The 72,089-nt window shown below is 55.6% G+C and overlaps 1 protein-coding gene across 1 annotated transcript; it reads left to right on the top strand.

Annotated features, from left to right (window-relative positions):
* Positions 1–57,143: 57,143 nt before the first annotated feature.
* Positions 57,144–58,037, top strand: LOC136996128 (olfactory receptor 14C36-like; the record flags this gene model as incomplete). The annotated part of the gene is made up of 1 exon (XM_067317118.1): positions 57,144–58,037. A coding segment is annotated over exon 1 (894 nt), but the record flags the coding sequence as incomplete, so codon positions are not given.
* Between the last annotated feature and the right edge of the window lie 14,052 nt (positions 58,038–72,089).

Here is a 72,089-nt window from a genome sequence, read left to right as displayed (position 1 = left end):
TGAAGAAGTCCCTGGGCCTGTGCAGCCTGTGATCCAGCCACCCTGAGGTCATCATTAGCCTGGTCCCTGTTCATATCATCTGGTGGGATGAGAAGAGGTTCGGGAGGAGAAGAGTGAGAAGGGTTTGAGAATGCAGGGACTACAGCAGAGACGTTGCTGTGATGTGCCTCCCATTTATGCAGCACACATGGATGTAGATGGGATGGACTTTCCCTAAAGGCAGTTTGTCATTTGTCTGGGCACATGCAGGAAACCCAAGATGTCCTGGGGCATTTTCCCAGCAATCACTCCAAAGGGGCATGGTTTTCCTGTAGGTTCCATCCTGTATTTGCTAGAGACAAGTGGTTGTGCTGGACACCCCAGGCACCTGAAATGGTTCTGCCAGCCTATTTCTATGTCACTGAATCAAGTGTCTGCACTGAATTGCTATAGCTATTTGTAACATTGGGATCTTCATCTGTCCCAGCTTCATAGTAAGTGAGGGGTTTCGTCTAGTTGTAGTAGGCATCTAATGTCATTTCAGATGGCCAAGGAAATTCCCCACCTGGCCCCCATGTCCTGCTCTAGGAGGATGCAGGTCTCACAGTCACTCCATCAGAGCAAGCAGACACTGGCACATGCCTGGGACCACCTCTGTCTCTTCAACTGTCCCCAGGTGTTCCTGTGTGAGCAACTGACTCTCATCCTCCATCTCCAGTGATTATAACTGGAGCTTAGACAAGGAGCTCACATGCAGGCATCTCTGTTGTGCTCACTTCAGTTTTGGCAAGGAGAATCCCACCTCCTGTGAGTTTGTGGAGTTCATGTGAGGGATCTGAATCCCACTGCATGACAGGGGCTTCTAAATGGGCATGAGATGCCCAAATTGACTGATGTGAATCAACACCTGAACCACGTGTCAGTGAGCTCCCTTCTTGTCCCTGCCTAGGTGTCCTGTCTAGTCAAGAGATGCAAATAGGGGCTTCCAGAGTGGCACATTTCCACCTTTGATAGATAGTCATCCTCTGATGAAATAAACTGCAATGTTGGAATCAGTCTCTCTGCACTCTTTAGAAAAGGACAGTACTGATTATTTTAGTCTACTTCAGGGGACATTTCCCAGGAGGAGGGAGCAGAAGGGACAGAGAAATTCATGCCTTCAGCTGGGCCCCTGCTCCTGAGAGGGTCCAGGCTCCTGGGACAGAGGGAGCTCATGGAAACCGCCTGGCAGCACTGCCCACAGACAACTGTGGGCAGGAGCAGCTCCTCTGCAAAGAGCAGCAGGGCTCTGGGCACTGCCTGCTGCTGCTGACATGAGATGAGAGAAGACAGAGAGAAGTGAAAGGCAGTGTGGAGTGGGAGGCCAGAGGAGAGCTCCTTGTGGGAGAAATCTTCACAGCCCTTGACACAGTAAGTCTCTGGCTGCAGGGTAATGCTACAAAGATGCCTGGAGGGGACTTCTGAGCCAAGCCCAGCCCATGACTGATAGGCTTTTTAAGAATTGCCCTCCCTGTTCTGTGTGTGACCTCACAAACACAACAGCAGCCATGGGCCTAGCACTGGCCTATCAGGCACTGAGCCACAAGTGACCTCACAACCACAAACACCAGCCATGCGCCTAGCACTGGCCTATCAGGCACTGAGCCACAAGTGACCTCACAGTTGAAAACAGCAGCCATGGGCCTAGAACTGGCCTAGCAGGCACTGAGCCACCACTGACCTCACAACCACAAACAGCACCCAGGCACCTAGCACTGGCCTATCAGGCACTGAGCCACAACTGACCTCACAACCAAAAAGAGCACCCAGGCACGTAGCACTGGCCTATGAGGCACTAAGACACCACTGACCTCACAACCACAAACAGCAGCCATGGGCCTAGCACTGGCCTATCAGGCACTGAGCCACCACTGACCTCACAGCCACAAACACCAGCCATGCGCCTACCACTGGCATATCAGGCACTGAGACACAAGTGACCTCACAACCACAAAGAGCAGCCATGGGCCTAGCACTGGCCTATCAGGCACTGAGCCACCACTGACCTCACAACCACAAACAGCAGCCATGCGCCTAGCACTGGCCTAGCAGGCACTGAGACACAAGTGACCTCACAGCCACAAACAGCAGCCATGCACCTAGCACTGGCCTATCAGGCACTGAGCCACCACTGACCTCACAACCACAAACAGCAGCCATGCGCCTAGCACTGGCCTATCAGGCACTGAGCCACAACTGACCTCACAACCACAAACAGCACCCATGCGCCTAGCACTGGCCTATCAGGCACTGAGCCACAAGTGACCTCACAGTTGAAAACAGCAGCCATGGGCCTAGAACTGGCCTAGCAGGCACTGAGCCACTACTGACCTCACAACCACAAACAGCACCCATGCACCTAGCACTGGCCTATCAGGCACTGAGCCACCACTGACCTCACAACCACAAACAGCAGCCATGGGCCTAGCACTGGCCTATCAGGCACTGAGCCACAAGTGACCTCACAACCACAAACAGCAGCCATGGGCCTAGCACTGGCCTAGCAGGCACTGAGCCACAACTGACCTCACAACCACAAACAGCAGCCATGGGCCTAGCACTGGCCTAGCAGGCACTGAGACACAAGTGACATCACAACCACAAACAGCAGCCATGGGCCTAGCACTGGCCTAGCAGGCACTGAGCCACAAGTGACCTCACAACCACAAATAGCAGCCATGGGCCTAGCACTGGCCTAGCAGGCACTGAGCCACCACTGAACTCACAACCACAAACAGCAGCCATGCGCCTAGCACTGGCCTAGCAGGCACTGAGCCACAAATGACCTCACAACCACAAACAGCAGCCAGGCACCTAGCACTGGCCTATCAGGCACTGAGACACAAGTGACCTCACAACCACAAACAGCACCCAGGCACGTAGCACCGGCCTATGAGGCACTGAGTCATAGGTGACCTCACAACCACAAACAGCACCCAGGCACCTAGCACTGGCCTATCAGGCACTGAGCCACCACTGACCTCACAAACAAAAAGAGCACCCAGGCACGTAGCACTGGCCTAGCAGGCACTGAGCCACCACTGACCTCACAACCACAAACAGCAGCCATGCGCCTAGCACTGGCCTAGCAGGCACTGAGCCACAAGTGACCTCACAACCACAAACACCAGCCATGCAGCTAGCACTGGCCTATCAGGCACTGAGCCACAAGGGACCTCACAACCACAAACAGCAGCCATGCGCCTAGCACTGGCCTATCAGGCACTGAGACACAAGTGACCTCACAACCACAAACAGCGGCCATGGCACTAGCACTGGCCTATCAGGCACTGAGCCACCACTGACCTCACAACCACAAAGAGCAGCCATGGGCCTAGCACTGGCCTAGCAGGCACTGAGCCACAAGGGACCTCAAAACCACAACAGCAGCCATGGGCCTAGCACTGGCCTAGCAGGCACTGAGCCACCACTGACCTCACAACCACAAAGAGCAGCCATGCGCCTAGCACTGGCCTATCAGGCACTGAGACACAAATGACCTCACAACCACAAACAGCAGCCATGCACCTAGCACTGGCCTATCAGGCACTGAGCCACCACTGACCTCACAGCCACAAACACCAGCCATGCGCCTACCACTGGCATATCAGGCACTGAGACACAAGTGACCTCACAACCACAAACAGCAGCCATGCGCATAGCACTGGCCTATCAGGCACTGAGCCACCACTGACCTCACAACCACAAACAGCAGCCATGGGCCTAGCACTGGCCTATCAGGCACTGAGCCACAAGTGACCTCACAACCACAAACAGCACCCAGGCACGTAGCACCGGCCTATGAGGCACTGAGTCATAGGTGACCTCACAACCACAAAGAGCAGCCATGGGCCTAGCACTAGCCTATCAGGCACTGAGCCACCACTGACCTCACAACCACAAACAGCACCCAGGCACCTAGCACTGGCCTAGCAGGCACTGAGCCACAACTGACCTCACAACCAAAAAGAGCACCCAGGCACGTAGCACTGGCCTAGCAGGCACTGAGACACCACTGACCTCACAACCACAAAGAGCACTCAGGCACCTAGCACTGGCCTATCAGGCACTGAGCCACAAGTGACCTCACAACCACAAACAGCAGCCATGCGCCTAGCACTGGCCTAGCAGGCACTGAGACACAAATGACCTCACAACCACAAACAGCACCCAGGCACCTAGCACTGGCCTGCCAGGCACTGAGCCACAAGTGACCTCACAACCACAAACAGCACCCAGGCACATAGCACCGGCCTATGAGGCACTGAGTCATAGGTGACCTCACAACCACAAACAGCAGCCATGGGCCTAGCACTAGCCTATCAGGCACTGAGCCACAAGTGACCTCACAGCCACAAACACCAGCCATGCGCCTACCACTGGCATATCAGGCACTGAGACACCACTGACCTCACAACCACAAACAGCAGCCATGCGCCTAGCACTGGCTTAGCAGGCACTGAGCCACCACTGACCTCACAACCACAAACAGCAGCCATGGGCCTAGCACTAGCCTATCAGGCACTGAGCCACCACTGACCTCACAACCACAAAGAGCAGCCATGGGCCTAGCACTGGCCTAGCAGGCACTGAGCCACAAGGGACCTCACAACCACAACAGCAGCCATGGGCCTAGCACTGGCCTAGCAGGCACTGAGCCACCACTGACCTCACAACCACAAAGAGCAGCCATGCGCCTAGCACTGGCCTATCAGGCACTGAGACACAACTGACCTCACAAACACAAACAGCAGCCATGCGCCTAGCACTGGCCTAGCAGGCACTGAGCCACCACTGACCTCACAACCACAAACACCAGCCATGCGCCTAACACTGGCATATCAGGCACTGAGCCAAAAATGACCTCACAACCACAAACACCAGCCATGGAGCTAGCAGTGGCCTATCAGGCACTGAGACACCACTGACCTCACAACCACAAACAGCAGCCATGGGACTAGCACTGGCCTGTCAGGCTCTGAGACACAAGTGACCTCACAACCACAAACAGCACCCATGCGCCTAGCACTGGCCTATCAGGCACTGAGCCACAAGTGACCTCACAACCACAAACAGCACCCAGGCACGTAGCACCGGCCTATGAGGCACTGAGTCATAGGTGACCTCACAACCACAAACAGCAGCCATGGGCCTAGCACTGGCCTAGCAGGCACTGAGCCACAAATGACCTCACAACCACAAACAGCACCCAGGCACCTAGCACTGGCCTGCCAGGCACTGAGCCACAAGTGACCTCACAACCACAAACAGCACCCATGCGCCTAGCACTGGCCTATCAGGCACTGAGCCACAAGTGACCTCACAACCACAAACAGCACCAGGCACGTAGCACCGGCCTATGAGGCACTGAGTCATAGGTGACCTCACAACAACAAACAGCAGCCATGGGCCTAGCACTAGCCTATCAGGCACTGAGCCACCACTGACCTCACAACCACAAACAGCAGCCATGGGCCTAGCACTGGCCTATCAGGCACTGAGCCACCACTGACCTCACAACCACAAACACCAGCCATGCGCCTAGCACTGGCCTATCAGGCACTGAGCCACCACTGACCTCACAACCACAAAGAGCAGCCATGGGCCTAGCACTGGCCTAGCAGGCACTGAGCCACAAGGGACCTCACAACCACAACAGCAGCCATGGGCCTAGCACTGGCCTATCAGGCACTGAGCCACCACTGACCTCACAACCACAAAGAGCAGCCATGCGCCTAGCACTGGCCTATCAGGCACTGAGACACAACTGACCTCACAACCACAAACAGCAGCCATTGGCCTAGGACTGGCCTATCAGGCACTGAGCCACAAGTGACCTCACAACCACAAACAGCAGCCATGGGCCTACACTGGCCTATCAGGCATTGAGGCACAAGTGACCTCACAACCACAAACAGCAGCCATGCGCCTAGCACTGGCCTAGCAGGCACTGAGCCACCACTGACCTCACAACCACAAACACCACCCATGTGCCTAGCACTGGCCTATCAGGCACTGAGCCACAAATGACCTCACAACCACAAACACCAGCCATGCAGCTAGCACTGGCCTATCAGGCACTGAGACACAAGTGACCTCACAGCCACAAAGAGCAGCCATGCACCTAGCACTGGCCTAGCAGGCACTGAGACACCACTGACCTCACAACCACAAACAGCACCCATGCGCCTAGCAATGGCCTATCAGGCTCTGAGACACAAGTGACCTCACAGCCACAAACAGCAGCCATGAGCATAGCACTGGCCCAGCAGGCACTGTGTCATAGGTGACCTCACAAGCACAAACAGCAGCCATGGGCCTAGCACTGGCCTATCAGGCACTGAGCCACAAGTGACCTCACAGCCACAAACACCAGCCATGCGCCTAGCACTGGCCTATCAGGCACTGAGCCACCACTGACCTCACAACCACAAACAGCAGCCATGGGCCTAGCACTCGCCTATCAGGCACTGAGCCACAAGTGACCTCACAACCACAAACAGCAGCCATGCGCCTAGCACTGGCCTATCAGGCACTGAGCCACAAGTGACCTCACAACCACAAACAGCAGCCATGGGCCTAGCACTGGCCTATCAGGCACTGAGCCACCACTGACCTCACAACCACAAACAGCAGCCATGGGCCTAGCACCGGCCTAGCAGGCACTGAGCCACAAGTGACCTCACAGCCACAAACACCAGCCATGCGCCTAGCACTGGCCTATCAGGCACTGAGCCACCACTGACCTCACAACCACAAACAGCAGCCATGGGCCTAGCACTCGCCTATCAGGCACTGAGCCACAAGTGACCTCACAACCACAAACAGCAGCCATGCGCCTAGCACTGGCCTATCAGGCACTGAGCCACAAGTGACCTCACAGCCACAAACAGCAGCCATGAGCATAGCACTGGCCCAGCAGGCACTGTGTCATAGGTGACCTCACAACCACAAACAGCAGCCATGCGCCTAGCACTGGCCTATCAGGCACTGAGACACAACTGACCTCACAACCACAAACAGCACCCAGGCACCTAGCACTGGCCTATCAGGCACTGAGCCACAAGTGACCTCACAACCACAAACAGCGGCCATGGGCCTAGCACTGGCCTAGCAGGCACTGAGACACAAGTGACCTCACAACCACAAACAGCGGCCATGGGCCTAGCACTGGCCTATCAGGCACTGAGCCACCACTGACCTCACAACCACAAACAGCAGCCATGGGCCTAGCACTGGCCTATCAGGCACTGAGCCACAAGTGACCTCACAACCACAAAAGCAGCCATGCACCTAGCACTGGCCTATCAGGCACTGAGACACAAGTGACCTCACAACCACAAACAGCAGCCATGGGCCTAGCACTGGCCTATCAGGCACTGAGACACAAGTGACCTCACAACCACAACAGCAGCCATGGGCCTAGCACTGGCCTATCAGGCACTGAGACACAAGTGACCTCACAACCACAAAGAGCAGCCATGGGCCTAGCACTGGCCTAGCAGGCACTGAGCCACCACTGAACTCACAACCACAAACAGCAGCCATGGGCCTAGCACTGGCCTATCAGGCACTGAGACACAAGTGACCTCACAACCACAAAGAGCAGCCATGGGCCTAGCACTGGCCTAGCAGGCACTGAGACACAAGTGACCTCACAACCACAAAGAGCAGGCATGGGCCTAGCACTGGCCTATCAGGCACTGAGACACAAGTGACCTCACAACCACAAAGAGCAGCCATGGGCCTAGCACTGGCCTAGCAGGCACTGAGACACAAGTGACCTCACAACCACAAACAGAACCCAGGCACCTAGCACTGGCCTAGCAGGCACTGAGCCACAAGTGACCTCACAACCACAAACAGCAGCCATGCGCCTAGCACTGGCCTAGCAGGCACTGAGCCACCACTGACCTCACAACCACAAAGAGCAGCCATGGGCCTAGCACTGGCCTAGCAGGCACTGAGCCACCACTGACCTCACAACCACAAACAGCACCCAGGCACCTAGCACTGGCCTGCCAGGCACTGAGCCACAAGTGACCTCACAACCACAAACAGCATTCATGCGCCTAGCACTGGCCTAGCAGGCACTGAGCCACAAGCGACCTCACAACCACAAACAGCACCCAGGCACGTAGCACCGGCCTATGAGGCACTGAGTCATAGGTGACCTCACAACCACAAACAGCAGCCATGGGCCTAGCACTGGCCTATCAGGCACTGAGCCACCACTGACCTCACAACCACAAACAGCAGCCATGGGCCTAGCACTGGCCTATCAGGCACTGAGCCACCACTGACCTCACAACCACAAACAGCAGCCATGCGCCTACCACTGGCCTATCAGGCACTGAGCCACAAGTGACCTCACAGTTGAAAACAGCAGCCATGGGCCTAGAACTGGCCTATCAGGCACTGAGCCACCACTGACCTCACAACCACAAACAGCAGCCAGGCACCTAGCACTGGCCTATCAGGCACTGAGCCACCACTGACCTCACAGCCACAAACAGCAGCCATGCGCCTACCACTGGCATATCAGGCACTGAGACACAAGTGACCTCACAACCACAAAGAGCAGCCATGGGCCTAGCACTGGCCTATCAGGCACTGAGCCACCACTGACCTCACAACCACAAAGAGCAGCCATGGGCCTAGCACTGGCCTAGCAGGCACTGAGACCCAACTGACCTCACAGCCACAAACACCAGCCATGCACCTAGCACTGGCCTATCAGGCACTGAGCCACAAGGGACCTCACAACCACAAACAGCAGCCATGGGCCTAGCACTGGCTTAGCAGGCACTGAGCCACCACTGACCTCACAACCACAAACACCAGCCATGGGCCTAGCACTGGCCTATCAGGAACTGAGCCACAAGTGACCTCACAACCACAAAGAGCAGCCATGGGCTTAGCACTGGCCTAGCAGGCACTGAGCCACCACTGACCTCACAACCACAAACAGCAGCCATGGGCCTAGCACTGGCCTATCAGGCACTGAGCCACCACTGACCTCAAAACCACTAACAGCACCCATGGGCCTAGCACTGGCCTATCAGGCACTGAGACACAAGTGACCTCACAGCCACAAAGAGCAGCCATGGGCCTAGCACTGGCCTAGCAGGCACTGAGCCACCACTGACCTCACAACCACAAACAGCAGCCATGGGCCTAGCACTGGCCTAGCAGGCACTGAGCCACAAGGGACCTCACAACCACAAACAGCAGCCATGGGCCTAGCACTGGCCTAGCAGGCACTGAGCCACAAGTGACCTCACAACCACAAACAGCAGCCATGGGCCTAGCACTGGCCTAGCAGGCACTGAGCCACAAGTGACCTCACAACCACAAACAGCAGCCATGGGCCTAGCACTGGCCTAGCAGGCACTGAGCCACAAATGACCTCACAACCACAAACAGCAGCCAGGCACCTAGCACTGGCCTATCAGGCACTGAGCCACCACTGACCTCACAACCACAAACAGCAGCCATGCGCCTAGCACTGGCCTAGCAGGCACTGAGACACAAATGACCTCACAACCACAAACAGCACCCAGGCACCTAGCACTGGCCTGCCAGGCACTGAGCCACAAGTGACCTCACAACCACAAACAGCACCCAGGCACATAGCACCGGCCTATGAGGCACTGAGTCATAGGTGACCTCACAACCACAAACAGCAGCCATGGGCCTAGCACTAGCCTATCAGGCACTGAGCCACAAGTGACCTCACAGCCACAAACACCAGCCATGCGCCTACCACTGGCATATCAGGCACTGAGACACCACTGACCTCACAACCACAAACAGCAGCCATGCGCCTAGCACTGGCTTAGCAGGCTCTGAGCCACCACTGACCTCACAACCACAAACAGCAGCCATGGGCCTAGCACTAGCCTATCAGGCACTGAGCCACCACTGACCTCACAACCACAAAGAGCAGCCATGGGCCTAGCACTGGCCTAGCAGGCACTGAGCCACAAGGGACCTCACAACGACAACAGCAGCCATGGGCCTAGCACTGGCCTAGCAGGCACTGAGCCACCACTGACCTCACAACCACAAAGAGCAGCCATGCGCCTAGCACTGGCCTATCAGGCACTGAGACACAACTGACCTCACAAACACAAACAGCAGCCATGCGCCTAGCACTGGCCTAGCAGGCACTGAGCCACCACTGACCTCACAACCACAAACACCAGCCATGCGCCTAACACTGGCATATCAGGCACTGAGCCAAAAATGACCTCACAACCACAAACACCAGCCATGCAGCTAGCAGTGGCCTATCAGGCACTGAGACACCACTGACCTCACAACCACAAACAGCAGCCATGGGACTAGCACTGGCCTGTCAGGCTCTGAGACACAAGTGACCTCACAACCACAAACAGCACCCATGCGCCTAGCACTGGCCTATCAGGCACTGAGCCACAAGTGACCTCACAACCACAAACAGCACCCAGGCACGTAGCACCGGCCTATGAGGCACTGAGTCATAGGTGACCTCACAACCACAAACAGCAGCCATGGGCCTAGCACTGGCCTAGCAGGCACTGAGCCACAAATGACCTCACAACCACAAACAGCACCCAGGCACCTAGCACTGGCCTGCCAGGCACTGAGCCACAAGTGACCTCACAACCACAAACAGCACCCATGCGCCTAGCACTGGCCTATCAGGCACTGAGCCACCACTGACCTCACAACCACAAACAGCACCAGGCACGTAGCACCGGCCTATGAGGCACTGAGTCATAGGTGACCTCACAACAACAAACAGCAGCCATGGGCCTAGCACTAGCCTATCAGGCACTGAGCCACCACTGACCTCACAACCACAAACAGCAGCCATGGGCCTAGCACTGGCCTATCAGGCACTGAGCCACCACTGACCTCACAACCACAAACACCAGCCATGCGCCTAGCACTGGCCTATCAGGCACTGAGCCACCACTGACCTCACAACCACAAACAGCAGCCATGGGCCTAGCACTGGCCTAGCAGGCACTGAGCCACAAGGGACCTCACAACCACAACAGCAGCCATGGGCCTAGCACTGGCCTAGCAGGCACTGAGCCACCACTGACCTCACAACCACAAAGAGCAGCCATGCGCCTAGCACTGGCCTATCAGGCACTGAGACACAACTGACCTCACAACCACAAACAGCAGCCATTGGCCTAGGACTGGCCTATCAGGCACTGAGCCACAAGTGACCTCACAACCACAAACAGCAGCCATGGGCCTACACTGGCCTATCAGGCATTGAGGCACAAGTGACCTCACAACCACAAACAGCAGCCATGCGCCTAGCACTGGCCTAGCAGGCACTGAGCCACCACTGACCTCACAACCACAAACACCACCCATGTGCCTAGCACTGGCCTATCAGGCACTGAGCCACAAATGACCTCACAACCACAAACACCAACCATGCAGCTAGCACTGGCCTATCAGGCACTGAGACACCACTGACCTCACAACCACAAACAGCAGCCATGGGACTAGCACTGGCCTATCAGGCACTGAGACACAAGTGACCTCACAACCACAAACAGCACCCATGCACCTAGCACTGGCCTATCAGGCACTGAGCCACCACTGACCTCACAACCACAAACAGCAGCCATGGGCCTAGCACTGGCCTATCAGGCACTGTGTCATAGGTGACCTCACAACCACAAACAGCAGCCATGGGCCTAGCACTGGCCTAGCAGGCACTGAGCCACAAATGACCTCACAACCACAAACAGCACCCAGGCACCTAGCAATGGCCTGCCAGGCACTGAGCCACAAGTGACCTCACAACCACAAACAGCACCCATGCGCCTAGCACTGGCCTATCAGGCACTGAGCCACAAGTGACCTCACATCCACAAACAGTACCAGGCACGTAGCACCGGCCTATGAGGCACTGAGTCATAGGTGACCTCACAACAACAAACAGCAGCCATGGGCCTAGCACTAGCCTATCAGGCACTGAGCCACCACTGACCTCACAACCACAAACAGCAGCCATGGGCCTAGCACTGGCCTATCAGGCACTGAGCCACCACTGACCTCACAACCACAAACACCAGCCATGGGCCTAGCACTGGCCTATCAGGCACTGAGCCACAAGTGACCTCACAACCACAAAGAGCAGCCATGGGCTTAGCACTGGCCTAGCAGGCACTGAGCCACCACTGACCTCACAACCACAAACAGCAGCCATGGGCCTAGCACTGGCCTATCAGGCACTGAGCCACCACTGACCTCAAAACCACTAACAGCACCCATGGGCCTAGCACTGGCCTATCAGGCACTGAGACACAAGTGACCTCACAGCCACAAAGAGCAGCCATGCACCTAGCACTGGCCTATCAGGCACTGAGCCACAACTGACCTCACAACCAAAAAGAGCACCCAGGCACGTAGCACTGGCCTAGCAGGCACTGAGACACCACTGACCTCACAACCACAAACAGCACCCATGCGCCTAGCACTGGCCTATCAGGCTCTGAGACACAAGTGACCTCACAGCCACAAAAAGCAGCCATGAGCATAGCACTGGCCCAGCAGGCACTGTGTCATAGGTGACCTCACAAGCACAAACAGCAGCCATGGGCCTAGCACTGGCCTATCAGGCACTGAGCCACAAGTGACCTCACAGCCACAAACACCAGCCATGCGCCTAGCACTGGCCTATCAGGCACTGAGCCACCACTGACCTCACAACCACAAACAGCAGCCATGGGCCTAGCACTCGCCTATCAGGCACTGAGCCACAAGTGACCTCACAACCACAAACAGCAGCCATGCGCCTAGCACTGGCCTAGCAGGCACTGAGCCACCACTGACCTCACAACCACAAACAGCAGCCATGGGCCTAGCACTGGCCTAGCAGGCACTGAGCCACCACTGACCTCACAACCACAAACAGCAGCCATGGGCCTAGCACCGGCCTAGCAGGCACTGAGCCACAAATGACCTCACAACCACAAACAGCAGCCATGCGCCTAGCACTGGCCTAGCAGGCACTGAGCCACCACTGACCTCACAACCACAAAGAGCAGCCATGCGCCTAGCACTGGCCTAGCAGGCACTGAGCCACCACTGACCTCACAACCACAAACAGCAGCCATGCGCCTAGCACTGGCCTATCAGGCACTGAGACACAACTGACCTCACAACCACAAACAGCACCCAGGCACCTAGCACTGGCCTATCAGGCACTGAGCCACAAGTGACCTCACAACCACAAACAGCGGCCATGGGCCTAGCACTGGCCTATCAGGCACTGAGACACAAGTGACCTCACAACCACAAACAGCAGCCATGGGCCTAGCACTGGCCTATCAGGCACTGAGCCACCACTGACCTCACAACCACAAACAGCAGCCATGGGCCTAGCACTCGCCTATCAGGCACTGAGCCACAAGTGACCTCACAACCACAAACAGCAGCCATGCGCCTAGCACTGGCCTATCAGGCACTGAGCCACAAGTGACCTCACAACCACAAACAGCAGCCATGGGCCTAGCACTGGCCTATCAGGCACTGAGCCACCACTGACCTCACAACCACAAACAGCAGCCATGGGCCTAGCACCGGCCTAGCAGGCACTGAGCCACAAATGACCTCACAACCACAAAGAGCAGCCATGCGCCTAGCCCTGGCCTAGCAGGCACTGAGCCACCACTGACCTCACAACCACAAACAGCAGCCATGCGCCTAGCACTGGCCTATCAGGCACTGAGACACAACTGACCTCACAACCACAAACAGCACCCAGGCACCTAGCACTGGCCTATCAGGCACTGAGCCACAAGTGACCTCACAACCACAAACAGCGGCCATGGGCCTAGCACTGGCCTAGCAGGCACTGAGACACAAGTGACCTCACAACCACAAACAGCGGCCATGGGCCTAGCACTGGCCTATCAGGCACTGAGCCACCACTGACCTCACAACCACAAACAGCAGCCATGCACCTAGCACTGGCCTATCAGGCACTGAGACACAAGTGACCTCACAACCACAAACAGCAGCCATGGGCCTAGCACTGGCCTATCAGGCACTGAGACACAAGTGACCTCACAACCACAACAGCAGCCATGGGCCTAGCACTGGCCTATCAGGCACTGAGACACAAGTGACCTCACAACCACAAAGAGCAGCCATGGGCCTAGCACTGGCCTAGCAGGCACTGAGCCACCACTGAACTCACAACCACAAACAGCAGCCATGGGCCTAGCACTGGCCTATCAGGCACTGAGACACAAGTGACCTCACAACCACAAACAGCAGCCATGGGCCTAGCACTGGCCTAGCAGGCACTGAGACACAAGTGACCTCACAACCACAAAGAGCAGGCATGGGCCTAGCACTGGCCTATCAGGCACTGAGACACAAGTGACCTCACAACCACAAAGAGCAGCCATGGGCCTAGCACTGGCCTAGCAGGCACTGAGACACAAGTGACCTCACAACCACAAACAGAACCCAGGCACCTAGCACTGGCCTAGCAGGCACTGAGCCACAAGTGACCTCACAACCACAAACAGCAGCCATGCGCCTAGCACTGGCCTAGCAGGCACTGAGCCACCACTGACCTCACAACCACAAAGAGCAGCCATGGGCCTAGCACTGGCCTAGCAGGCACTGAGCCACCACTGACCTCACAACCACAAACAGCACCCAGGCACCTAGCACTGGCCTGCCAGGCACTGAGCCACAAGTGACCTCACAACCACAAACAGCATTCATGCGCCTAGCACTGGCCTAGCAGGCACTGAGCCACAAGCGACCTCACAACCACAAACAGCACCCAGGCACGTAGCACCGGCCTATGAGGCACTGAGTCATAGGTGACCTCACAACCACAAACAGCAGCCATGGGCCTAGCACTGGCCTATCAGGCACTGAGCCACCACTGACCTCACAACCACAAACAGCAGCCATGGGCCTAGCACTGGCCTATCAGGCACTGAGCCACCACTGACCTCACAACCACAAACAGCAGCCATGCGCCTACCACTGGCCTATCAGGCACTGAGCCACAAGTGACCTCACAGTTGAAAACAGCAGCCATGGGCCTAGAACTGGCCTATCAGGCACTGAGCCACCACTGACCTCACAACCACAAACAGCAGCCAGGCACCTAGCACTGGCCTATTAGGCACTGAGCCACCACTGACCTCACAGCCACAAACAGCAGCCATGCGCCTACCACTGGCATATCAGGCACTGAGACACAAGTGACCTCACAACCACAAAGAGCAGCCATGGGCCTAGCACTGGCCTATCAGGCACTGAGCCACCACTGACCTCACAACCACAAACAGCAGCTATGCGCCTAGCACTGGCCTAGCAGGCACTGAGACCCAACTGACCTCACAGCCACAAACACCAGCCATGCACCTAGCACTGGCCTATCAGGCACTGAGCCACAAGGGACCTCACAACCACAAACAGCAGCCATGGGCCTAGCACTGGCTTAGCAGGCACTGAGCCACCACTGACCTCACAACCACAAACACCAGCCATGGGCCTAGCACTGGCCTATCAGGAACTGAGCCACAAGTGACCTCAGAACCACAAAGAGCAGCCATGGGCTTAGCACTGGCCTAGCAGGCACTGAGCCACCACTGACCTCACAACCACAAACAGCAGCCATGGGCCTAGCACTGGCCTATCAGGCACTGAGCCACCACTGACCTCAAAACCACTAACAGCACCCATGGGCCTAGCACTGGCCTATCAGGCACTGAGACACAAGTGACCTCACAGCCACAAAGAGCAGCCATGGGCCTAGCACTGGCCTAGCAGGCACTGAGCCACAAGTGACCTCATAACCACAAACAGCAGCCATGGGCCTAGCACTGGCCTAGCAGGCACTGAGCCACAAGTGACCTCATAACCACAAACAGCAGCCATGGGCCTAGCACTGGCCTAGCAGGCACTGAGCCACAAGTGACCTCACAACCACAAACAGCAGCCATGGGCCTAGCACTGGCCTAGCAGGCACTGAGCCACAAGGGACCTCACAACCACAAACAGCAGCCATGGGCCTAGCACTGGCCTAGCAGGCACTGAGCCACAAGTGACCTCACAACCACAAACAGCAGCCATGGGCCTAGCACTGGCCTAGCAGGCACTGAGCCACAAGTGACCTCACAACCACAAACAGCAGCCATGGGCCTAGCACTGGCCTAGCAGGCACTGAGCCACAAATGACCTCACAACCACAAACAGCAGCCAGGCACCTAGCACTGGCCTATCAGGCACTGAGCCACCACTGACCTCACAACCACAAACAGCAGCCATGCGCCTAGCACTGGCCTAGCAGGCACTGAGACACAAATGACCTCACAACCACAAACAGCACCCAGGCACCTAGCACTGGCCTGCCAGGCACTGAGCCACAAGTGACCTCACAACCACAAACAGCACCCAGGCACATAGCACCGGCCTATGAGGCACTGAGTCATAGGTGACCTCACAACCACAAACAGCAGCCATGGGCCTAGCACTAGCCTATCAGGCACTGAGCCACCACTGACCTCACAACCACAAAGAGCAGCCATGGGCCTAGCACTGGCCTAGCAGGCACTGAGCCACAAGTGACCTCACAACCACAAACAGCACCCAGGCACATAGCACCGGCCTATGAGGCACTGAGCCACAAGTGACCTCACAACCACAAACAGCAGCCATGCGCCTAGCACTGGCCTAGCAGGCACTGAGCCACCACTGACCTCACAACCACAAACAGCAGCCATGGGCCTAGCACTGGCCTAGCAGGCACTGAGCCACCACTGACCTCACAACCACAAACAGCAGCCATGGGCCTAGCACCGGCCTAGCAGGCACTGAGCCACAAATGACCTCACAACCACAAACAGCAGCCATGCGCCTAGCACTGGCCTAGCAGGCACTGAGCCACCACTGACCTCACAACCACAAAGAGCAGCCATGCGCCTAGCACTGGCCTAGCAGGCACTGAGCCACCACTGACCTCACAACCACAAACAGCAGCCATGCGCCTAGCACTGGCCTATCAGGCACTGAGACACAACTGACCTCACAACCACAAACAGCACCCAGGCACCTAGCACTGGCCTATCAGGCACTGAGCCACAAGTGACCTCACAACCACAAACAGCGGCCATGGGCCTAGCACTGGCCTATCAGGCACTGAGACACAAGTGACCTCACAACCACAAACAGCAGCCATGGGCCTAGCACTGGCCTATCAGGCACTGAGCCACCACTGACCTCACAACCACAAACAGCAGCCATGGGCCTAGCACTCGCCTATCAGGCACTGAGCCACAAGTGACCTCACAACCACAAACAGCAGCCATGCGCCTAGCACTGGCCTATCAGGCACTGAGCCACAAGTGACCTCACAACCACAAACAGCAGCCATGGGCCTAGCACTGGCCTATCAGGCACTGAGCCACCACTGACCTCACAACCACAAACAGCAGCCATGGGCCTAGCACCGGCCTAGCAGGCACTGAGCCACAAATGACCTCACAACCACAAACAGCAGCCATGCGCCTAGCACTGGCCTATCAGGCACTGAGCCACCACTGACCTCACAACCACAAAGAGCAGCCATGCGCCTAGCCCTGGCCTAGCAGGCACTGAGCCACCACTGACCTCACAACCACAAACAGCAGCCATGCGCCTAGCACTGGCCTATCAGGCACTGAGACACAACTGACCTCACAACCACAAACAGCACCCAGGCACCTAGCACTGGCCTATCAGGCACTGAGCCACAAGTGACCTCACAACCACAAACAGCGGCCATGGGCCTAGCACTGGCCTAGCAGGCACTGAGACACAAGTGACCTCACAACCACAAACAGCGGCCATGGGCCTAGCACTGGCCTATCAGGCACTGAGCCACCACTGACCTCAAAACCACTAACAGCACCCATGGGCCTAGCACTGGCCTATCAGGCACTGAGCCACAAGTGACCTCACAACCACAAAAGCAGCCATGCACCTAGCACTGGCCTATCAGGCACTGAGACACAAGTGACCTCACAACCACAAACAGCAGCCATGGGCCTAGCACTGGCCTATCAGGCACTGAGACACAAGTGACCTCACAACCACAACAGCAGCCATGGGCCTAGCACTGGCCTATCAGGCACTGAGACACAAGTGACCTCACAACCACAAAGAGCAGCCATGGGCCTAGCACTGGCCTAGCAGGCACTGAGCCACCACTGAACTCACAACCACAAACAGCAGCCATGGGCCTAGCACTGGCCTATCAGGCACTGAGACACAAGTGACCTCACAACCACAAACAGCAGCCATGGGCCTAGCACTGGCCTAGCAGGCACTGAGACACAAGTGACCTCACAACCACAAAGAGCAGCCATGGGCCTAGCACTGGCCTATCAGGCACTGAGACACAAGTGACCTCACAACCACAAAGAGCAGCCATGGGCCTAGCACTGGCCTAGCAGGCACTGAGACACAAGTGACCTCACAACCACAAACAGAACCCAGGCACCTAGCACTGGCCTAGCAGGCACTGAGCCACAAGTGACCTCACAACCACAAACAGCAGCCATGCGCCTAGCACTGGCCTAGCAGGCACTGAGCCACCACTGACCTCACAACCACAAAGAGCAGCCATGGGCCTAGCACTGGCCTAGCAGGCACTGAGCCACCACTGACCTCACAACCACAAACAGCACCCAGGCACCTAGCACTGGCCTGCCAGGCACTGAGCCACAAGTGACCTCACAACCACAAACAGCATTCATGCGCCTAGCACTGGCCTAGCAGGCACTGAGCCACAAGCGACCTCACAACCACAAACAGCACCCAGGCACGTAGCACCGGCCTATGAGGCACTGAGTCATAGGTGACCTCACAACCACAAACAGCAGCCATGGGCCTAGCACTGGCCTATCAGGCACTGAGCCACCACTGACCTCACAACCACAAACAGCAGCCATGGGCCTAGCACTGGCCTATCAGGCACTGAGCCACCACTGACCTCACAACCACAAACAGCAGCCATGCGCCTACCACTGGCCTATCAGGCACTGAGCCACAAGTGACCTCACAGTTGAAAACAGCAGCCATGGGCCTAGAACTGGCCTATCAGGCACTGAGCCACCACTGACCTCACAACCACAAACAGCAGCCAGGCACCTAGCACTGGCCTATCAGGCACTGAGCCACCACTGACCTCACAGCCACAAACAGCAGCCATGCGCCTACCACTGGCATATCAGGCACTGAGACACAAGTGACCTCACAACCACAAAGAGCAGCCATGGGCCTAGCACTGGCCTATCAGGCACTGAGCCACCACTGACCTCACAACCACAAACAGCAGCTATGCGCCTAGCACTGGCCTAGCAGGCACTGAGACCCAACTGACCTCACAGCCACAAACACCAGCCATGCACCTAGCACTGGCCTATCAGGCACTGAGCCACAAGGGACCTCACAACCACAAACAGCAGCCATGGGCCTAGCACTGGCTTAGCAGGCACTGAGCCACCACTGACCTCACAACCACAAACACCAGCCATGGGCCTAGCACTGGCCTATCAGGAACTGAGCCACAAGTGACCTCAGAACCACAAAGAGCAGCCATGGGCTTAGCACTGGCCTAGCAGGCACTGAGCCACCACTGACCTCACAACCACAAACAGCAGCCATGGGCCTAGCACTGGCCTATCAGGCACTGAGCCACCACTGACCTCAAAACCACTAACAGCACCCATGGGCCTAGCACTGGCCTATCAGGCACTGAGACACAAGTGACCTCACAGCCACAAAGAGCAGCCATGGGCCTAGCACTGGCCTAGCAGGCACTGAGCCACAAGTGACCTCATAACCACAAACAGCAGCCATGGGCCTAGCACTGGCCTAGCAGGCACTGAGCCACAAGTGACCTCATAACCACAAACAGCAGCCATGGGCCTAGCACTGGCCTATCAGGCACTGAGCCACAAGTGACCTCACAACCACAAACAGCAGCCATGGGCCTAGCACTGGCCTAGCAGGCACTGAGCCACAAGGGACCTCACAACCACAAACAGCAGCCATGGGCCTAGCACTGGCCTAGCAGGCACTGAGCCACAAGTGACCTCACAACCACAAACAGCAGCCATGCGCCTACCACTGGCCTAGCAGGCACTGAGCCACAAGTGACCTCACAACCACAAACAGCAGCCATGGGCCTAGCACTGGCCTAGCAGGCACTGAGCCACAAATGACCTCACAACCACAAACAGCAGCCAGGCACCTAGCACTGGCCTATCAGGCACTGAGCCACCACTGACCTCACAACCACAAACAGCAGCCATGCGCCTAGCACTGGCCTAGCAGGCACTGAGACACAAATGACCTCACAACCACAAACAGCACCCAGGCACCTAGCACTGGCCTGCCAGGCACTGAGCCACAAGTGACCTCACAACCACAAACAGCACCCAGGCACATAGCACCGGCCTATGAGGCACTGAGTCATAGGTGACCTCACAACCACAAACAGCAGCCATGGGCCTAGCACTAGCCTATCAGGCACTGAGCCACCACTGACCTCACAACCACAAAGAGCAGCCATGGGCCTAGCACTGGCCTAGCAGGCACTGAGCCACAAGGGACCTCACAACGACAACAGCAGCCATGGGCCTAGCACTGGCCTAGCAGGCACTGAGCCACCACTGACCTCACAACCACAAAGAGCAGCCATGCGCCTAGCACTGGCCTATCAGGCACTGAGACACAACTGACCTCACAAACACAAACAGCAGCCATGCGCCTAGCACTGGCCTAGCAGGCACTGAGCCACCACTGACCTCACAACCACAAACACCAGCCATGCGCCTAACACTGGCATATCAGGCACTGAGCCAAAAATGACCTCACAACCACAAACACCAGCCATGCAGCTAGCAGTGGCCTATCAGGCACTGAGACACCACTGACCTCACAACCACAAACAGCAGCCATGGGACTAGCACTGGCCTGTCAGGCTCTGAGACACAAGTGACCTCACAACCACAAACAGCACCCATGCGCCTAGCACTGGCCTATCAGGCACTGAGCCACAAGTGACCTCACAACCACAAACAGCACCCAGGCACGTAGCACCGGCCTATGAGGCACTGAGTCATAGGTGACCTCACAACCACAAACAGCAGCCATGGGCCTAGCACTGGCCTAGCAGGCACTGAGCCACAAATGACCTCACAACCACAAACAGCACCCAGGCACCTAGCACTGGCCTGCCAGGCACTGAGCCACAAGTGACCTCACAACCACAAACAGCACCCATGCGCCTAGCACTGGCCTATCAGGCACTGAGCCACAAGTGACCTCACAACCACAAACAGCACCAGGCACGTAGCACCGGCCTATGAGGCACTGAGTCATAGGTGACCTCACAACAACAAACAGCAGCCATGGGCCTAGCACTAGCCTATCAGGCACTGAGCCACCACTGACCTCACAACCACAAACAGCAGCCATGGGCCTAGCACTGGCCTATCAGGCACTGAGCCACCACTGACCTCACAACCACAAACACCAGCCATGCGCCTAGCACTGGCCTATCAGGCACTGAGCCACCACTGACCTCACAACCACAAAGAGCAGCCATGGGCCTAGCACTGGCCTAGCAGGCACTGAGCCACAAGGGACCTCACAACCACAACAGCAGCCATGGGCCTAGCACTGGCCTATCAGGCACTGAGCCACCACTGACCTCACAACCACAAAGAGCAGCCATGCGCCTAGCACTGGCCTATCAGGCACTGAGACACAACTGACCTCACAACCACAAACAGCAGCCATTGGCCTAGGACTGGCCTATCAGGCACTGAGCCACAAGTGACCTCACAACCACAAACAGCAGCCATGGGCCTACACTGGCCTATCAGGCATTGAGGCACAAGTGACCTCACAACCACAAACAGCAGCCATGCGCCTAGCACTGGCCTAGCAGGCACTGAGCCACCACTGAACTCACAACCACAAACACCACCCATGTGCCTAGCACTGGCCTATCAGGCACTGAGCCACAAATGACCTCACAACCACAAACACCAACCATGCAGCTAGCACTGGCCTATCAGGCACTGAGACACCACTGACCTCACAACCACAAACAGCAGCCATGGGACTAGCACTGGCCTATCAGGCACTGAGACACAAGTGACCTCACAACCACAAACAGCACCCATGCACCTAGCACTGGCCTATCAGGCACTGAGCCACCACTGACCTCACAACCACAAACAGCAGCCATGGGCCTAGCACTGGCCTATCAGGCACTGTGTCATAGGTGACCTCACAACCACAAACAGCAGCCATGGGCCTAGCACTGGCCTATCAGGCACTGAGACACAAGTGACCTCACAACCACAAAGAGCAGCCATGGGCCTAGCACTGGCCTAGCAGGCACTGAGACACAAGTGACCTCACAACCACAAAGAGCAGGCATGGGCCTAGCACTGGCCTATCAGGCACTGAGACACAAGTGACCTCACAACCACAAAGAGCAGCCATGGGCCTAGCACTGGCCTAGCAGGCACTGAGACACAAGTGACCTCACAACCACAAACAGAACCCAGGCACCTAGCACTGGCCTAGCAGGCACTGAGCCACAAGTGACCTCACAACCACAAACAGCAGCCATGCGCCTAGCACTGGCCTAGCAGGCACTGAGCCACCACTGACCTCACAACCACAAAGAGCAGCCATGGGCCTAGCACTGGCCTAGCAGGCACTGAGCCACCACTGACCTCACAACCACAAACAGCACCCAGGCACCTAGCACTGGCCTGCCAGGCACTGAGCCACAAGTGACCTCACAACCACAAACAGCATTCATGCGCCTAGCACTGGCCTAGCAGGCACTGAGCCACAAGCGACCTCACAACCACAAACAGCACCCAGGCACGTAGCACCGGCCTATGAGGCACTGAGTCATAGGTGACCTCACAACCACAAACAGCAGCCATGGGCCTAGCACTGGCCTATCAGGCACTGAGCCACCACTGACCTCACAACCACAAACAGCAGCCATGGGCCTAGCACTGGCCTATCAGGCACTGAGCCACCACTGACCTCACAACCACAAACAGCAGCCATGCGCCTACCACTGGCCTATCAGGCACTGAGCCACAAGTGACCTCACAGTTGAAAACAGCAGCCATGGGCCTAGAACTGGCCTATCAGGCACTGAGCCACCACTGACCTCACAACCACAAACAGCAGCCAGGCACCTAGCACTGGCCTATCAGGCACTGAGCCACCACTGACCTCACAGCCACAAACACCAGCCATGCGCCTACCACTGGCATATCAGGCACTGAGACACAAGTGACCTCACAACCACAAAGAGCAGCCATGGGCCTAGCACTGGCCTATCAGGCACTGAGCCACCACTGACCTCACAACCACAAACAGCAGCTATGCGCCTAGCACTGGCCTAGCAGGCACTGAGACCCAACTGACCTCACAGCCACAAACACCAGCCATGCACCTAGCACTGGCCTATCAGGCACTGAGCCACAAGGGACCTCACAACCACAAACAGCAGCCATGGGCCTAGCACTGGCTTAGCAGGCACTGAGCCACCACTGACCTCACAACCACAAACAGCAGCCATGCGCCTAGCACTGGCCTATCAGGAACTGAGCCACAAGTGACCTCAGAACCACAAAGAGCAGCCATGGGCTTAGCACTGGCCTAGCAGGCACTGAGCCACCACTGACCTCACAACCACAAACAGCAGCCATGGGCCTAGCACTGGCCTATCAGGCACTGAGCCACCACTGACCTCAAAACCACTAACAGCACCCATGGGCCTAGCACTGGCCTATCAGGCACTGAGACACAAGTGACCTCACAGCCACAAAGAGCAGCCATGGGCCTAGCACTGGCCTAGCAGGCACTGAGCCACAAGTGACCTCATAACCACAAACAGCAGCCATGGGCCTAGCACTGGCCTAGCAGGCACTGAGCCACCACTGACCTCACAACCACAAACAGCAGCCATGGGCCTAGCACTGGCCTATCAGGCACTGAGCCACAAGTGACCTCACAACCACAAAAGCAGCCATGCACCTAGCACTGGCCTATCAGGCACTGAGCCACAAGTGACCTCACAACCACAAACAGCAGCCATGGGCCTAGCACTGGCCTATCAGGCACTGAGACACAAGTGACCTCACAACCACAACAGCAGCCATGGGCCTAGCACTGGCCTATCAGGCACTGAGCCACCACTGAACTCACAACCACAAACAGCAGCCATGGGCCTAGCACTGGCCTATCAGGCACTGAGACACAAGTGACCTCACAACCACAAAGAGCAGCCATGGGCCTAGCACTGGCCTAGCAGGCACTGAGACACAAGTGACCTCACAACCACAAAGAGCAGCCATGGGCCTAGCACTGGCCTATCAGGCACTGAGACACAAGTGACCTCACAACCACAAACAGCAGCCATGGGCCTAGCACTGGCCTAGCAGGCACTGAGACACAAGTGACCTCACAACCACAAACAGAACCCAGGCACCCAGCACTGGCCTAGCAGGCACTGAGCCACAAATGACCTCACAACCACAAACAGCAGCCATGCGCCTAGCACTGGCCTAGCAGGCACTGAGCCACAAGTGACCTCACAACCACAAAGAGCAGCCATGGGCCTAGCACTGGCCTAGCAGGCACTGAGCCACCACTGACCTCACAACCACAAACAGCAGCCATGGGCCTAGCACTGGCCTATCAGGCACTGAGCCACAAGTGACCTCACAACCACAAACAGCACCCAGGCACGTAGCACCGGCCTATGAGGCACTGAGTCATAGGTGACCTCACAACCACAAAGAGCAGCCATGGGCCTAGCACTAGCCTATCAGGCACTGAGCCACCACTGACCTCACAACCACAAACAGCACCCAGGCACCTAGCACTGGCCTAGCAGGCACTGAGCCACAACTGACCTCACAACCAAAAAGAGCACCCAGGCACGTAGCACTGGCCTAGCAGGCACTGAGACACCACTGACCTCACAACCACAAAGAGCACTCAGGCACCTAGCACTGGCCTATCAGGCACTGAGCCACAAGTGACCTCACAACCACAAACAGCAGCCATGCGCCTAGCACTGGCCTAGCAGGCACTGAGACACAAATGACCTCACAACCACAAACAGCACCCAGGCACCTAGCACTGGCCTGCCAGGCACTGAGCCACAAGTGACCTCACAACCACAAACAGCACCCAGGCACATAGCACCGGCCTATGAGGCACTGAGTCATAGGTGACCTCACAACCACAAACAGCAGCCATGGGCCTAGCACTAGCCTATCAGGCACTGAGCCACAAGTGACCTCACAGCCACAAACACCAGCCATGCGCCTACCACTGGCATATCAGGCACTGAGACACCACTGACCTCACAACCACAAACAGCAGCCATGCGCCTAGCACTGGCTTAGCAGGCACTGAGCCACCACTGACCTCACAACCACAAACAGCAGCCATGGGCCTAGCACTAGCCTATCAGGCACTGAGCCACCACTGACCTCACAACCACAAAGAGCAGCCATGGGCCTAGCACTGGCCTAGCAGGCACTGAGCCACAAGGGACCTCACAACCACAACAGCAGCCATGGGCCTAGCACTGGCCTAGCAGGCACTGAGCCACCACTGACCTCACAACCACAAAGAGCAGCCATGCGCCTAGCACTGGCCTATCAGGCACTGAGACACAACTGACCTCACAAACACAAACAGCAGCCATGCGCCTAGCACTGGCCTAGCAGGCACTGAGCCACCACTGACCTCACAACCACAAACACCAGCCATGCGCCTAACACTGGCATATCAGGCACTGAGCCAAAAATGACCTCACAACCACAAACACCAGCCATGCAGCTAGCAGTGGCCTATCAGGCACTGAGACACCACTGACCTCACAACCACAAACAGCAGCCATGGGACTAGCACTGGCCTGTCAGGCTCTGAGACACAAGTGACCTCACAACCACAAACAGCACCCATGCGCCTAGCACTGGCCTATCAGGCACTGAGCCACAAGTGACCTCACAACCACAAACAGCACCCAGGCACGTAGCACCGGCCTATGAGGCACTGAGTCATAGGTGACCTCACAACCACAAACAGCAGCCATGGGCCTAGCACTGGCCTAGCAGGCACTGAGCCACAAATGACCTCACAACCACAAACAGCACCCAGGCACCTAGCACTGGCCTGCCAGGCACTGAGCCACAAGTGACCTCACAACCACAAACAGCACCCATGCGCCTAGCACTGGCCTATCAGGCACTGAGCCACAAGTGACCTCACAACCACAAACAGCACCAGGCACGTAGCACCAGCCTATGAGGCACTGAGTCATAGGTGACCTCACAACAACAAACAGCAGCCATGGGCCTAGCACTAGCCTATCAGGCACTGAGCCACCACTGACCTCACAACCACAAACAGCAGCCATGGGCCTAGCACTGGCCTATCAGGCACTGAGCCACCACTGACCTCACAACCACAAACACCAGCCATGCGCCTAGCACTGGCCTATCAGGCACTGAGCCACCACTGACCTCACAACCACAAAGAGCAGCCATGGGCCTAGCACTGGCCTAGCAGGCACTGAGCCACAAGGGACCTCACAACCACAACAGCAGCCATGGGCCTAGCACTGGCCTATCAGGCACTGAGCCACCACTGACCTCACAAGCACAAAGAGCAGCCACGCGCCTAGCACTGGCCTATCAGGCACTGAGACACAACTGACCTCACAACCACAAACAGCAGCCATGGGCCTAGCACTGGCCTAGCAGGCACTGAGCCACAAGTGACCTCACAACCACAAAAGCAGCCATGGGCCTAGCACTGGCCTATCAGGCACTGAGCCACAAGTGACCTCACAACCACAAAAGCAGCCATGCACCTAGCACTGGCCTATCAGGCACTGAGACACAAGTGACCTCACAACCACAAACAGCAGCCATGGGCCTAGCACTGGCCTATCAGGCACTGAGACACAAGTGACCTCACAACCACAACAGCAGCCATGGGCCTAGCACTGGCCTATCAGGCACTGAGCCACCACTGAACTCACAACCACAAACAGCAGCCATGGGCCTAGCACTGGCCTATCAGGCACTGAGACACAAGTGACCTCACAACCACAAAGAGCAGCCATGGGCCTAGCACTGGCCTAGCAGGCACTGAGACACAAGTGACCTCACAACCACAAAGAGCAGCCATGGGCCTAGCACTGGCCTATCAGGCACTGAGACACAAGTGACCTCACAACCACAAAGAGCAGCCATGGGCCTAGCACTGGCCTAGCAGGCACTGAGACACAAGTGACCTCACAACCACAAACAGAACCCAGGCACCCAGCACTGGCCTAGCAGGCACTGAGCCACAAATGACCTCACAACCACAAACAGCAGCCATGCGCCTAGCACTGGCCTAGCAGGCACTGAGCCACCACTGACCTCACAACCACAAAGAGCAGCCATGGGCCTAGCACTGGCCTAGCAGGCACTGAGCCACCACTGACCTCACAACCACAAACAGCAGCCATGGGCCTAGCACTGGCCTATCAGGCACTGAGCCACAAGTGACCTCACAACCACAAACAGCACCCAGGCACGTAGCACCGGCCTATGAGGCACTGAGTCATAGGTGACCTCACAACCACAAAGAGCAGCCATGGGCCTAGCACTAGCCTATCAGGCACTGAGCCACCACTGACCTCACAACCACAAACAGCACCCAGGCACCTAGCACTGGCCTAGCAGGCACTGAGCCACAACTGACCTCACAACCAAAAAGAGCACCCAGGCACGTAGCACTGGCCTAGCAGGCACTGAGACACCACTGACCTCACAACCACAAAGAGCACTCAGGCACCTAGCACTGGCCTATCAGGCACTGAGCCACAAGTGACCTCACAACCACAAACAGCAGCCATGCGCCTAGCACTGGCCTAGCAGGCACTGAGACACAAATGACCTCACAACCACAAACAGCACCCAGGCACCTAGCACTGGCCTGCCAGGCACTGAGCCACAAGTGACCTCACAACCACAAACAGCACCCAGGCACATAGCACCGGCCTATGAGGCACTGAGTCATAGGTGACCTCACAACCACAAACAGCAGCCATGGGCCTAGCACTAGCCTATCAGGCACTGAGCCACAAGTGACCTCACAGCCACAAACACCAGCCATGCGCCTACCACTGGCATATCAGGCACTGAGACACCACTGACCTCACAACCACAAACAGCAGCCATGCGCCTAGCACTGGCTTAGCAGGCACTGAGCCACCACTGACCTCACAACCACAAACAGCAGCCATGGGCCTAGCACTAGCCTATCAGGCACTGAGCCACCACTGACCTCACAACCACAAAGAGCAGCCATGGGCCTAGCACTGGCCTAGCAGGCACTGAGCCACAAGGGACCTCACAACCACAACAGCAGCCATGGGCCTAGCACTGGCCTAGCAGGCACTGAGCCACCACTGACCTCACAACCACAAAGAGCAGCCATGCGCCTAGCACTGGCCTATCAGGCACTGAGACACAACTGACCTCACAAACACAAACAGCAGCCATGCGCCTAGCACTGGCCTAGCAGGCACTGAGCCACCACTGACCTCACAACCACAAACACCAGCCATGCGCCTAACACTGGCATATCAGGCACTGAGCCAAAAATGACCTCACAACCACAAACACCAGCCATGCAGCTAGCAGTGGCCTATCAGGCACTGAGACACCACTGACCTCACAACCACAAACAGCAGCCATGGGACTAGCACTGGCCTGTCAGGCTCTGAGACACAAGTGACCTCACAACCACAAACAGCACCCATGCGCCTAGCACTGGCCTATCAGGCACTGAGCCACAAGTGACCTCACAACCACAAACAGCACCCAGGCACGTAGCACCGGCCTATGAGGCACTGAGTCATAGGTGACCTCACAACCACAAACAGCAGCCATGGGCCTAGCACTGGCCTAGCAGGCACTGAGCCACAAATGACCTCACAACCACAAACAGCACCCAGGCACCTAGCACTGGCCTGCCAGGCACTGAGCCACAAGTGACCTCACAACCACAAACAGCACCCATGCGCCTAGCACTGGCCTATCAGGCACTGAGCCACAAGTGACCTCACAACCACAAACAGCACCAGGCACGTAGCACCAGCCTATGAGGCACTGAGTCATAGGTGACCTCACAACAACAAACAGCAGCCATGGGCCTAGCACTAGCCTATCAGGCACTGAGCCACCACTGACCTCACAACCACAAACAGCAGCCATGGGCCTAGCACTGGCCTATCAGGCACTGAGCCACCACTGACCTCACAACCACAAACACCAGCCATGCGCCTAGCACTGGCCTATCAGGCACTGAGCCACCACTGACCTCACAACCACAAAGAGCAGCCATGGGCCTAGCACTGGCCTAGCAGGCACTGAGCCACAAGGGACCTCACAACCACAACAGCAGCCATGGGCCTAGCACTGGCCTATCAGGCACTGAGCCACCACTGACCTCACAACCACAAAGAGCAGCCACGCGCCTAGCACTGGCCTATCAGGCACTGAGACACAACTGACCTCACAACCACAAACAGCAGCCATTGGCCTAGGACTGGCCTATCAGGCACTGAGCCACAAGTGACCTCACAACCACAAACAGCAGCCATGGGCCTACACTGGCCTATCAGGCATTGAGGCACAAGTGACCTCACAACCACAAACAGCAGCCATGCGCCTAGCACTGGCCTAGCAGGCACTGAGCCACCACTGACCTCACAACCACAAACACCACCCATGTGCCTAGCACTGGCCTATCAGGCACTGAGCCACAAATGACCTCACAACCACAAACACCAGCCATGCAGCTAGCACTGGCCTATCAGGCACTGAGACACCACTGACCTCACAACCACAAACAGCAGCCATGGGACTAGCACTGGCCTATCAGGCACTGAGACACAAGTGACCTCACAACCACAAACAGCACCCAGGCACCTAGCACTGGCCTGCCAGGCACTGAGCCACAAGTGACCTCACAACCACAAACAGCACCCATGCGCCTAGCACTGGCCTATCAGGCACTGAGCCACAAGTGACCTCACATCCACAAACAGCACCAGGCACGTAGCACCGGCCTATGAGGCACTGAGTCATAGGTGACCTCACAACAACAAACAGCAGCCATGGGCCTAGCACTAGCCTATCAGGCACTGAGCCACCACTGACCTCACAACCACAAACAGCAGCCATGGGCCTAGCACTGGCCTAGCAGGCACTGAGCCACCACTGACCTCACAACCACAAACACCAGCCATGGGCCTAGCACTGGCCTATCAGGCACTGAGCCACAAGTGACCTCACAACCACAAAGAGCAGCCATGGGCTTAGCACTGGCCTAGCAGGCACTGAGCCACCACTGACCTCACAACCACAAACAGCAGCCATGGGCCTAGCACTGGCCTATCAGGCACTGAGCCACCACTGACCTCAAAACCACTAACAGCACCCATGGGCCTAGCACTGGCCTATCAGGCACTGAGACACAAGTGACCTCACAGCCACAAAGAGCAGCCATGCACCTAGCACTGGCCTATCAGGCACTGAGCCACAACTGACCTCACAACCAAAAAGAGCACCCAGGCACGTAGCACTGGCCTAGCAGGCACTGAGACACCACTGACCTCACAACCACAAACAGCACCCATGCGCCTAGCACTGGCCTATCAGGCTCTGAGACACAAGTGACCTCACAGCCACAAACAGCAGCCATGAGCATAGCACTGGCCCAGCAGGCACTGTGTCATAGGTGACCTCACAAGCACAAACAGCAGCCATGGGCCTAGCACTGGCCTAGCAGGCACTGAGCCACAAGTGACCTCACAGCCACAAACACCAGCCATGCGCCTAGCACTGGCCTATCAGGCACTGAGCCACCACTGACCTCACAACCACAAACAGCAGCCATGGGCCTAGCACTCGCCTATCAGGCACTGAGCCACAAGTGACCTCACAACCACAAACAGCAGCCATGCGCCTAGCACTGGCCTATCAGGCACTGAGCCACAAGTGACCTCACAACCACAAACAGCAGCCATGGGCCTAGCACTGGCCTATCAGGCACTGAGCCACCACTGACCTCACAACCACAAACAGCAGCCATGGGCCTAGCACCGGCCTAGCAGGCACTGAGCCACAAATGACCTCACAACCACAAACAGCAGCCATGCGCCTAGCACTGGCCTAGCAGGCACTGAGCCACCACTGACCTCACAACCACAAAGAGCAGCCATGCGCCTAGCACTGGCCTAGCAGGCACTGAGCCACCACTGACCTCACAACCACAAACAGCAGCCATGCGCCTAGCACTGGCCTATCAGGCACTGAGACACAACTGACCTCACAACCACAAACAGCACCCAGGCACCTAGCACTGGCCTATCAGGCACTGAGCCACAAGTGACCTCACAACCACAAACAGCGGCCATGGGCCTAGCACTGGCCTAGCAGGCACTGAGACACAAGTGACCTCACAACCACAAACAGCGGCCATGGGCCTAGCACTGGCCTATCAGGCACTGAGCCACCACTGACCTCACAACCACAAACAGCAGCCATGGGCCTAGCACTGGCCTATCAGGCACTGAGCCACCACTGACCTCACAACCACAAAAGCAGCCATGCACCTAGCACTGGCCTATCAGGCACTGAGACACAAGTGACCTCACAACCACAAACAGCAGCCATGGGCCTAGCACTGGCCTATCAGGCACTGAGACACAAGTGACCTCACAACCACAACAGCAGCCATGGGCCTAGCACTGGCCTATCAGGCACTGAGACACAAGTGACCTCACAACCACAAAGAGCAGCCATGGGCCTAGCACTGGCCTAGCAGGCACTGAGCCACCACTGAACTCACAACCACAAACAGCAGCCATGGGCCTAGCACTGGCCTATCAGGCACTGAGACACAAGTGACCTCACAACCACAAAGAGCAGCCATGGGCCTAGCACTGGCCTAGCAGGCACTGAGACACAAGTGACCTCACAACCACAAAGAGCAGGCATGGGCCTAGCACTGGCCTATCAGGCACTGAGACACAACTGACCTCACAACCACAAAGAGTAGCCATGGGCCTAGCACTGGCCTAGCAGGCACTGAGACACAAGTGAACTCACAACCACAAACAGAACCCAGGCACCTAGCACTGGCCTAGCAGGCACTGAGCCACAAATGACCTCACAACCACAAAGAGCAGCCATGCGCCTAGCACTGGCCTAGCAGGCACTGAGCCACCACTGACCTCACAACCACAAAGAGCAGCCATGGGCCTAGCACTGGCCTAGCAGGCACTGAGCCACCACTGACCTCACAACCACAAACAGCACCCAGGCACCTAGCACTGGCCTGCCAGGCACTGAGCCACAAGTGACCTCACAACCACAAACAGCATTCATGCGCCTAGCACTGGCCTAGCAGGCACTGAGCCACAAGCGACCTCACAACCACAAACAGCACCCAGGCACGTAGCACGGGCCTATGAGGCACTGAGTCATAGGTGACCTCACAACCACAAACAGCAGCCATGGGCCTAGCACTAGCCTATCAGGCACTGAGCCACCACTGACCTCACAACCACAAACAGCAGCCATGGGCCTAGCACTGGCCTATCAGGCACTGAGCCACCACTGACCTCACAACCACAAACAGCAGCCATGCGCCTACCACTGGCCTATCAGGCACTGAGCCACAAGTGACCTCACAGTTGAAAACAGCAGCCATGGGCCTAGAACTGGCCTATCAGGCACTGAGCCACCACTGACCTCACAACCACAAACAGCAGCCAGGCACCTAGCACTGGCCTATCAGGCACTGAGCCACCACTGACCTCACAGCCACAAACACCAGCCATGCGCCTACCACTGGCATATCAGGCACTGAGACACAAGTGACCTCACAACCACAAAGAGCAGCCATGGGCCTAGCACTGGCCTATCAGGCACTGAGCCACCACTGACCTCACAACCACAAACAGCAGCTATGCGCCTAGCACTGGCCTAGCAGGCACTGAGACCCAACTGATCTCACAGCCACAAACACCAGCCATGCACCTAGCACTGGCCTATCAGGCACTGAGCCACAAGGGACCTCACAACCACAAACAGCAGCCATGGGCCTAGCACTGGCTTAGCAGGCACTGAGCCACCACTGACCTCACAACCACAAACACCAGCCATGGGTCTAGCACTGGCCTATCAGGAACTGAGCCACAAGTGACCTCAGAACCACAAAGAGCAGCCATGGGCTTAGCACTGGCCTAGCAGGCACTGAGCCACCACTGACCTCACAACCACAAACAGCAGCCATGGGCCTAGCACTGGCCTATCAGGCACTGAGCCACCACTGACCTCAAAACCACTAACAGCACCCATGGGCCTAGCACTGGCCTATCAGGCACTGAGACACAAGTGACCTCACAGCCACAAAGAGCAGCCATGCACCTAGCACTGGCCTATCAGGCACTGAGACACAAGTGACCTCACAACCACAAACAGCAGCCATGGGCCTAGCACTGGCCTAGCAGGCACTGAGCCACAAGTGACCTCATAACCACAAACAGCAGCCATGGGCCTAGCACTGGCCTATCAGGCACTGAGCCACAAGTGACCTCACAACCACAAACAGCAGCCATGGGCCTAGCACTGGCCTAGCAGGCACTGAGCCACAAGGGACCTCACAACCACAACAGCAGCCATGGGCCTAGCACTGGCCTAGCAGGCACTGAGCCACAAGTGACCTCACAACCACAAACAGCAGCCATGGGCCTAGCACTGGCCTAGCAGGCACTGAGCCACAAGTGACCTCACAACCACAAACAGCAGCCATGGGCCTAGCACTGGCCTAGCAGGCACTGAGCCACAAATGACCTCACAACCACAAACAGCAGCCAGGCACCTAGCACTGGCCTATCAGGCACTGAGCCACCACTGACCTCACAACCACAAACAGCAGCCATGCGCCTAGCACTGGCCTAGCAGGCACTGAGACACAAATGACCTCACAACCACAAACAGCACCCAGGCACCTAGCACTGGCCTGCCAGGCACTGAGCCACAAGTGACCTCACAACCACAAACAGCACCCAGGCACATAGCACCGGCCTATGAGGCACTGAGTCATAGGTGACCTCACAACCACAAACAGCAGCCATGGGCCTAGCACTAGCCTATCAGGCACTGAGCCACAAGTGACCTCACAGCCACAAACACCAGCCATGCGCCTACCACTGGCATATCAGGCACTGAGACACCACTGACCTCACAACCACAAACAGCAGCCATGCGCCTAGCACTGGCTTAGCAGGCACTGAGCCACCACTGACCTCACAACCACAAACAGCAGCCATGGGCCTAGCACTAGCCTATCAGGCACTGAGCCACCACTGACCTCACAACCACAAAGAGCAGCCATGGGCCTAGCACTGGCCTAGCAGGCACTGAGCCACAAGGGACCTCACAACGACAACAGCAGCCATGGGCCTAGCACTGGCCTAGCAGGCACTGAGCCACCACTGACCTCACAACCACAAAGAGCAGCCATGCGCCTAGCACTGGCCTATCAGGCACTGAGACACAACTGACCTCACAAACACAAACAGCAGCCATGCGCCTAGCACTGGCCTAGCAGGCACTGAGCCACCACTGACCTCACAACCACAAACACCAGCCATGCGCCTAACACTGGCATATCAGGCACTGAGCCAAAAATGACCTCACAACCACAAACACCAGCCATGCAGCTAGCAGTGGCCTATCAGGCACTGAGACACCACTGACCTCACAACCACAAACAGCAGCCATGGGACTAGCACTGGCCTGTCAGGCTCTGAGACACAAGTGACCTCACAACCACAAACAGCACCCATGCGCCTAGCACTGGCCTATCAGGCACTGAGCCACAAGTGACCTCACAACCACAAACAGCACCCAGGCACGTAGCACCGGCCTATGAGGCACTGAGTCATAGGTGACCTCACAACCACAAACAGCAGCCATGGGCCTAGCACTGGCCTAGCAGGCACTGAGCCACAAATGACCTCACAACCACAAACAGCACCCAGGCACCTAGCACTGGCCTGCCAGGCACTGAGCCACAAGTGACCTCACAACCACAAACAGCACCCATGCGCCTAGCACTGGCCTATCAGGCACTGAGCCACAAGTGACCTCACAACCACAAACAGCACCAGGCACGTAGCACCGGCCTATGAGGCACTGAGTCATAGGTGACCTCACAACAACAAACAGCAGCCATGGGCCTAGCACTAGCCTATCAGGCACTGAGCCACCACTGACCTCACAACCACAAACAGCAGCCATGGGCCTAGCACTGGCCTATCAGGCACTGAGCCACCACTGACCTCACAACCACAAACACCAGCCATGCGCCTAGCACTGGCCTATCAGGCACTGAGCCACCACTGACCTCACAACCACAAAGAGCAGCCATGGGCCTAGCACTGGCCTAGCAGGCACTGAGCCACAAGGGACCTCACAACCACAACAGCAGCCATGGGCCTAGCACTGGCCTATCAGGCACTGAGCCACCACTGACCTCACAACCACAAAGAGCAGCCATGCGCCTAGCACTGGCCTATCAGGCACTGAGACACAACTGACCTCACAACCACAAACAGCAGCCATTGGCCTAGGACTGGCCTATCAGGCACTGAGACACAAGTGACCTCACAGCCACAAAGAGCAGCCATGCACCTAGCACTGGCCTATCAGGCACTGAGCCACAACTGACCTCACAACCAAAAAGAGCACCCAGGCACGTAGCACTGGCCTAGCAGGCACTGAGACACCACTGACCTCACAACCACAAACAGCACCCATGCGCCTAGCACTGGCCTATCAGGCTCTGAGACACAAGTGACCTCACAGCCACAAACAGCAGCCATGAGCATAGCACTGGCCCAGCAGGCACTGTGTCATAGGTGACCTCACAAGCACAAACAGCAGCCATGGGCCTAGCACTGGCCTATCAGGCACTGAGCCACAAGTGACCTCACAGCCACAAACACCAGCCATGCGCCTAGCACTGGCCTATCAGGCACTGAGCCACCACTGACCTCACAACCACAAACAGCAGCCATGGGCCTAGCACTCGCCTATCAGGCACTGAGCCACAAGTGACCTCACAACCACAAACAGCAGCCATGCGCCTAGCACTGGCCTAGCAGGCACTGAGCCACAAGTGACCTCACAACCACAAAGAGCAGCCATGGGCCTAGCACTGGCCTAGCAGGCACTGAGCCACCACTGACCTCACAACCACAAACAGCAGCCATGGGCCTAGCACCGGCCTAGCAGGCACTGAGCCACAAAGGACCTCACAACCACAAACAGCAGCCATGCGCCTAGCACTGGCCTAGCAGGCACTGAGCCACCACTGACCTCACAACCACAAAGAGCAGCCATGCGCCTAGCACTGGCCTAGCAGGCACTGAGCCACCACTGACCTCACAACCACAAACAGCAGCCATGCGCCTAGCACTGGCCTATCAGGCACTGAGACACAACTGACCTCACAACCACAAACAGCACCCAGGCACCTAGCACTGGCCTATCAGGCACTGAGCCACAAGTGACCTCACAACCACAAACAGCGGCCATGGGCCTAGCACTGGCCTATCAGGCACTGAGACACAAGTGACCTCACAACCACAAACAGCGGCCATGGGCCTAGCACTGGCCTAGCAGGCACTGAGCCACCACTGACCTCACAACCACAAACAGCAGCCATGGGCCTAGCACTGGCCTATCAGGCACTGAGCCACAAGTGACCTCACAACCACAAAAGCAGCCATGCACCTAGCACTGGCCTATCAGGCACTGAGACACAAGTGACCTCACAACCACAAACAGCAGCCATGGGCCTAGCACTGGCCTATCAGGCACTGAGACACAAGTGACCTCACAACCACAACAGCAGCCATGGGCCTAGCACTGGCCTATCAGGCACTGAGACACAAGTGACCTCACAACCACAAAGAGCAGCCATGGGCCTAGCACTGGCCTAGCAGGCACTGAGCCACCACTGAACTCACAACCACAAACAGCAGCCATGGGCCTAGCACTGGCCTATCAGGCACTGAGACACAAGTGACCTCACAACCACAAAGAGCAGCCATGGGCCTAGCACTGGCCTAGCAGGCACTGAGACACAAGTGACCTCACAACCACAAAGAGCAGCCATGGGCCTAGCACTGGCCTATCAGGCACTGAGACACAAGTGACCTCACAACCACAAAGAGCAGCCATGGGCCTAGCACTGGCCTAGCAGGCACTGAGACACAAGTGACCTCACAACCACAAACAGAACCCAGGCACCCAGCACTGGCCTAGCAGGCACTGAGCCACAAATGACCTCACAACCACAAACAGCAGCCATGCGCCTAGCACTGGCCTAGCAGGCACTGAGACACCACTGACCTCACAACCACAAAGAGCAGCCATGGGCCTAGCACTGGCCTAGCAGGCACTGAGCCACCACTGACCTCACAACCACAAACAGCACCCAGGCACCTAGCACTGGCCTGCCAGGCACTGAGCCACAAGTGACCTCACAACCACAAACAGCAGCCATGGGACTAGCACTGGCCTAGCAGGCACTGAGCCACAAGCGACCTCACAACCACAAACAGCACCCAGGCACGTAGCACCGGCCTATGAGGCACTGAGTCATAGGTGACCTCACAACCACAAACAGCAGCCATGGGCCTAGCACTAGCCTATCAGGCACTGAGCCACCACTGACCTCACAACCACAAACAGCAGCCATGGGCCTAGCACTGGCCTATCAGGCACTGAGCCACCACTGACCTCACAACCACAAACAGCAGCCATGCGCCTAGCACTGGCCTATCAGGCACTGAGCCACAAGTGACCTCACAGTTGAAAACAGCAGCCATGGGCCTAGAACTGGCCTATCAGGCACTGAGCCACCACTGACCTCACAACCACAAACAGCAGCCAGGCACCTAGCACTGGCCTATCAGGCACTGAGCCACCACTGACCTCACAGCCACAAACACCAGCCTTGCGCCTACCACTGGCATATCAGGCACTGAGACACAAGTGACCTCACAACCACAAAGAGCAGCCATGGGCCTAGCACTGGCCTATCAGGCACTGAGCCACCACTGACCTCACAACCACAAACAGCAGCCATGCGCCTAGCACTGGCCTAGCAGGCACTGAGCCACCACTGACCTCACAACCACAAACACCAGCCATGGGCCTAGCACTGGCCTATCAGGAACTGAGCCACAAGTGACCTCAGAACCACAAAGAGCAGCCATGGGCTTAGCACTGGCCTAGCAGGCACTGAGCCACCACTGACCTCACAACCACAAACAGCAGCCATGGGCCTAGCACTGGCCTATCAGGCACTGAGCCACCACTGACCTCAAAACCACTAACAGCACCCATGGGCCTAGCACTGGCCTATCAGGCACTGAGACACAAGTGACCTCACAGCCACAAAGAGCAGCCATGCACCTAGCACTGGCCTATCAGGCACTGAGACACAAGTGACCTCACAACCACAAACAGCAGCCATGGGCCTAGCACTGGCCTAGCAGGCACTGAGCCACAAGTGACCTCATAACCACAAACAGCAGCCATGGGCCTAGCACTGGCCTATCAGGCACTGAGCCACAAGTGACCTCACAACCACAAACAGCAGCCATGGGCCTAGCACTGGCCTAGCAGGCACTGAGCCACAAGGGACCTCACAACCACAACAGCAGCCATGGGCCTAGCACTGGCCTAGCAGGCACTGAGCCACAACTGACCTCACAACCACAAACACCACCCATGTGCCTAGCACTGGCCTATCAGGCACTGAGCCACAAATGACCTCACAACCACAAACACCAGCCATGCAGCTAGCACTGGCCTATCAGGCACTGAGACACCACTGACCTCACAACCACAAACAGCAGCCATGGGACTAGCACTGGCCTATCAGGATCTGAGACACAAGTGACCTCACAACCACAAACAGCACCCATGCACCTAGCACTGGCCTATCAGGCACTGAGCCACCACTGACCTCACAACCACAAACAGCAGCCATGGGCCTAGCACTGGCCTATCAGGCACTGTGTCATAGGTGACCTCACAACCACAAACAGCAGCCATGGGCCTAGCACTGGCCTAGCAGGCACTGAGCCACAAATGACCTCACAACCACAAACAGCACCCAGGCACCTAGCACTGGCCTGCCAGGCACTGAGCCACAAGTGACCTCACAACCACAAACAGCAGCCATGCGCCTAGCACTGGCCTATCAGGCACTGAGCCACAAGTGACCTCACAACCACAAACAGCACCCAGGCACGTAGCACCGGCCTATGAGGCACTGAGCCACCACTGACCTCACAACAACAAACACCAGCCATGGGCCTAGCACTGGCCTATCAGGCACTGAGACACAAGTGACCTCACAACCACAAACAGCAGCCATGGGCCTAGCACTGGCCTAGCAGGCACTGAGCCACAAGTGACCTCACAACCACAAACAGCAGCCATGCGCCTAGCACTGGCCTATCAGGCACTGAGCCACAAGTGACCTCACAGTTGAAAACAGCAGCCATGGGCCTAGAACTGGCCTAGCAGGCACTGAGCCACCACTGACCTCACAACCACAAACAGCACTCAGGCACCTAGCACTGGCCTATCAGGCACTGAGCCACAACTGACCTCACAACCAAAAAGAGCACCCAGGCACGTAGCACTGGCCTAGCAGGCACTGAGACACCACTGACCTCACAACCACAAACAGCACCCAGGCACCTAGCACTGGCCTATGAGGCACTGAGTCATAGGTGACCTCACAACCACAAACAGCATCCATGGGCATAGCACTAGCCTATCAGGCACTGAGCCACCACTGACCTCACAACCACAAACAGCAGCCATGGGCCTAGCACTGGCCTATCAGGCACTGAGCCACCACTGACCTCACAACCACAAACAGCAGCCATTGGCCTAGGACTGGCCTATCAGGCACTGAGCCACAAGTGACCTCACAACCACAAACAGCAGCCATGGGCTTAGCACTGGCCTAGCAGGCACTGAGCCACCACTGACCTCACAACCACAAACAGCAGCCTTGGGCCTAGCACTGGCCTAGCAGGCACTGAGCCACCACTGACCTCACAACCACAAACAGCAGCCATGGGCCTAGCACTGGCCTAGCAGGCACTGAGCCACCACTGACCTCACAACCACAAACACCAGCCATGGGCCTAGCACTGGCCTAGCAGGCACTGAGACACCACTGACCTCACAACCACAAACAGCAGCCACACACCTAGCACTGGCCTAGCAGGCACTGAGCCACAAGTGACCTCACAACCACAAAGAGCAGCCATGGGCCTAGCACTGGCCTAGCAGGCACTGAGCCACAAGTGACCTCACAACCACAAACAGCAGCCATGGGCCTAGCACTGGCCTATCAGGCACTGAGACACCACTGACCTCACAACCACAAAGAGCACCAATGCACCTAGCACTGGCCTATCAGGCACTGAGCCACAAGTGACCTCACAACCACAAAGAGCACCCATGGGCCTAGCACTGGCCTATCAGGCACTGAGACACAAGTGACCTCACAACCACAAAGAGCAGCCATGGGCCTAGCACTGGCCTATCAGGCACTGAGCCACCACTGAACTCACAACCACAAACAGCAGCCAGGCACCTAGCACTGGCCTATCAGGCACTGAGACACAAGTGACCTCACAACCACAAAGAGCACCCAGGCACCTAGCACTGGCCTAGCAGGCACTGAGCCACAAGTGACATCACAACCACAAACAGCAGCCACGCACCTAGCACTGGCCTATCAGGCACTGAGACACAAGTGACCTCACAACCACAAACAGTGATATCGTGTTTCCTTGTTGCCTGTCATTTATAGATGCAGAAGTGGCCTAATAGTGTGTATCAAAGGAAGTTGCTTTCTGCTTGCGTTTCCCATTCCGAGGAAGTAGTGACTTTCCAGCCTTCATCAAAGCCATGTGCCATCTCCTGGCCTATTATATAGGAAGGCAAGAATGACCTCACAACCACAAACAGCAGCCATGTGCCCACCACTGGCCTCTCAATACTGAAACAAAAGTGACCTCACAGTCTGCATTGAAGCCATGTGAATGCTCCTCGCCTAGCACGGACTGAGGCACACCATCCCCAGAAGCACAAACAGCACTCGTCTCCATACTGCTGCTCTACCAGGTGCTCCTGCACCTGTACAAAAAAGGAGCAACATGTCTGCTTGTGGCCTAGCAGATACTGAACCCGAATGACTTCACAAACACAAACATCAGTAATATGCATCGAGCTGGTCTGTCAGGTGCTGAGGCTGAAGTGAGAGGAGAGGAGAAGCTCACCTGGGCCACTTGCATGTCCCTTGATTACGCTGTTAGCACTCCCTACAGAACAGTCTTCTGAAAACGGCTTTCATCTCCTGGCAAGACTCTCTCCAGGTCATGCAACAGCTCCACTCTGTCACCCTGCGCACAAATCACAAAAGGGAATGATTGATCTTGCTTTTCCTTTAGTACCATCCAGTACGAGCTGGGAGCCTTTGTGTGGAAGAATGGTTAAGTAAAAAGGGGCATGATCTCTTAGAAGTGAGCAATCCTGCCTTCATGATGAAGAGAGGATCCCACAGCTATGCGAGCTGTCCTTGAACAGCACAAAAGAAGAAAGCTACAAGAAGGTAAACAAGTCGACAGACTTCTCCACGTGGACAGCAATCCTGCACCAATTAGATATCCGCTTTAGGCGCGTGAACGAAGGCTGTAAACCAATCATATAGCTATCGCTAGCACATGCTTATTGCCTGTCTATATATACTCTGTAAAAGCTTGAATAAAGGGAGAACGATCATACTCACATTGAGACTCATCGTTACTCCGGGTCTGTCTCCCACTCCGACACCTTTGCACTGCAGCACCTACACAATGACAGCAGGATGCCACTTCCATTTCTAGTGCATTTTTAGGGACAGAGACAGCTGAGGGAGCAGCTGCACTGCAAAGGGTTGCTGACACTGTCACATCAACTCAGCACTGCACCAGGCATCAACCTGACGCCAGACCTCTGCTCTGCCACCTAGTCTACAAACACACTGTCTCTGCCACACACAGCTGCCTCTTCTGCTCGATACAACCAGGGGCCACCAAGAAGACATGGATGCAGGACACTCGCCACTTGCACACTCCCCAGCCACTGCTCTGCTCGCTGCCTTCCCTTGGCTCCTCAACCCAGACACACAGCGAAGCTCTTGTGGTGACACCACAAGGTGGCCAAGGCACTCTAGGCTCACAAGGCCTGTGCAAATGAGCAGCACAAGATCAGGCAGGCACAGAGCTGGCTCCTTGGGCGATGCTGCTCTTCCCAGAGGGAAGGATTGTGCTTTCTTTGGGCACAGCAGGCTGCTGCTGTCCACCTCCATCCCCTCAGGAACCTCCAGCTCGGGATGGGGGGGAATGGGGATTTTGTATAGTAAAACAAAGGCTACAGATACAATGGAGAAATACTTGAGAGTCCGGAAGGCCCAAACTAGCCTTGGTTCCTTTCCTTTACTTTCTTGGACAAGGGGCCCTGGTGAAGGGAAAAGGGTGCAGAGGCTTTGACATGAGGCCCAAGCAAGGAGACAGCCCCACACTGGAGGTCTGCTCAAATGCCAGCTGTCCTGGCTGCGCAGCCTCTGCAGCAGCAGTCCGGGCTCCACAGCTGCCTTCACAGAGCACTGAGGGCTGGGTGCCACGGGCAACCTGGCCCTGGGCACATCTTCACCCCTCACAGAGCCAGCAGCCCAAGAGCTCTGAGACTTCCTCAGGTCAAGCTAGAGAGGCTTTGCGGCACTCACAAAGGCACCCAGGAGATGCTGGTATTTAGTATAAGAGTCTAGCACTTGTCCTATATGGCACCACAACCTTCTAGAAAAAGGAGGGGGCAAAATAGCATTTGCTGAGCACGGCTGGCAGTAACAGCAGTTGTGGGAGGAGGAATTTGCAGCACAGCAGAGGTACCAGGAGGTGAACCCACACCCCAAGTCACCCACGGAGGCCAGGTGCATTTATGGAAGCCTTCGCATCCATACGTAGCCTCTTCTCAGTCACTTGCAGCTGCTTTCACAGAGGGCACACGATGCTGGCAAAGATGTTGGCAGGCACAGGGACACACCCTGGCATCCTGCCTCCATCCTCAGGGGCTCTAGGACTGCACTGGGAACCTCCATGAGTGGAGCAACCTAGAAAGAAAGAAAGAAAGAAAGAAAGAAAGAAAGAAAGAAAGAAAGAAAGAAAGAAAGAATCGGGGTGTTACTGTCAGTTCTGCTGGCCTTACACAGTCTCAGCAGTCAGGGGCAAATGTCTCCCCTCCATGCTGAGCTGTATTGGTGAGAGCCTGATCAAAACTTCACTGGAAAAGGCCCCAAGATACCTCCTCTACTGGGAACTGCCTTGAGCAGGGCATTGCATCCCTACCTCCACATGTCTCCCCCATTGCAGCCTCAAGGAATCTGCTAGACTGAGACTCTTGCCAAAGGGATCAGCAGCTTTGGAGATGCCGCCTCCACCGCTCAACAAGGACAGGTGTCTCAGAGCCACCCATCACCCTGAGAGGCCTGACTTCTCGTGAGGTGGCATCTCCCCTCTCTGCAAGGGTCTGCGTAGGCACAAAGTGGAGAAATGGCTCTGACTGCTTTGATTAACTACCCATCTCTCTGAGGGACCAGAATGGATTAGGGTCTGGGATGGGAAGATGCAATGAGGGTCCAGATGCAACAGAAAGCCTTTAAGGAGGGAGAAGAGAACTTCCTCGGAGTCAGTAAAATCCCAAAGACTCACGGAAGCATCAAGACCTTCAGAAACTGCAAGCCTGAACATCAGCTGACAGAAACCACCAAACTGCGAGCAGCCCTGCCCCACACCAGGATGCTCCAAGGAGGCAACACGCTCACCAGCAGTCCTCACCCAGGTCTCCCAGAAGGACACCGTGATGGCAGGCTGGGCTCTGGGAGCAGAGCACTGCTCTCTCCAGACACCTCCTCCCATGCTGAGCAGCAAACACTGGGGCCACCACCGGGCTCCACCACAGGGCACCCTGCACTGTGACATGCCGCTACCCCCGCACCTCACAGAGGGTTGGCAGCCAACATGCACCTCTGCATCAGTGACACACAGGCCACAGCACCACACATGGCAGCACACAGCGCACCCACAAGTGCCCCACAACACACAAAGCCCAACTCTCCAGACCTTCCATTCCCTTCTAGGCCTCCAAGGCCTTGCAAAACATACTTCATCTGAATAGCCACTCACAGCCTGGGGCCTGCTCACTTCCCACCTCCAGGACACGGAGAGCAAGTGCTCTCACAGGGGCTGGTCAGGTCATCTCTTGCCTCTTGCTTGTGCCTCAACTTCTCTGAAAAAGAAATCTCTTTGACAAAGTGGCAGATACCTTTCTGGGGGGTGACATTCCTTCTGTCTCCTCCAACAGCCTTTGCACCCATTCTCCAGCGACTGCATAGGTGGACAGAAAATCAGAGACTTCTAATGTGTTACAGCTCCAAAAGTGTCATCAAAGCAGGTAGACACCTCAAAGACAGAGACAGCACCCAGACCTGGCAGGAAAATCTCACAAGCTCCCTGCTGCTTTTTTTGGCAGGGGCAATTTCTAAAGCACACACACCCTGGCAAGAAGAGATTACTAACACCACTGCTCACACCAGCACTACATTCATTTAGCAGCCTCAAAAGTCTAGCTGGACTTCCTGGCTGACCGGCAGGAGGCTGCAAGCTTCTACTTGGCAACAAGTGGAAAGGCAAACTCCATGTCCATGTTCACCACAGAACATCATCCGCATTTGAAATGTAGCAGTAGTAACTCATGATGACGGTGGGGAATAAAATGTGTGTCAGATGATGGGGAACATCTACTCCTGCTTGATTAATGAGTTGCATTTCTGCATTGCTGTAGAGCTCTGCAGGGCTTAATCCCTCCTCTGAGCACATGCAACAAATCCAGAAGGGACCTCACCACCAGCATCCAAGCCACGGGTCTTCTCCTAACCTGTCAGCTGGGAGCACTGGCCGTTCATCCACTTTCAAGGCCCTTGACAAGCAAAACAGCTCCCAGTTACAGAGCTGCTCTGGAAACACCCTTCACGCTGCTGCCAGGCTCACAGGTCTAGGGGCAAAGCAAGAGGCAGGGAGCAAAAACAAAGGCTAAGGCACGGCATGACATGCGGGGACAGCCTCTCTCAGAGCCACTCGGAAATGCCGTATTCAGAACAAATGAGGCCATTGGGAAGGGCCCCTCGCGAGGACACCAGCAGCCTGCTCACACTTTGCCCAGCACCTCCCAAACGCAGCTCAGAGCAGCACCTGGGGCTGCGGTGGCAGCAGCAGCTCAGGGAAACGCTTTAACATGGCTCTCCGACCCCCGGCAGGGGCAAAGCTTCCTGACCCCCAACTCCAGCAGCCACCCCCACCCAGCAGCTCGGGGCAGGCTGCCACGTCTGGCTGCAGGGCAGCTGCCCGCTCTGTCCCCGGTCGCTCTGTGCCGTGCTCACGGCCCCACCAGCCCCTGCTGCAGCTCCTGCAGGAAAGCAGCCCCGGGGCCAGCACCGCTGCCCCTGCCCCAGCAGGAGGGCACCCGCTGGCAGCTGAAGGCGCCTGCAGCCCCACCAGCCCCACCAGCCCCGCTCACACCCGCTCTCACCCGCTCCCTCGCTCCAGCTTTACTTCCGCTCCATTTTCACGGCTGTTTTTCCACATGCTGCACTCCGATTGGCTGACAGAGCCACCAGTCAAATACTGCTCCGCCCTCCTCCCCTTGCTGGCCAATAGGAGTGCAGCACTGGGGGCGATGCCCTGGCAACACTGCGGCCCTGTGTGACCCCTCGGGCAGCCCCCTCCCCTCCCCTGCGGTTGGGCGCCATGTTGTGGGCGGCATCGCAGGCCTTGCGGGGTGTCGCAGGGCGTCGTGGGGCCTGGGGGCAGTGCAGCCCCGTGTGCCCAGGCAGTGCAGGATCCTGGAGCGCAGCTGCTGCCCCGCCGGGGCTGGGCTCTGCCGCAGGGGCCACACGGGGCTCTTGGTTGCCCTGCGCCCAGGGGCCATGGAGGGCGTGGGGGAGCAGCCGTGGGGATGGTGCTGGTGCCGGCCCTGGCACCAGCGCGGGGGCCCTGGGCATGGCTGGGGCACCGGAGCCCACAGGCAGCGTCCTGCTGTCCCCAGAGCAGGGCAGGGCAGGGACCTGTCACCCCTGGTGCCCTAGCCCCCTGCCCACGGCTGCCCCAGGGCTCGGCAGCCCTCATGCTGCGCCCGGCAGGGCTGGGCCACGGCCGGGCAGGGGCTGCTCTCTGCAGGGCTGGGCTGGGCCCCAGCACCTCACTCCACAGGGCTGAGGAGCCCCAGGGGCATGGGGCAGCCAGGGGCAGAGCAGCTGTGGGCCTGCTGGTGCTGGGCAGCGGAGGTGCAGGGCCGGGAGGGGTCTGAGGGAGATGGCCGTGCTGGACTGCCCCCAGCACTGCCCCCCACGGCTCAGAGGAAAATGCTTGGGGTCAGCAGGGCCATGTGGGGTGGCCATGGCACCCCCACCTGTTCCCAAGCTGCTCTCCCAAACAGGCTGTCTTTTGGGTGCAGAGGTCTGACCCCGATGTGCAGGTGGACAGGGTCTGTGGCCATCTGAGGACAAGATCTCTGAGCCCAAAACATGCTCTGCCAAGTTGGAAGCATAAAAGGATCCAGGGGGAAGGAGCAGAGGTTCTCCCAAAGAAGCAGACACCTTGGGGTTATTACAAGGTGAAGGTTTCATTTCCTATAGGGGCCTTTCCAGCAGGCTCTTGAGAGCCCCACGGGAGCGGCAGGACCCACCAGGTGCAGGACACAGGACCCCTTTCGTGCCAGAGCCAGATGCCAAAGGGGGACTCACTCCCAGGGCAACCTGGCCATGGATTGCCTCCCACCCTCCACAAGGGGATGGAGTCGGCCCCACAGGATCCTTGGGGCTCTGGGCATCCTCATCGCCAGGACCCAGGAGTCCTGGCTGCCACACTGTCCCCTGAGCCAGATGGGACCTTCAGGCAGGACTCTTGTGGCAGCCCCCAGCCCTGTCCAGTCATCCTCACAGCCTGGGACCCACAGCCATTTTTGCAGTTAACTGTCTCTGTGCAACACCTCAGGAAGGAACTCTTAAAGCCCTTACCCTTGGTGGAGAGCTGCAGGAGTGTTGGAAACAAGGAACTGCGGTGCAGGCTGATGGTCTTGATCCAGCAGTTCTCCATCTCTCTTACGCCCTTGCCCTCGGATTGTCTTTCCAGCCGGGGAGGGGGGACAGTCTTCCCATCTCGTCACCTGTAACTCCTCTACCATGTGTCCCTTCTCCTCTGCCTATCAGCAAGGTGTCCCAGCATGGCCCCACTGCCTCCTGTCCCCCATCCTTGCCATGGAGCGGCTCTGAAGAGCAGTGTTGGTGAGCGTGTGAGCAGTGCTCAGCAGCTTCTGGGCCTCGCAGAGAAGTGAGGGTACCACCACGGCACTGCAGAGACCGCCCTGTGATGCGGCACATCCCACTGTGACCTCAGCTCGTGTCATCTGGGGGCTCAGAAGGTCACTGCCACGGAGATGGAGCAGCCAGGGAGAGAGCTGAGAGATTTCCCCTCGTGTTCTGGGGAAGCAGACACCTCCTGTCACCCTAGTTATTTTCCAAAACTTGCTGACAAATCCTTCAGGAACATCTCCAGATGGTGCCAAAGGCTGTGAAATATCTCAAAGGGAGCCCTGGAGAGGACATGTCTGTGTCCCTGCACTGTCAGATCTCCACATTGGGCAGACGTATGTGAGAATGCAGGACTTCCGTGTTGTTTTGGGGTTTGCAATTTTTAAAAAACAGGATCAAAGTCATGTGGGATGAAACAGCACAAAGTGTGGCCACAGGCTGAGATCCTTTGCTGAGCCTCCAAACTGATTCCTCCTGTGGGTCGCTCTTTTTGTAGAAGCAGGATGCAGGACAATCTGGAACAGGATGCAGCCTTCCTCCTTGAGGCACCAAAGCAGGCTCTTTGGTTTTCAAAGTCCTCAGCAAGGTTTCTCGGTCTGTGGTGCTTAAGATAGAGGTGATAGGCCAGAAAAGAGCAAGGGTGCTCTTAACACACATCATCCAGAGAGCTTTATCTGGGACCCTGGTCCCTGCCATGCTTCATAGCCATGGTTACTGTAGTGCACGAACATGGTGCTGCCAATTTTTAAGAATGAAAACATATTTGGCAATGGTAAAAACTGTGTGAAGTTTTGGAAACGAGGATTTTTGTCAATTATTGCATTGAGTTATTTTTTGAGAAGATTTCAACTTCTGACTAGAATCTCCTTTTGCGGCTTGATTCATTTGACCACATAGAGAGGCTGTTGCTGCCTGAGATGCCCTGGGGTGGCTGTGTTCCCATGTGGTGCTGTAAATTTTGGAGGTGGCTCCTATGGGACCTTAGCTTGTCATTAGGAAATGTATCTGAAAACAACTCAGTTGAGGGAACCTATTTCCCTCCATTGACTAGAAAATGAAGCCCAGACAGCTGGGTTAGCCAGAGACATCTGCACTGATGGGGTCTGGCATGGGGTGAGATCAGCCTCCTCCCTGTTCTCCCCCAAAATGAAGCTGCACTTCATTGACTGTGGAGGGAATGAAAAGGGAGTGTGGCTAGATGTTTTAGGGACTCCTTTAAAATGTCACGGTAACACAGGTATGTTGAGATTTGTGCAAATTTGGCCACCCAAATACAGACGAAGCTGGTCACCCTGCTTTCCTCACCAGTCGAGAGATCCTGACACCTCAGAGTGCGACGTGCTCTGTGCAAAGAGTGAGGAGGGGCATGGACAGCCCTGGGCTGCGGGTGGTCTTCTGACACCAGGCTCTGTGTGAGACACAGCAATATCCTGTTTAGTGTGTAGCCCTGATTATAACAGAAAAGTTTAGAAAAGGACATTAAAAAATGAAACAAAAAAGAAATTAAGACAAAGGTTGAAAGCAAAGAAATGTTTTGTTATACCTTCCAGATTTTCATTTTCTTTGTTTGTTCTTATTGTCTTTCCTGTTTTGTTCTGTTTCAGTACACTGGTCTTATGGGGAGATTATACATTATCTTTCTGTCTGAAAAGGAAAGTGATTTTCAGAACTGGGGTGGGATGCAGTCACAGGGTCATGGGTGGCTGGTGCCATTGCAGGTGTCCTGGTCCCCTCTGCCCAGCCTCCCTCTGCAGCTCCGAGGCGCTCTGGTCTCCTGCAGGTCCCCTGTGCGAGCTGCCAGGCCCAGGCAGGTGCCTCAGACACACCGAGGCCTCTCCAAGTGCCACTGCAGGTTTATGGTTAGACACACGAGCTCTGCCTGGAAAGGTGAAGAGCTGTTTTCAACATTAAAGAAAATATGAGCCCACTTTCATCAGCTGAAAGGACTGAATAATTCTAATAAAATGCCAGTGTTTTCCCATGAGGACATAATGAAAATTTTGAGGAAGGGATGAATCTCAGGAGAAGAAATGTTGATCTGCCCCTTGTGTTAGCACTGCTCTGTCTGTTACGCTGTGGATTTAACCTCACTAATCTCTCACATATTTCCACATGCCCTGATTAAACTGAACATTTCTAACGTGAACTTTGTATCAGATGGTGTGGACATATGCACTTTCCATAATTTTCCAGTCTTCCTCCTCTCCTTACTCTTTACAGTTCAGATATTCTCAACTCTCTAGTTGCTGCTTTGAGCTTCAGGGAGTCTGAAGCTTGCCTCATCTTTCAGTAGTCTAATTCTCTCTTCAACCAATTTCTTTACTGTGTGTTTATCCAGCCTTTCCAATCTATTTGTGAAGAACATTTCAAGGAAGGTTCTTCCTTGTAGACCATGGACCTCACTGGAGGCAACCTGGACTTGACATAGAGTTGAGGAGTGTATTTTATTTCTTATGACACTGGATCAAGCTTATTTTTGTTTGATCGCAATTAAGACAAAACCTTTTGTGCCTGTTTGCAGCTAGTTCTCAAAGGAAATCAGGTGGGAATTGGTGCACATGAGCTGTAACATTCAGCTGCAGCCTTGAGTGGCAAAAGGTTCGATTTGAACAAGAGTGATCTAAGTCCCTAGAGGGCTGGAGAGGTGGGGAGGAAGGTTGTCCATACAGTGTCTGACCTCCAGGATGGTGCTTTTCCTACATGTCCAGACTTCATTAGGAGACAGTGTGGATCAATATCAGTTGGAGAAGGTGGATATCACTCTAGTTTCTAACCTGAAAAATAAAGAAAACTTTGAAAGCAGAAATCTTTTTTTTTTTTTTGATGCTCATTGAAATCTTCTTCTTGTAAATACACTGCTGAAACCTCTCCAATTAGCCACAGCACAAGAATTGAAGAGATGAAGAAAATTATGGGGAGAGGCATGGCTCCTTAGGGGTTTTTGCATTTTAATGTCCCCTTGGGTGTCTTTGGTTCTGAGCCCATGAACCTCACATGCTGAGAGGAGACTGAAGCAACCTCTCAAGAAGTTTACATCAGAAGCAAATCGCCAAGTTTCTTGGAGCGTTAACGGGTCCCACTGAGGGTCATTATCAACAAAAGCTCCCTGGTGGCTGAATAGAGCAGAAAGTTGGAGGCCCTGATTGCAGGTAGGCAAAGGCAATGTGCGGGTGGCTCTGACGCCAAGTCAACCCTTGATGTGTGTTATCAAGCAGAATTGCCAAGACCCACAGCCAACCCCTGGCTAGGGTGATCGTTTCCCTCACATGTTGCTCAGGTCTCTTCCTGGGGGCAGTGTCAGGGTGGGGGTGTGTGCGATGTTCCCTGGATGTGAGGAGGCAGCAAGACCACAGTGGTGTAAGGAAACCTCATCTTCTTGTAGGCCTTGATAGCAGAGACACCAGCTATAGCAAAAGGGACAAAGACCTCAGTTCTGTTGGAGGCTTTCAGCCTTGGCATTGCCCTCGGTCATCTCCACCACAGGGTGTCCTATGCTGTTCCAAATCTGCACCTGTTTCCCCGCAGCCTGTAGACAACCAACGTGCTTCCCCACCTTGCTCTCACTGCAGGATCTCCCCACCTTTACTGACATCCCGCTGTCCTTGCTGGCTGCTCCTTGAATCACAAAGCTAGGGGTTGATCACGGAGTCCCTCTGGGTGTCCTGTTGCACCACAGCACTACCCTACAAGTGACATTCTTGTTACGTGAAGTCCACTCTGAACCTCTGAAGATGCTCTTTGTGGCTCTTTCCCCTTCTCATGCTGCTTCCCACTACAAAGAAAAGCTTCACCATCTCTGAAACCACCCTCTCACAGGTTACTACTGTATTGGCCTTAGCTTCCACTTCGCCAGGCTAAAGAAGCCCCGGTCTCTCAGCAACTCCATACATGCCATGTGCTTCAGGCCCCCAACCCCATCTTGGCAGACCTCCTCTGGACCCTCTCCAGTTGTTTCCCATTCCTCCAGCACTGGGCGTACCATACTGGCACACACTGGTCCAGACATGTGGCCACAGCAGTGCTGAGTGGAGGGGGATAAGAACTGCCCTTGCCTGGGTGGCCATGCTCTTCCTAATGCAGTCCTGCATGCAGCTGGCCTCATTTGTGGTGAGCATGCACCACTGGCTCATATGGCACCCCTCGTAATGTCCAGGGCCTTCTTCCTGGGGTCACTCCTCTACCAGTCAGGTCTATGTTTCTCCTGATGCACAGGATGTTCTGCCCTGCTGAGGAGCCTTTCAAAGAGGACAGGATGCGGGGTAGACCCCTGCATACCCCACCTTTCCCTGGCTTCCTGGTCAAGCATGACCCATTCATGAAAAAACTCTGAGCTTGATCATCCAACCAGCTTTCTGGCCATCTGAATGTCTACTGGACATCCACTACTCTCCTCTCCTCCACAAGTACAGCTCTTTCATCACAGAAGGCAATCAGGTGGGTCAGGAATGATTTACCTTCAGTAACTCCATGTTGACTGTTCCCAGGCACATTCTTCATGATGTGCCCAGAAAGGTGATCGGAGAGGACTGGCTCCATGACACACTCCTCAGCAACATGAGGCTGAATGGCCTGCAGCTCCCCAGGTTGTCCTTGTGGCCCTTTTTGAAGATGAGCACAACATATTTCTTCTTCTGGTCATTGGGACCTCCCCTGATCTCCACAACATTTCAAAGATGGAAGAGAGCAGCCTTGCTGTCACAGCAGCCAGCTCTCTGCATGTCCATGAATGCCAGCCATCCAGGCCCATAGATTTGTATGGGTTGGGTTCTAGAGACTTAGGCAGTGCGGGTTGCTTTTCTCCTCAGGAGTCCTGCCTCTAGGCACAACAGCTCAGGAGACCTTGTGGGTGAAGACTGAAGCCAGGAAGGACTTGACTTCCCCAGACCTATCTACATCCGCTTTTGCTAGAATCCCTGCCCCATTCACCCGAGAGCCCACATTTCCTTGTTTATTCCTTTACTGTCACTGAAGCAGTAGCAGCTCTTCTTCCTGTCCTTCATATCCCCTGCAAGTGTCTCTATGCCAGGGGACCTTTGGCTCCCTTAACACCATCCCGACTTTGCTGGACAATATTTCTAAATTCCTCCTTTGCAGCCTCAGCCTTCTTCCCCTTTCCATGTCCTGCCTGATTGCCCTGGAGCTTACATGGGAGTTCCCTGTTTAGCCAAGTTGGGGTCCAGAGATGGCTACTGATTTTGCACACTGTTCTTTATGGAGCATTCTTGTGCTTGACGGGTGCTGTCCTTAAAGACCTGCGGGCTTTCCTGAGCTCCTCTGCCCTTCAGAGCTGCCTTACTTGGTCCATGCCATGGAAGAGCTCCATACATGCAAGCTACCCCTTCACACATAGGACATCCCCCTCCTCATCTTGCCTGATGGTCTCTCCTGAAGAACTTGTACCCTGCCATTGAAGGACTCCATCGTGTGACTGATCCCGGCAAATGTCAGTTATTCCAACCATGTGGCACTGCTGTGACAGGCTGCATATGTTTGCATATATTTTGTCTTCAGCATCTCAGCTGTGGCGCCGACCGAAGACTTGTCCCAGGGAAACATGTTACGAAGGACCTCATGTATGCACAGGCTTTGATTGCAAGTGATGATGTGCTGGCATGGATAGCAGGTGGCAATGTGATGGTGAAAGGAGGTTCCCACTAAGAGAGCAAACTCTGCAGTGCCCAAGGCCTGGGAGAAACAGATCTGGGCCTTGCAGGAATGGCAGGAGAGGGGTTGGTGGCCCGAGCTGACTCTGCAGCTCCTTGGGGTCTGTGACAGATGTGAGCCGAACTCCAGGCAGGACAAGGCGTCACTGAAGAAGTCCCTGGGCCTGGGCAGCCTATGATCCGACCACCCTGAGGTCATCATTAGCCTAGTCCCTGTTCATATCATCTGGCAGGGTGAGAAGAGGTTCAGAGGGTGAAGAGCTAAGAAGGGTTTGAGAATACTGAGACTAGAGCAGAGACCTTGGTGTGATGTGCCTCCCATTTATGCAGCACACATGGATGTAGACAGGATGGACTTTCCCTAAAGGCAGTGGTGGGATTCATTTGTTTGGGCACAGGTAGGAAACCCAAGATGTCCTGCAGCACTTGCACAGTGCCACTGCAAAGGGCGATTTTTTTTCCTGTAGGTTCCATGCTGTATCTACAAGACACATGTGGTATTGCTGGACACCCCAGGCATCTGACATGGTCCTGCCAGCCTATTTTATGTCATTAAATCAAGTGTCTGCACTGAATTGCATTAGCTCTTTGTAACATTGGGATCTTCATCTGTCTCAGCTTCCTAGTGAGTGGAACATTAGTTGTAGTAGGCATCTAGTGTCATTTCAGATGGCCAAAGAAATTCTCCGCCTGGCCCCTAGCTGGTGCTCCATAAAGATGTGTGTCTCCCAGTTGCTCCATCAGAGCAAGCAGACACTGGCACATGCCTGGGACCACCGCTGTCTCTTCAAATGTCCCCAGGTGTTTGCATGTGAGCAACTGACTCCCACCCTCCAGCTCCAGGGATTATAACTGGAGCTTAGACAAGGAGCTTGAGTGCAGACATATGTGTTGTGCCCACTTCAGCTTGGGCAAGGGGAATCCCACCTCCTGTGAGTTTGTGGAGTTCATGAGAGTTAGCTGAATTCCACTGCATGCCAGGGGCTTCTAAACGGGCATGAGATGCCCAGACTGACTCATCTGAATCAGCATCCAAACCATGGGAAAATGAGGTTCCTTCTTGGCCCTTTCTAGGTGTCCTGCCTAGTTAAGACATCAGAATATGAATTTCCAAATTGGGACGTTTCTGCCTCTCGTAGATAACCATCCTCTGATGCAACAAGTGACAATGCTGTAACTGGTCTCTCTGTATTGTTTAGAGAGGGACTAAAGGTGATTATTTTGGTTTACCTCAGTGAACATTTCCCAGGAGGAGGCAGCACAAGGGACAGAGAAATTCATGCCTTCAGCTGGGCCACTGTTGCCGAGTGGGGCCAGGCTCATGGGATGGTAGGAGCTCATGGCAACCTGGCAGTACTGCCCAGAGACAGCTGTGTGCAGGAGCAGCTCCTCTGCAAAGAGCAGCAGGGCTCTGGGCACTGCCTGCTGCTGCTGACATGAGATGAGACACGACAGCAAGAAGTGAAAGGCAGTGTGGAGTGGGAGGACGGCTGACAGTGCATTGTGGGAGAAATCATCACAGCCCTTGTCACGGTAAGTCTCTGGCTGCAGGGCAATTCTACCGAGGTTCCTGGAGGGGTCTGCTAAAGCCAACACATCCCATCCCACATCTGTTTTTTAAAGTTGTCTCTCCCAGTTTTTCCTTTGCAGAGGAGAAAGGGGTGCATCAGAGCAGGGATCTGCCTCCACACTGTCACAGGGACAAGGCATCCTGCTCCTTTTTCTTGGGGACAGCTGCAGGGGTGTGGAGCCAGGGTTTGCACACTTGTCTGCATGGACTGTACCTCAGAGCAGTGTCGCTGCGACCCAGGGTGCTGTGTGCCCAGGACAGTGACTCTGCTGCCTGCGAGGGTCACCACTTAGCCTGCCTGGGGAACTCCCCACAGCACTGCGGGGAGAAGCTCTGGGTGGAAGCAGAGACCCCCATCAGGGCAAGTTCATTCTGCTGCTGAAAGGGTGCAGCATGGGTCAGGGCTGCCCAGATCTGCAGCTCACTCCCAGAACATTTCTGGAGGGTGCTTTCCAAAAGGAAGGTCAAGGTAGGGGATATATGAAAGGGAAGGAGCTGTCATGAGCCTGTGCTTTCGGTTATTTTCTGTCTGGGCGGAGTGAAATGGGATTGGCTGTGTCATGTTTAGACAGGGCACGGAGGCTCAAAAACAGTGACACTGAGAGAGGAGAAGTTCTGGGAGGGACTTAGCAAATGCCTTCATCCACCCCTCAGCCTAAGGACAGAGCCAGCATCACCTTTCCAGCCTCAGCAAGGTTTCTCTCACCTGCTCCGTAGCACCTGCAGACATGGAGGTGCTCTTGGGCAGTGTCCTGCACCTGGGAGGTTTCTGCAGGGCAGAGCTGAGCACCCAGTGGGTGGGATGGGGTCTGTGAGCACTGAGAGGGGAGAGATGTGGGGACAGAGAAACAGCTCCCCACAGGGACGGCTCCAGGCAGCAGAGTCATGCTCAAAGTGTGAGAGGAAACTATCAACTGCAAGGCCTCCTCTCCTCTCCCAGCCAGCACAGCCCTCTGCTCTCAAGGCTGGGGGGTCAAGGGCAGGAGTCGTTTCCTCAGCAGCTGGACATGCAGGAGAGGAGGCACTCCTGACTGCCCCTCTGTCCCTCCCTGTCCCTGCCTCCCTCCGCACAAATATCATGGTATAGCTCCATGTTTCCCACCTGTCCATGCTGCCCCTGTGCTTCCCCTTGGACTCTCTGGGCAGGGGGGTGGTTCTGATGCAGTTCAGACACCGACCCTGCAGCTCCTGCCATGCAGACATGTCTTTGACAGTGAAGTGCCCCTCTAACCTGTGGGTCTCTGGGCAATGCAGTGTGGGGTGTGGGAATGAGGCAACTCTCTCGTCAGGACACCCCATCCTTCGGACATTCAGCCATCTCCCTGGGGTGTCTGGCTGGGCTGCAAGCTGCCCTCCACAAGGACACAGCTCTCCCATTGCAGCTGCATGTTATCTAGGTGCCCCAGGGAGAGGCCACCTAGATCCTGAGGCCACGCTGAGACATGCTGCTGGGTGGCTGGATGTGGGCAGCTGGAAGGAGCCTGATGTGTTGCTGGCTAGAAGGGGAGGGCTGAGACCTGCCTCCCATCCCCTCAGAAAGAGTGCTGATGGGCACTTTGCAAGTGCATTCCTCTGCTCTCCGCGGTGTCGTTTCTCTTTTGGGTAACATGAGTGCAACTGTCCTCCACCTCCAAGGTGTGAGCACAGGGCAGCTGGGAAGAAGGCAGCTGGACAGGCCAGCTCTGCTCCCTCTGCAGTAAAGCCAGAGTGAATCCTTTTGCCTCTCCAGAATCACAGCTGATCACCCTGAGTGCAGCAGCAATGCTGAGGATTTCTGTCTCCAGGAATCCTCCTCAGGTGTGACAGGGTCAGCTAAAGAAAAGCAAAGAAATCTTAAAACTATTCATGACCCCACATTATTTAGAAGTGGGAGTGAAGATACTGAAACTTCCTTCAGCATTATGAGTGGATGAAATCTGACTGGAACTGGGAATATAACAGTTCAGTCACCCCATGTTCCCATATCTGCAGTGCTGTAAGTCAGGGCTGACTCCTCTGGAGTCCAAGGGCAGAGGCCCCTGCTCCTCACATCAAACTCAGCCAGCACAAACCAGAGATCAAGCCACGGAACTCAATGATGTTGCTGCTGAGATGGGGAGAGATAATGTGTGTGTGTTTGGGAGGGTTTTATGAGAAATTTTTGCTCAGAGAAGTCTGTCTTAACTTCTCAATGTCTCTTCTTCATCAGACAGTCCCCCTGTGCCGCAAAGAAGCAAATGTCCAACAGCAGCTCGTTCAACGAGTTCCTCCTGGCATTTGCAGACACACGGGAGCTGCAGCTCTTGCACTTCTTGCTCTTCCTGGGCATCTACCTGGCTGCCCTCCTGGGCAATGGCCTCATCATCACAGCCATAGCTTCTGACCACCGCCTCCACACCCCCATGTACTTCTTCCTCCTCAACCTCTCCCTCCTCGACCTTGGCACCATCTCCGTCATTGTCCCCAAATCCATGTCCAATTCTCTGTGGGATATCAGGACCATTTCCTACTCAGGATGTGCTGCGCAGCTCTTTTTCTTTGTCTTTTTCCTTTTGGCTGAGTATTCTCTTCTCACTGTCATGGCCTATGACCGCTTTGTTGCCATCTGCAAGCCCCTGCACTACGGGACCATCATGGGCAGCAGAGCTTGTGTCAAAATGGCAGCAGCTGCCTGGGCCAGTGGTTTTCTCAATGCTGTGATGCACACTGGGAACACATTTTCACTGCCACTCTGCAGAGGTAACACAGTGGACCAGTTCTTCTGTGAAGTTCCTGAAATCCTCAAGCTCGCCTGCTCAGATTCCTACCTCAGGATGGTTTGGGCACTTTTAATTGGTGTTTGTTTAGGCTTTGGGTGTTTTGTTTTCATTGTGCTGTCCTACGTGCAGATCTTCACTGCTGTGCTGAGGATCCCCTCTGAGCAGGGACGACACAAAGCCTTTTCCATGTGCCTGCCTCACCTGGCCGTGGTCTCCCTGTTTCTCAGCACTTTAATATTTGCCTGCCTGAATCCCCCGTCACTCTCTTTGCCAGCTCTGGGTCTGGTGCTGGCTTTTCTGTACTCAGTGGTGCCTCCAGCAATGAACCCCCTCATTTACAGCATGAGGAACAAGGAGCTCAAAGATGCACTGAGGAAACTGGTTCAGTAGGTACAATGTCAGCACCAATAACCATCCCATGTGCATCTGCTCCTCATTCCCAGGGTATTTGGCAACATAGCTAGGTGTTGCTCATGTCTTTCTTTCTTTCTTACTTTTCTCTGTTACATTCTCCTAAAAGAACTAATAAATATTTTGCTTTGTGCCACTTGTCCTCAGGAATCTCTCATTTGAATCTGATCGAGAGACCATGTTGAAGCAGGAAGCCAGGCTTCCGCCTTCATCAGAAGAGATGGGAGAACCTCCGAGCCCGCTAGTCTGAGCTCCTTGGATGCCTTCAGTGCAATGAGGAGAGTTTCCCTTTGCAGTGTCTCTTTTGGTGCTGTCACCAAGGGAGCTCAGGGGCACAGAGTCAGGCTCCGATGAGTACAGGCATGGCCAGACTACGGGGTCCCGTGTCCCTTAAGAGAGCTCAGCTCCTGTGGCCACAGTCAGGGTGTGATGTCACACCCCTCTCCTGTGAGGGTGGCAGCCAGCTGTCACCATGGCCTGGTCCCTTCCCTCTACAGAGCTCCAACACTCCAAGCAGAGCAAGAGTGGAAAGGAGAAGAGTCTGGATGAAGTCTGTGGGGACAGTCCCTCTGCTCCTCAGGACCATTCCCCCACTACCACAGCAGGCAATTCCTCACTGCAGCCTTCGCTTGGGGGCTGCAACTTTCCTGGAGACAGGTCCACCAACAGCAGCAGGACTTTCTCTTCTCAGGACTTTTTTCCTCACTTCCACACTGTCCTGCCTTGCTCTGATGCCTGTGTATGGCCTCAGTGCTCTTGTAACGTGCTGGTGGAAGGTTTGTGCTTCCCTGTGCATTCCTGTGAGCTCAGGCAGGACCAGGCATTGGGTGCATTTATGCCAGACCTGGGCTGCACAAGAACATTGCTGTAGTAAAAGGGGATCTCCTCCATCACCTGCCTGAAGTCTGACCTTTCTTCAGAAGCTGCAGTCAAAAATACGCCCAAAGCAATGGCACCATAGAAGGGCCTGCTTCTCTGCTTGTGACCTCCATGGGACGTAGGGAACAAGCTCAGAGTCTACACGTGATGTGTTAGGGACTGAGGGCTGGATGCAGGGTTCATCTCTTGGTGACCAGTGCCAGTGGAGCTGGTGAACAGTTTCTGAATTTCCTGCCCGAAGCTGTCCTACAGGTGACAGTGCTGATGAGAGATGCCCATCCTTCTGGAGGGGAATCTGAGCCCCCAGGAGAGCTCAGGGGATCTCCAGGGACAGCGTGTGCCTGGTGTGGGCAGTGAGTGGAGCCTCACAAAGTGAGGGACGGTCCACAGTGGAGTAACCAGAAGGTAGAGCACTAAATCCAGGTACGCATGGGGAAACGAGTACTCTGCAATCCCCAGAGAGGCAGTGGGGAGCCAGGAGGCACAGGGAAGGGTCACTGGAGAGTGATTGCTGCACACTCAGGGAAGAATCACAGGCTGGAGCCTTGCCTGAGTTATGCTGTGGACATGCCTGTGCCTGGCCCTTCACCTCCCACGTCCAGACCTGTCCCTGTCCCCATCCTGCTGACCTGACTCCCATCTCGACCTCAAACCTGCCTGCACACTACAGTCAAGAAAGCCTTAGAAAGGGATGCTGGGACCCGATCAGCACCCAGAGAGGGTTTTAGGTGCAAAAGATGACCATATATCCACAGCAACGCTTGCCTGACAGCCAATGTAAAGGTGTAAGGAGAGCTTCAGATCTGGACCCCTACTCAGCTAACACTGCCTGCAGAGTCTTAGCTGGATGCAAAAGTGAGGGCAGCCACTTGGGTCAGGTTTTACGATGCACAGTTAGGAGAGGCAGCTCCAGCTCCGTCGAGGGCTGTGCTGGAGCCATTCAGGAGGGGGCTGAGGTGGGGCTGGCACCAGCAGGGTGGGTGGGGAGGGGGCAGCTTCCCTTTGTCACACTGGGTCTGGGGCTGAGGCTGGGTCTGGGCACAGCTTTCCCCTGCACTCCCTGAGGAACGGCTCCAGGTGATCCTCCACCTCTGCCCTGGCAGCAGCACAGGCACTCAGGGTGCTGGGGGGAAGTGCACAAGGGTGGAAGGGGGACGGGCTGCACAGGGGGAGCATCGAGACCTTGTCTGTGCACGCAGGGATGGAGTGAGGAAAGGCAGAGCTCAGCTGGAGCTGGAACCAGAGACCTTGGACATGAAAAGGGCTGGGGCATTAAATGTCTTTTTTGCCTCAGCTTTCCAGGGGAAGCTCTGCCTGAGGTCTCCCAGTTACAGGGGTGTTAGCAGACAGCCATGCTCTGGGATGTGCTGGGGTGTGGTGCAGAAGAGAGGCCGTGCAAGGCTGGCCTTTTCTCCTGTGTAGGGATATGGAGATATGCAGGAAGACGGAGCTGGCCATCGGCCACCCCACAGCTGGGGTGAGCAGCCAGTGCTGGAAAGGGGTGATGTGAGGGGCTGGTCTGGAATGATGGCCATGGGACAGCTTCACAGTGTGTCCTTGCAACAGAGGGAACAACCTGGGCTCTTCTCTCCTGCACCCTCCATGTCCTGGTGCCTTTCCCGGGAGACCTGCATTTGCCCCACAAGCACACAGCCGTGTGCTCCCACACTGCCGTTCACACCGAGTAGCTGAATGGCAGCATTTTTCCTCTCCCACGGCCATGTGTGCCTGTGCCAGGCTCAGATAGTTGGTGCACATCTCCCAGGGGAAGGTAGCAGGTGGGGGAGGCTGCAAGAGATTTTGAGGATCCAAAGCAGTGGGTTCTGGAGTTGGGGGGATTATCTGCACCTAAGGAGGACCTCAGTGAGGCCATGATTTATAAATACCATCTGACAGGCGAGTAAAGAGTTAACAGGACTGAAGAAGTTTGCCAGCTGATATGTGCAAGGCTGTGGAATAGAAGAGTTAACAGGATTAAAGAAGTCTGCCACCTGATAAGGCTGTGGGATCGAAACTGCAGGGACCCCCAGGGAGGGAGGAAGCTATACGGCGGTGTTGTGGTCTTGCCTCGCTAGCAGGGTCCTCCCAAGCAGACAAACAAACAGACCTGTGATTGTGAAACTCGCAGAGGTCAGCAAAAGCAGTGTTTGCCCAGAGTCCCAGCCATATAAAGAGAGATTTGGCAGCTGTGAGAGTTTGAGCAGGGACGGGAACGTGACCTGACCATCCTCTCCGGCTGGACCATGAGTATCCCCCCCCCCTCCTTTTTCTGGGATGTTGGGTTAAGGTAACTCCTCGAGGTTGAGAGTCCTCTCACTAGGAGAGCGAACAAGCTAGCTTTCAAGTAGGGATAAGCAGTGCTTCCAATTAATAACGCAGTAATCGACGGTTTGGGGTTATCCTTTCTAAATTAGTAATCGCATTATTTTAATCTGTGTTACTAATCCAAGAGCTTGTGTGAGGAAATAAACATATTTTTAATTATGTTACTGTCTCAGTCATTACTATTGAACCTTCATAGCGTGACAGTGCTGTCCTATGTGCAGATCTTCACTGCTGTGCTGAGGATCCCCTCTGACCAGGGCAGGCACAAAGCCTTTTCCATGTGCCTGCCTCACCTGGCCGTGGTCTCCCTGTTTGTTAGCACTGCTGTGTTTGCCTACCTGAAGCCCCCCTCCATCACCTCCCCAGCTCTGGACCTGGTGGTGGCTGTTCTGTACTTGGTGGGGCCTCCAGCAGTGAACCCCCTCATCTACAGCATGAGGAACAAGGAGCTCCAGGAGGCAGTGAGGAAACTGATTCAGCTGGTACTAGTTCAGCAGCAATGAGCTGCCCATCTCTCCTCACAAGCAACTCCCAGGTTATCTGTTTATCTCCAGTAACTCTTGTACTTTGGGCATTCTGTCTGTGATAGCCACGTTTGTACACAAATGTTTGAATTCCTCCCACTTCTCCAGAGGCACAAAGCCCATCCGTCTGAATCAGAGACCTTCTGCAAAGCTGCTGATCACTGTGTCAGAGCTGGCCTCCCAAGTAGCACCACTGTAATAAAAGGGGATCTCCTTAGTACTGTGCCTGAAGTTTGGGCTCTTCTTCCCTAGCTGGAGCCAAGAATGCGCTCAGGGAATTGCCCCCAAAAAGGCCCTGTTGCCGTGCCTGTGTTTTCCATGGGCTAAGGGGCATCAGCTGTTTTGGGTGATGTGTGAGGGAATGCGGGCTGGATTCAGCTGTCACTTGTGGGTGTCCAGTGCCCCTGGAGAGGGTGAGTGGTCAAGAGGTCTCTGCCAGGGACTGTCTCAACTATTAGAGGGCTGGTGAGGGCATGCTTCTGGAATGGAGTATGGAGCCACCAGAATTTCACAGGGGATCTCCAGGGACAGCATATTCCTGGGACGGGCAGTGAGTGGAGTCTCCCAAAACCAAGTGGAGTCACCCAAAGCAAAGGGCTAAACCAAGGAATGCACCAAATCAGGGCTCTGCAGTCTCAGGAGAGGCAGTGGGCTGGGTCTATGACACCCCTGAGCCCTTGGAAATGCCCTGTGATTGCTCCAAGCATCCTCCACAGTCACAGACCCTGGGGAGGGCGTCACCAGGTGCAATGATGTTGGTCCAGCCGGGCCTGCCCTGACCAGCAGGGCCAGTGCAGAGTCACCCCAAAGCCCACTCACCATGCAGAGCAGCACTGCCAGCCCGGGACCCTATGGAGAGCACAGGGGAGGGGTGCAGGAATGGCCATCGAGGCCAGCATGGACACACTGATCTGGGGAAAGGTCCTCTGGAGAGCAGGGACCCCTCCGGAGAAGAGCAAAGGCGCAACTGTGTGCTTGTGGGGAGGAATAAATGAAAACCTGTTTCTGTGTGTGTCAGCTCGGGGCAGGCTGCTCTGTCACTGGAGCTGCCTGAGGAGCCCCAGGGCCAAGACTCTTGTGCTGTGCTGGGCAGAGGGGCTGCCCAGAGGGGTTGCAGGCAGCCAGGGGTAAGGATCTCCTGGTCATGAGAGCAGTGGAGACATGGAGTGAGTGGCCTGCATTTCCTTGTGCCATTGCTGGCCTCCAGCCCCCCGGGGGCTGATGGGGAGGCTGACACCCCTCTCTGCCCCCCAGAAGCTGCTGTGCCCTTCAAAGGGGCTGGGGCTGTGGGGTGAGTGCCCAGAACACTGCAGCCCCCTGTGGTGGGCACTGCTGTGGGGCCACCCCAGGCTGGGCTGCTCTGCTGGGTGGTCTGGGGAGAGGGCAGGGGAGGTGGGAAGAGCCAGAGAGGGTCTGGGCTGGGCTGGAAAGGGCCCAGGAGAGGAAAAATGCCAGCAGGCAGCTACTGTGTGTGAACGGCAGTGTGGGAGCACACGGCCATGTGCTTGCAGGGCAAATGCAGGTCTCCTGGGAAAGGCACCAGGACATGGAGGGTGCAGGATAGAAGAGCCCAGGGTGTTCCCTGTGTTGCATGGACACACTGAGGAAGCTGCCCCACGGCCATCGTCCCAGACCAGCCCCTCACATCACCCCTTTCCAGCACTGGCTGCTCACCCCAGCTGTGGGGTGCTCCATGGCCAGCTCCATCCTCCTGCAGGTCTCCGTATCCAGACACAGGAGAAAAGGCCAGCCTTGCACGGCCTCTCTTCTGCACCACACCCCAGCACATCCCAGAGCACAGCTGTCTGCTAACACCCCCATAACTGGGAGGCCTCAGGCAGAGCTTCCCCTGGAAAGCTGAGGCAAATAGACATTTAATGCCCCAGCCCTTTTCATGTCCAAGGTCTCTGGTGCCAGCTCCAGCTGAGCTCTGCCTTTCCTCGCTCCATCCCTGCGTGCACAGAAAAGGTCTCAATGCTCCCCCTGTGCAGTCCATCCCCCTTCCACCCTTGTGCACTTCCACCCCAGCACCCTGAGCACTGGTGAGGCTGCCAGGGCAGAGGTGGAGGATCACATGGAGCGGCTCCACAGGAAGCCCCCCAGGGAAAAGCTGTGCCCAGACCCAGCTGCAGTCCCAGACTCAGTGTGGCAGAGGGGAGCTGCCCTCTTCCCACCCACCCTCGCGGTGCCAGCCCCACCTCAGCCCACTCCTGAAAGGCTCCAGCACATCCATCGAGGGAGCTGGAGCTGCCTCTCCTAACTGTGCATTGTAAAATCTGACACAAGTGGCTGCCCTCACTTTTTCATCCAGCTAAGACTCTGCGTGCAGTATTAGCTGACTAGAGGTCCAAATCTGAAGCTCTGCTTACACTTTACATTGGCTGTCAGGCAAGTGTTGCTGTGGATATATGGTCATCTTTTGCACCTAAAACCCTCTCTGGGTGCTGCTCGGGTCCCAGCATCCCTTTCTAAGGCTTTCTTGACTGTTGTACGGAGGGAGGTCCGAGGTCGAGATGGGAGTCAGGTCAGCAGGATGGGGACAGGGACAGGTCCGGACGTGAGAGGTGCAGGGCCAGGCACAGGCATGTCCACAGCGTAACTCAGGCAAGGCTCCAGCCTGTGATTCTTCCCTGAGTGTGCAGCAATCACTCTCCAGTGCCCCTTCCCTGCGCCTCCTGGCTCCCCACTGCCTTTCCTGAGACTGCAGAGCCCTCCTTTCCCCATGCATGTCTTGATTTAGTGCTCTACCTTCTGGTCACTCCACCGTGGACCGTCCCGCACTTTGTGAGGCTCCACTCACTGCTCACCCCAGGCACACGCTGTCCCTGGAGATCCCCTGAGCTCTCCTGGGGCTCTGATTCCCCTCTAGAAGGATGGGCATCTCTCATCACCACTGTCACCTGTGGGACAGCCTCAGGCAGGAAATTCAGAGACCATTCACCATCTCCACTGACACTGGTCACCAACAGATAAATCCTGGATGTGTAAGGGATCAATATGCCAACAGACTTCATCCAGACTCTCCTTCTTTCCACTTTTGCTCTGTTCGGAGTTTTGGAATGCTGTGGAGGGAAGAGATCAGCCCATGGTGACAGCCGGCTGCCACCCTCACAGGAGAGGGGTGTGAGATCATACCCTGACTGTGGCCACAGGAGCTGAGCTCTCTTAAGGCACATGGGACCCATGGTCTGGCCACGCCTGTACTCGTCTGAGCCTGACTCTGTGCCCCTGAGCTCCCTTGGTGTCTGCACCAAAAGAGACACTGCAAAGGGAAACTCTCCTCATTGCACTGAAGGCATCCGAGGAGCTCAGACTAGCAGGCTCGGAGGTTCTCCCATCTCTGCTGATGAAGGCGGAAGCCTGGCTTCCTGCTTCAGCACGGTCTCTCGATCAGATTCAAATGAGAGATTCCTGAGGACAAGTGGCACGAAGCAAAATATTTATTACTTTTAGGAGAATGTAACAGAGAAAAGTAAGTAAGACAGACAGACATGAGCAACACATAGGTATGTTGCCAAATTCCCTGGGAATGAGGAGCAGATGCACATGGGAGAGTTATTGGTGCTGACATTGTACCTACTGAACCAGTTTCCTCAGTGCGTGTTTGAGCTCCTTGTTCCTCATGCTGTAGATGAGAGGGTTCACTGCTGGAGGCACCACTGCGTACAGAACAGCCACCACCAGATCCAGAGCTGGCAAGGAGAGGGAGGGGGGCTTCAGGCAGGCGAAGATGCCAGTGCTGATACATAGGGAGACCACGGCCAGGTGAGGCAGGCACATGGAAAAGGCTTTGTGTCGTCCCTGCTCAGAGGGGATCCTCAGCACAGCAGTGAAGATCTGCACGTAGGACAGCACAATGAAAACAAAACACCCAAAGCCTAAACAAACAGTAATCACAAGTACCCAAACCACCCTGAGGTAGGAGTCTGAGCAGGAGAGCTTGATGATCTGGGGAACTTCACAGAAAAACTGCTCAAGGACATTGCCTTTGCAGAATGGCAGTGAAAATGTTTTAGCAGTGTGCAGCACAGTACCGAGAAAACCACTGGCCCAGGCAGCTGCTGCCATTTTGACACAAGCTCTGCTGCCCATGATGTTCCCGTAGTGCAGGGGTCTGCAGATGGCAACGTAGCGGTCATAGGCCATGACTGTGAGAAGAGAAAACTCAGACAAAAGGAAAAAGATATAGAAAAAGACCTGGGCAGCACATCCCAAGTAGGAAATAGCCTTGGTGTTCCAGAGGGAGTTGGCCATGGATTTGGGGACAGTGGTGGAGATGGAGCCAAGGTCGAGGAGGGAGAGGTTGAGGAGGAAGAAGTACATGGGGGTGTGGAGGTGGTGGTCGCAGGCTACGGCTGTGATGATGAGGCCGTTGCCCAGGAGGGCAGCCAGGTAGATGCCCAGGAAGAGCACAAAGTGCAAGAGCTGCAGCTCCCGTGTGTCTGCAAACGCCAGGAGGAGGAACTCGTTGAGGGAGCTGCTGTTGGACATTTGCTCCTTTCGGGCAAAGGGGAACTGTCTGAGGAAGAAGAAACATTGACAAATTAGGACAGACTTCTCTGAGCAAACATTTCTCATAACCTCCCCCAAACACACACACGTTACTTCTCTCCATCTCAGCAGCACCATCATTGAGCTCCACCACTTGAGCTCTGCTTTGTGCTGGCTGAGTTTGCCGTGAGGAGCAGGGGCCTCTGCCCGTGAGCTCCAGAGGAGTCAGCCCTGACCTACAGCACTGCCAACATAGCAACAGGGGTGACTAAACTCTTATATTCCTAGTTCCAGTCAGAGTTATTCCACTCATAATGTTGAAGGGAGTTTCAGCACCTTCACTCCCACTTCTAAATAATCACAGAATCACAGAATCGCTGAGGTTGGAAGGGACCTCTGGAGATCATCTAGTCCAACCCCCTTGCTCAAGCAGGGTCACCTAGAGCACATTGCACAGGATTGCATCCAGGCGCGTTTTGAATATCTCCAGAGAAGGAGACTCCACCACATCTCGGGGCAACCTGTTCCAGTGCTCTGTCATCCTCACAGTGAAAAAGTTTTTCCTCATGTTCAGATGGAAGTGTCTGTGTTTCAGTTTGTGCCCGTTGCCTCGCGTCCTGTCGCTCGGCACCACTGAAAAGAGTCTGGCCCCATCCTCTTGACACCCTCCCTTCAGATACTTGTACACGTTGATAAGATCTCCTCTCAGCCTTCTCTTCTCCAAGCTAAACAGGCCCAGCTCTCTCAGCCTTTCCTCATAAGAGAGATGCTCCAGTCCCCTAATCATCTTTGTGGCCCTTTGCTGGACTTGCTCCAGTAGTGCCACATCCCTCTTGTACTGGGGAGCCCAGAACTGGACGCAGTACTCCAGATGTGGCCTCACCAGGGCTGAGTAGAGGGAGAGAATCACCTCCCTCGACCTGCTGGCAACACTCTTCCTCATGCAGCACAGGATACCATTGGCCTTCTTGGCCACAAGGGCACATTGCTGCCTCATGCTTAACTTGGTGTCCACCAGCACTCCCAGGTCCTTCTCAGCAGAGCTGCTTTCCAGCAGGTCAACCCCCAACCTGTACTGCTGCATGGGGTTATTCTTCCCCAGGTGCAGGACCCTGCACTTGCCTTTGTTGAACTTCAGGAGGTTCCTCTCCGCCCACCTCTCCAGCCTGTCCAACGCTCTCTGAATGGCAGCACAGCCCTCTGGCGTATCAGCCACTCCTCCCAGTTTTGTATCATCAGCAAACTTGCTGAGGGTGCACTCTGTCCCTTCATCCAGGTCATTGATGAATTAGTTGAACAAGACTGGACCCAGGACTGACCCCTGGGGGACACCGCTAGCTACAGGCCTCCAACTAGACTCTGTGCCACTCATCACAACTCTCTGAGCTCTGCCATTCAGCCAGTTCTCAATCCACCTCACTGTCCACTCATCTAACCCACACTTCCTGAGCTTCCCTATGAGGATGCTGTGGGAGACAGTGTCGAAAGCCTTGCTGAAGTCTAGGTAGACAACATCCACTGCTCTCCCCTCATCTACCCAGCCAGTCATTCCATCATAGAAGGCTATCAGATTGGTTAGGCATGATTTCCCCTTGGTGAAGCCATGCTGACTACTCCTGATCACCTTCTTTTCCTCCACATGCTTGGAGATGGCCTCCAGGATGAGCTACTCCATCACCTTTCCAGGGATGGAGGTGAGGCTGACTGGCCTGTAGTTCCCTGGGTCCTCCTTCTTGCCCTTTTTGAAGACTGGGGTGACATTGGCTTTCTTCCAGTCCTCGGGCACCTCTCCTGTCCTCCATGACCTTTCCAAGATGATGGAGAGTGTCTTAGCAATGACATCCGCCAGCTCCCTCAGCACTCGTGGGTGCATCCCATCAGGGCCCATGGATTTGTGGGTGTCAAGTTTGCTTAAATGATCTCTAACCCACTCCTCCTCCACCAAGGGAAAGTCTTCCTCTCTCCAGACTTTCTCTATTGCCTCCAGGGTCTGGGGTTCCTGAGGGCTGGCCTCAGCAGTAAAGACTGAAGCAAAGAAGGCATTCAGTAACTCTGCCTTCTCTGCATCCTTCATCACCAGGCACCCACCCCATTCAGCAAAGGGCCCACATTCTCTCTAGTCTTCCTCTTGCTGCTGATGTATTTGAAGAAGCCCTTCTTGCTGTCCTTGACATCTCTCGCCAGATTTAATTCCAAACGGGCCTTAGCCTTCCTCGTCGCATCCCTGCATACTCTGACAATGTTCCTATATTCCTCCCAAGTGCCCTGTCCCCCTTTCCACTTTCTGTATACTTCCTTCTTCTGTTTGAGTTTTGCCAGGAGCTCCTTGCTCATCCATGCAGGTCTCCTGCCTCCTTTGCTTGACTTCCTACTCATAGGGATGCACCGCTCTTGAGCCTGGAGGAAGTGATGTTTGAATATTAACCAGCTCTCTTGAACACTCCTTCCTTCTAGGGCCCTAACCCATGGGATTCCTCCAGGTAGGTCCCTGAAGAGGCCAAAGTTTGCTCTCCTGAAGTCCAGGGTTGCGATCCTACTTGGTGCCCTGCTGCCTCCTCGCAGGATCCTGAACTCCACCATTTCAAATAATGTGGGTTCATGAATAGTTTTAAGATTTCTTTGCTTTCCTTTAGCTGACCCTGTCACACCTGAGGAGGATTCTTGGAGGTAGAAACCCTCAGCGTTGCTGCTGCACTCAGAGTGAGCTCCTGTGATTCTGGAGAGGCAAAAGGATTCACTCTGGCTTGAGTGCAGAGGGAGCAGAGCTGGTCTGTCCATCTGCCTTGCTCACAGCTGAGGGGATGTGAGGGAGGTCTCAGCCCTCCCCTTCTAGGCAGCAACACATCAGGCTCCTTCCAACTGCCCACATCCAGCCACCCAGCAGCATGTCTCAGCGTGACCTCAGTATCTAGGTAGCTTCTCCATGGGACACCTGGATATCACACAGCTGCAATGGGAGAGCTGTGTCCTTGTGGAGGGCAGCTTGCAGCCCAACCAGACACCCCAGGGAAATGGCGGAATGTCCTAAGGATGGGGAGTCCTGACGAGAGAGTTGGCTCATTCCCACACCCCCCACACTGCATTGCACAGACACCCACAGGTTGGAGAGGCACTTGGGCACCTCACTGTCAAGGACACGTCTGCATGGCAAGACCTGCAGGGTCAGTGTCTGAACTGCATCAGAAACTCCCCTGCCCATAGAGTCCAAGGGGAAGCACAAGGGCAGCTTGGACAGGTGGGAAACATGGAGCAATACCATGATATTTGTGGAGAGGGAGGCAAGGACAGGGAGGGACAGAGGGGCACTCAGGAGTGTCTCCTCTCCTGCATGTCCGGCTGCTGAGGAAACGACTCCTGCCCTGCACCCCACAGCCTTGAGAGCAGAGGGCTGTGCTGGCTGGGAGAGGAGAGGAGGCCTTGCAGTTGATGGTTTCCTCTCACACTCTGACCATGACTCTGCTGCCTGGAGCCGTCCCTGCGGGGAGCTGTTTCTCTGTCCCCACGTCTCTCCCCTCTCAGTGCTCACAGACACCATCCCACCTGCTGGGTGCTCAGCTCTGCCTTGCAGAAACCTCCTGGGTGAAGGGCTCTGCCCAGGGGCACCTTCTTTTTTGCAGGTGCTATGGAGCAGATGGGACAAAGCTTGCTGAGGCTGGAAAGGTGATGCTGGCTCTGTGTGTAGGCTGAGGGGTGGATGAAGGCATTTGCTGAGTCCCTCCCAGAACTGATCCTCTCTCAATAACACTGTTTCGGAGCCTCCGTCCCCTGTCTAAAGCTGACAGATCCAATCCCATTTCACCAATCCCAAAGAGAATAAGACTGAAAGCAGAGGCTCATTACAGCTCCTTCCCTTTCATGTATCCCCTGCTTTGACCTTCCTTTTGAAAAGGCCCCTCCAGAAATGTCCTGGGAGTGAGCTGGAGCTGTGGGCAGCCCTGACCCATGCAGCATCCTCCTTGAGGGGATGGTCAACCTGCCCTGACAGGTGTCTCTCCTCCCACCCAGAGCTTCTCCCCACAGCACTGTGGGGAGTTTCCCAGACAGGCTGAGTGCTGACCCTTGCAGGCAGCAGAGTAACTAGTTTGGGCACACAGCAGCCTGGGGCACAGGGACACTGCTCTGACTCACGAACCTGGACAGACCTGTGTGCACACCCAGGCTTCACACACCTGCAGCGTCCTTGGGACAAGGTAGCAGGATGCCCTGTCCCTGTGACAGTGTGGCAGGGAATCCCTGCTCTAAAGCATCTCCCCCTGCTCTGCAGAGGAGAAGCCGGGAGAGCGATCCTTAAAAATCCAATCATGTGACTGAATGGGATTCAGGACCTTTCCAAGAACCTCAGTAGCATTGCCCTGCAGCCAGAGACTTACTGTGTCAAGAGCTGTGAAGATTTCTCCCACAATGAGCTCTCCTCTTTCCTCCCACTCCACAGTGTAGTTCACATCTCTCTGTCTCATGTCAGCAGCAGCAGGCAGTGCCCAGAGACCTGCTGCTCTTTGCAGAGGAGCTGCTCATGGACACAGCTATCTCTGGGCAGTGCTGCCAGGTTGCCATGAGCTCCCTCCATCCCCAGAGCCTGGCCCTGCTCAGGAGCAGGGGCCCAGCTGAAGGCATGGATTCCTCTGTCCCTTGGGCTCCCTCCTCCTGGGAAATGTTCACTGAGGTAGACTAAAATAATCATCTATTGTCCTTTTCCAAAGAGTGCAGAGAGACTGATTCCAGCATTGCAATTTGTCTTATCAGGGAAAGGTGTCTTATCTATGAAAGGTGGAAACATCCCACTCAGGAAGCCCCTCTTCCCATCTCTTAACTAGGCAGAACACCTAGACAGGGACAAGAATAGAGTTTGTTTTCCCATGGTTTGGGTATTGCTTCAGATGAGTCAGTTTCGGCTTCTCAGGCTGCTTTAGAAGGCCCTGGGATGCAGTGGGATTCAGATCCTTCCCGTGAGCTCCACAAAAAACACACGGCAAGTGGGAGTCCCCTTGCCCAGGCAGAAGTGAGCACAGGACAGATGTCTGCTTGCAAAATCTAGGTCTATGTTGCCATTATACTCACTGGAGATGGAGGGTGGAAGTCAGTTGCTCACACACAAACACCTGGTGACACTGGAAGAGACAGAGGTGGTCAAAAACATGTGCCAGTGTCTGCTTGCTGTGATGGAACAAGTGTGAGACCTGCATCCCTCTAGATCATGAGTTAGGGGCCAGGTGGGGAATTGCCTTGGCCACCTGAAAGGGTACTAGATGCCCACTGCTACCAGAGCTCCACTTAACCAGGAAGCTGAGACACATGCAGATCCTGACATTGCAAACAGTTGATGTCTTCCAGTGCAGGCACTTGATTCAGTGACATAGAAATAGGCCTGCAGGGCCATGTTGAATGCCTGGGGTGTCCAGCACAAGCACATGTCTCTAGCAGATACACCATGGGATCTCTAGGAAAACCATGCCCCTTTGGAGTGGTTGCTGGGCAAGTGCCCCAGGGCAATTCAGATTTCCTACCAGTGCCCAAACAACTGGATCCCACCACTGCCTTTAGGCCAAGTCTGATCTACAGCCAAGTGTGCTTCATAAATGGGAGAGGCACATCCCAGCAAGCTCTCTGCTCTAGTCTCTGCACCCTTAAAACCTTCTAGCTTTCCTCCTCCTGAACCTCTTCTCACCCCCAGATGATATGAACAGGGACTGGGCTAATGATAACCTCAGGGTGCCTGGATCACAGGCTGCCCAGGCCCAGGGACTTCTTCAGTGGCACCTTGTCCTTCCTGAAGAATGATTCACCTCTGTCACAG

This window comes from Apteryx mantelli, unplaced genomic scaffold (assembly GCF_036417845.1).
Source record: "Apteryx mantelli isolate bAptMan1 unplaced genomic scaffold, bAptMan1.hap1 HAP1_SCAFFOLD_20, whole genome shotgun sequence".
NCBI classification, from domain to species: Eukaryota; Metazoa; Chordata; class Aves; order Apterygiformes; family Apterygidae; genus Apteryx; species Apteryx mantelli.
Note: the sequence above shows the minus strand (reverse complement) of the source record. Positions and strands in the feature narration are given on the sequence as shown.